This window comes from Chlamydotis macqueenii, chromosome Z, assembly GCF_036417535.1.
Source record: "Chlamydotis macqueenii isolate bChlMac1 chromosome Z, bChlMac1.mat, whole genome shotgun sequence".
Classification (NCBI taxonomy): Eukaryota; Metazoa; Chordata; class Aves; order Otidiformes; family Otididae; genus Chlamydotis; species Chlamydotis macqueenii.
This window is the reverse complement of record NC_141593.1, coordinates 55,743,650-55,815,738: the sequence shown is the minus strand read 5'-3', so window position 1 is coordinate 55,815,738 and position 72,089 is coordinate 55,743,650. Positions and strand designations below refer to the sequence as shown.

The following is a 72,089-nucleotide window of genomic DNA, read 5'->3' as shown; positions in this document are numbered from 1 at the left end:
AGGGCCAACAAGTAGGTGCTTAGGATGCACTAAGGTAAAATCCAAGTGGGATATGAATTGGTTCTGCCCTTTGCAGATCATGTGGTGGGAATGGGCACAGACTGAGCCACCTTCTGAAATGTTGGCTGTGTGCTGCTCCGTTTTGGCACTTTGACTTCTTGATGGATTAATTCAACAGCTTGTTAAAACTTTGCATGTAAGTAATATAGGATGCTGTTTACATATCTGTACCATAAGAGTGAATCTTGTCCTTCTTTAAATCCTTCCAAAGTGTCGCCTTTGAAAATGATGTGATGGCTGTTGTCTCCTGTTTATTCCACTGTATGCATTAGATGTATTTTTTTTCAAACATAGAATTTAATGATGGATTTTAACACTCAAAAAACCTCCTATATTTGGCACTTCTCCTTAATCTATATTTATTTCTCTAAATATTAGAACACATATGCACCCTGTTAGTAATTTTAGATCATGAATAGAGCTATGCCATTTTCAAAGCAACTCCATCTGTTCTTAAATATACAAAAAAATAGAGTAAATCTGAAGAAAACAAAGAAACATACAAATAATATCTGTAAGAACTAAACAGTATCCTAAACAGGGTACTGTAGTCTGAAATCCTTCCAAATTTTTTGTCCTTAAAAAAAGTCCCATCCAAAATACAAACAAATTATTATGAATGCAATTTCCAAAGTAACACAGGGTGAAATGCAGTCCGCTACATACTGCAGTGCAATGCTTGAGTTTGTCCTCCTTTACATGTTTGCAGTTTTGTAAGCATAGCCAAAGGTCCTGAGAACATCCCCTAGTGAAGATGAAATATGTCTGATTTTCTCTGCTGCCTGTAAAGTGTGGTAGAGTCCTCTCTGTAGAAGTATCTCATGCACCACTTTGAGTTGCAAGAGAAGACAGCAGCTGTTATGCTGTTCATAGGGCAACTATAAACAGCAGTAAGGAACATTCTTGACATTGACACAGGAATCACTCCATACAAGATGCTTGCAAGCATGGTCAGTATATAAAAATCTAACTATAGTGTCAGATAAATGTTTACATGTCTGTAAATACGCTGTTAATCTAATGTCTAGAGATAAGTAAGTGCCAGTCATCCAGAAATGATTTTTTCTAAAATCACTAATAGCAAATATTAATGATTTAATAGCAAACATATGTATGCAGGGGACCAATGATATATTTTTCCCTCTTATTGTTTTATTTAAATAAGTCCAATTGCCTTTAGGTTGAAAAGCCTTGAGACACTTCCCTGAGAATGCTAAAATACAAGGTGAGAAAATGGAGGTGAGCAGGGTAATATTCCAACCATGTCAGCTTTTAGAGATTCAGTTACTGCTCAGATAAAAATGTTACAACAAAAGTAAATCTGTGCTTTAGTATATATAAAAATTTTACTTAGCAGGAGAATGAATTTAATTTTTAGATGGGCCAAAGATAACTTAGGCACCTTAAAGGTAATTTAGTATAGAGTATTTCCTAAAACATAAGTTATTTTCAAATGGTGCATTGTCCTCAATCTTTTGTGTGGCAAACTGATTTAGGTCTACCAAAGGTAAAAATTATTGGAATGGACTCTGTTCTAGCAAACTATTATTTTGCCAAAAATGTTAAAGTGTTTTGAAGCGCGGATGATAAAATAGCTCAACCTACTACCAAAAAGCAAAACGCATCCAGGAAAAAGAAAACTTTAAGTCTTGGCTCTGTAAATCCCTGAGAACCCCAGCTTGAGTCTAAAACTTCTTGGAATAGGCTTATAGCTCTATGTCCCATAGAATGCATCTTAAGACAATACATGTGCTTTAATCCAAGGAGAATGGGACAATTTTTTCTTAATATTTTGCAAAATTGAGATCTCCATTTTTCCCTTTTGACTGGGCAGTCCCTGGTGGATAGCCTTTCTTCAAATACTTCATCACTGTCTTTAGTCCGCTCTAATAAATGGATCAACTGTAGGATGTATCCTTGTATGTCTGCCATCAGTCCTGACAAACAACTGATTCCGTATCACCATGGACCTCAAATTCTCTGCTTTTTCCACCAGCAGGGTATTTTTTTAAATACCATATGTTGCTAATGTTGCCATTACTGATTGTGTGATCTATTGCCTCCTGTCCTGCACGCCTTGGCATTTTGCTTTGAGAACTCTCCCATTTATTTCACATACAGCTTGTTTCAGTCAGTGATTTAGTCCTATGTTTTACTTCTATGTTTGGGTTGTTGTGTTTTGTTTTTTTGTTTTTTTTTTTTTCCCTGTGGTATCTGTGTTTAATTAGGTAGAGTTTCTTTCTTCCTCTGCTCGTTAACAAGAGCATTTGTGAAGCACGGTTTTCACTAGCCCTGGAGATATTTGTCACGATTTGCAGAGCAAGTCTTTTTCCTCACATTAACTTTGTGTGTTGCCTTTCATGTCGGGTGGTATGTGGTCACTGACTAAACTTCTGACTGGGGTACTGAAATACATACAACTTAGCTACATTACAGGCATGGAGAAAGATGAGTCTGCAGTTTCACGGGCCATCTTGCAATTTCCCCCCAAACCAATCCTTTATGCACTGTTCAAATAATTCCTTGCATTTTTAATAACTTAATCTAGTATTTTTTTTCCTGCTCCTGGTGCAATACATCATAGGTTCCTGAATCTTTAAATGTGTAGAATTTCACACATTCAATTTCTTTACACTGTTATTTGCTTCAAGAAGAAAACAAGAGCTTTACAAAGACTCAGACTGACAGAGGTGGGAGGGACTGTGGAGGCTTTACTTCACTTTTGCTAAGCATTTTTTTTTCCTTTCTCAAACCATATAATGGAAATGTGGCATGCACAAGTGATGGCAAGAGGAAATATTCTAATTTCTCAACAAGTTTCCTCCAAAGGTTGCTTTGTTTGGTTACTGAAGGACATCACTGGGAATTGAAGCAAGTTTAAAAGATCAAGGGAGCGCTGAATTTTATTTTCCACCTTCCATTTCTTTTTAGAAGGCAGAAAATGCTCAGATACCTACTTTGGCTGCCGCTGTGAGACCTTGCCTCACATTTCAGCCTCATTTAAACAGCGGAGAAGACCAGTTGCATAAAGGTAGGTACAGCTTCAGTCACGAACTCTGATTTTATATTGTTTCACTTGTCAGATACAGGAACTCTAAGGAAGAATGTCATGAATAGATAAGACATGTTACAGAGAGACTGGCAGACTTCTTTCACTGCATGAAAGAGGGCAGTATAGCCTTGGACTGACTGCCCACAGAAAAGTATTCCCACAGGACATGTAGAATTGCAGTGGCTGGAAGGAGAGGGCAGGTAAGTGTTCCAGTAGAGCTAAAAATGTGGTAATTGTATGGAACCGACTGAAGTGATGGCTTCAGTTAATGTTCACTTGACACCCGAGACAGAAATCAGAGGACTGCTTTACTAAAAATGGAAAGGAAACATACCAAAGAAATAGTTTTTAACTCAAAAGTAAAAAGTGACTGAAACGACAAAGGATAAGTGTTGCAGACTTAATCAATTAAAACGAGTCCTTCCTAAAAGAGATTATAGTAGCTGGAATATGGAGCAACCCATTAAAACAAGCAGATGAAACCCACTAAAACTTACTGGACCAAGAGGTATCTTGGCAATAAGAATGAACAGTGCTTTGATACAATAATTACAAGTTCAAATTGGCTTAAACAATATAATTCTAGTCTGGAAATGTAAATATCAGAATCAAGGAGATTAACTTACACAGGTTATGACAGCCAGTGAGACAGGCATTACTTGGCACATGGAAAAATGTACAAGAAATGCAGCAGAGTTTGAATGGGCTGGTCTGCACATGTAGAGCATACACAAGGACAGCTGCAGAGCAAGCTAAAATGCAGTATTTTCACTTCTACTTTAATCTCCCTGTTGGAATATAAGAGTGAACTATGCTTAAATACAGGACTCTACTCTTAAGTAGTATTATTCAGTAGGGTTATAAAAGCTTCACCTGAGGAAAACGCTACTTTCACTTGAACGGTAAAGGATCAAATTAATTTTGCAGGGGTCTGAAGACATTTCACAGCATTTAGGAAGCCATCAGTAAGGCAACATCTAAAGGTGAAACTAAGCAAGTGACACACAATTGAATTCATTACAAAAACTTCCTATACTGCACAGCAGACAAAGTAAAACAAATAAGCAATGCAGTGGGTAACTGACTAGATTTGAGGAGGCAGCACAAAGGAAAAAAATGTTCTGTATACAACCCTAAAGAATTGGTAGTCTGCTGGAAACGATGTATATATTCAGGGCAAAAAAAAAGAGTATTTGTGTGGTGTAGGATCTGTTAGTGGTGAAAAAGGCCTGTGAATACACAACAATGTTTTATCTGAAGAGAGTCCATTTCCTCAAATTGCTTTTTGGGTTGCCCTGTAGAAAGAATTTCACAGGGGAATACAACAGAATGGCACAGCTGGGATAAAAGTTAACCTAGAACAATGATTTTTTTTTTGCAACAAGCATAAACTGATTCATCACCAACTATCTTCCTTCCACAGGCTGTAAAAGTGCAAAGTTCTCTGCAAATAAGCACATTTTCCTTGAAAATAATCAGCCTGTATTCTAAAGTCATTGCCCTAAGAACACAGCTTTCCAGGATGTACAGCTCAAATCCTGATAACCTGAGATGCTGATGGAAATGCTAAGAGGAGTCCTAGATATGAGACACATCCAGCATTAAGTTGTCTGGACAAAGATTCTGAGAGAGGTGATGCTAAAGCCTGCTTGCAATGGTGCGGTCAAAACAATCTAATGCATCACAAGTCCTGTCGTAGTTCAGCCCCAATCAGGACCAGACTACGCAGTCTCTCTCTCACTCCCCCCACCCTCCAGTGGGACAGAAGGGAGAACTGGTAAACAAACAAACAAACAAAACAAAAAAAAACCCCAGCAAAAACACGTGGGTAGAGATTGAACAAAAAGTAAATTTAACAGCAATAACAGAAGAAAAAAAACCAGTGATGGAATACAAATACAATATAATGGCTTACAACAAATCTCCACACCTGGTTTCTTCCAAGTAGCAGGAGCCTCCCCTCAGCACCCTCCTCACTTACATACTGAGCATGATGTCAGATGGGATGGAATAGCCCTTTGGCTAATTTGGGTAAATTAACCCCAGCTGTTAGCTAATTAGTTAATTATCCCAGCTGGGTGCCCCAGCCATAGGGGCTACCAGCTCCAGTTCTCCACCCAGCTCAGGTGAATATTAACTCTATCCTGGCCAGAACCAGGACAAGTCCTCTTGAAAGCTGAGTGTCAATACACTGATACTGAGAGATACTCCCACATTATACTATAAAATCTGCATGCCATTGATTTTTGGGAAGCGAGTGCCACCTGGAACTCATAATAAGTATTATTTTGTTATTGCCAAATGGGCTTCCTAAGCCCTTCCTCATCATAACAACACAGAATATTTCTGTGCTCTGTACCACCACTTGGGCTGGTAGGACCTGGCTCCACAGCAATTGCCGGTCACTGCCAGGGGAGGACTGACATAGTATGATACAGCTGTCTTCTGTCTCCTCTTCCCTCTGCTTGGCATTTTTTTCTGTTTTGAAGCAGGGACGTGGAGAGGAAGCACAGACCTAAACCTGGTACATCTGTGCTTTGCACTGTGGAAATTCCCCACTGAGAGCACAAAACCAGACTACAGCACTTTGCAGCAGCTGGCCAAAATAATTTCAAATGACCGTTTCTGGGCACAAATCTATATTAATCATAAACTTTTGTCTAGCCTAGGATCAAGACAGATTTTCTTACTGTTTAGTCAGACAAAATAGACATGTAAAAATAAGTTCTCAAAATTCTGCCCAGGTAGGTGGCGATTTCCTGTTCAAGCACTTCAGACTCAGATTTGTCCTTTCCTCTGTAATTAGAGAATATTTACATCTTGTGACTTACAGCACTTTACATGTGTGTATACATATAGTCCTTTCTTTCACATGTTATTTTATTTCAGTCAGGGCTAAACGAGTGATTTCAAAACCAAACATTCCTTTCGCTTTAATGTTAAAGTTCACAGTTTGTGATAAGCTTGGTAAATCAAATTTACTTTCCACAGCATTTCTCTGAACTATAAAAATAGTTATTGTGCTATTTGTTTCCATCAAAAATAGTTATTTTTTATTTTGTGACATAATTTCCTTTATAGAGCACTAAACCATGAAGTATTCTAAGCAAAACTAAAAAATCCTCTGCCTTTCATTTAATGCAAATCATATTTTTAAAAGTCAAAAGAAAAACTCTCTGAAGTTGATACAGTGCTTATATTTCCTCAGATGAAAAAGTCTTAACATTGAAAAGCTTCTAAAGGACTTCTGTAACTGTGACTGGTTAAGATACTGTATGCTTTCCCTAAGTCATCAAAATATGGAAAAAAATTATTTCCCTCTATACTGTCTTTGAGCAGACTACAAGTAATAGCATTAGATTATTAATACAATTTCTATGGGATACATTTCTTCTTTTTGTCATTTTTTAAACCTTTTAGCCTAAAAGACAATATTTAATAAAATACACTAAGTAAAATTAGGGAATATCTTTCGTGATACATTCTTGCTACACTTAGCGGCTTCCTATTTTGAGTACAGGACTGGAAGGTAGCAGAGCTGAAGTGATATCTTAACCCTGCTGTAGTCAATCAAAATTTTAGCATCTACTTCAGCAGAGTCAGAAACTCAACTTTAGATCTGCTTCACATGTCTGCCCACTGACGTAGGTGACATACAGGAAATCCCATTTCCGTGTAGGTTTTTCTTACCCTACTTGATGCCAGTGTCTTCTGTGTGGACTGTAATTTCTGAGGTGGGCTTTTCCATGGAAATTTAAATACCTAGGACCCTGATCATCTGTGACAGGAATACCAAATCCTAGTTTGCAAAGAAATGAAACAGAGCAAAAGGGGAAAAAAAATAGAATAGGACGTTGCATTTTAGAGAAGGACTTGCCCTGAAGAGGCTAGTGCTAAATTTAAGATCTTACTTGAAATGCAGCAGATGGGGGGGTTGTGCTGTCTTAAGCACTAGGCAGTGGTGTAAGCCTCTGTCTCTCATTCCTACTGTAAAACTGTCATTGAAAGCTGCCCTTAGAAATGAACTTGATCATAGCAACGCAGGCTATGAGAGTACAGCTTCACAAACAAGTTACCACAGTAGAGGGTATACTGTGAACTTAGAGCATCTGTTGGTTGTTACACAGCAACAGTTCGCACGCGCCCTTTTGTCTGCAGCAAATACGAGGTCACGTTGAGGTAGCTTAGCTGTCAATAAGAGGGGCTCGCTTGTTTGTCTGCCCATACAAGGTCTATAAGCTGCTGATGAAGACAGCCAAAAACCTTCTGTGACAGGGATTTGAGTCCAAATTCTTTATATGCCAGGTGAGTGCAGAACAGACTAAACTACTGGTAGGGCTTACCTCTCCCACTGACCAGCAATTCAGTTTTGGCATGGAGAAGATTTCCTTTTGTGGAAACTACAAAGATACCATAAAAGTGTTGTTGAATTACACTTTTCCAATCAGAAAAAAAAAAAAAGGGAAAAAATGCACAACAGGCTGTAGTCTTGATCACAGTAAACGCCTTAAAGTGTTACTGTCAAAGAGATAAGTAAGAAAATAGAGCTGAAGACATATGGGAAGCTCTTTTGTGTGACTTTATCTAACACAAAGAAATAAAAGGTAATTTTGTTGTATCTATCTATATACAGTTTAACCACCATTAAATTAAGTGAAATTTAAAATAGCAATATTAAAAATTTGAATTAGTTCTCAAAAAGTGAATGGCTCCTGCTGTGGTTTGAATTCAGACAAAAGCTTCTTTCCCTGCCTCCAGATCTATATAGCCTAGGTGGGTATCCTGCTGGGAACTATTAGTAAAATGATGGTTCTCATTGGGAAGCCATTCACAGTTGTGAAAATATAGTAGAACCTCACAAATCCACCTTACAGCTTCCCAGAAAATCTCCTTCCAGTTCTCAGACATGGAAAATTCATGCAGTAATCTCTTAAGTTATATTTTCACTACAATGTGTTTAGGAAATACGTTACTCTGCATGCAGTAATGAGTTCTGAAGTGCTATAAATAAATGAAACTAAAGCACAGCCTTTCAAATAAAGGAAAGAGTCACTTAACGTTGTATCTCCCTTGATTTTATAATGCTGATTACTCACTTGGAAAAAAAATCAACATGCAATCTCTACATTAGTAAATGTAAAGCAAGTATTATTATGTCTTTCAGATACTTCCTTAAACTTCATTTCTGCAGTAACAACAAAAGACTAATCTGGTACCAAGTGTGCTGACAACATGTCTTAACTAGAGTTAATCATGCTGTTCCCTATCTTGTGTTTGAGTACTGCTTCTTAGCAGAAAGCAGGACTCAAATTTTCAGGCAGACTCAATTAACATTGCTTCCAAATAAGTACCTTGGTGCTGGATTTTGAGCATGGGTCTGGGTTGTGTAGAAATCTAAATTACCCTTGCTGCAATTCCAGGTCTTTCAGCTCCGGAAGGTTGCCTCAAGCATGAAGAACAAAAGAGAAAGATTGAGCTTGTTCTAAACCGACCTGGACTTTTTGTGCCGTGTTGAATGAGTGTGCAAGAGTAGAGATGATCTGCCTGATCTCTTCCTGTCTTGGAAGGACTTTTGGAAACACCACAGGACCAATATAGGGCAGACAGTCTGGGACCTTCCTGATGTCCCATGTAGTAAGGGACTCCACTGGGACTGCTGGTCTGAGGCCACCTAAAAATAGAACACACTCAATGCAGTTGAGTTAAACCTAGCCCTAAACATAACCCCTAACCACAGCCCTAACTGTAACACTAACACTGTGGGAGATTTGCAATATCCCATGTCACAAAAGTAAGGAGGAGATATAACAACTGACTATCCTCTTTTAGGTTGGCCTCTGTCTGCATGATCACTCTCCTTGAAATGTTCATACAGTTTGTATTTCACTGGTATATAAAAGTGTGCCTGGAACAGAGAAGTCTGCAATGCAATAACCACAACAGTGTGTTCCTCTAAATTAAAGATTCTTCCTTGCAAGCTCATCTGGGGACCTCTGTACAGGATAAATACATTACTGCACAAAAGAATGAAAACCAGAGAACATGGCCTCATTGGGATTTAGTTCAACCGCTTTCTAAGGAATTGCTGTAGCATGTCTTCTAGAGAAAAAGACGTTCTCTCCCAATCACATACAAAGAAACTGCTGAGAGATTCATGTAAGCTTATTGCAACTGTCTCCACATTATTGATCCTGTGGCTGTTCTGCAAGACAAGTGCAAACAATAAGTCATCATTGCATGTTTGTCGCAAAAACGAAAGGGGAGGTGAATCTGAATACAGATTCTGCCCTGCTTTTTCTGTCTCTGAACATCAAGAGAAATCTAAGCACCACCAATCCAAACCTTGTGTCCTACACAGTGGAATAACTATACAAAAATGCAGTTCAGTGCATCATCTTTAATTCTGATGCCTATACAAATGCTTTTGCATTATAAAGCTGATGTATTTGAAATTCAGCTATTTGCAATGCCAGTAACGCTAAAGATGTGATACAGGACTATACTTCTACTACAATAGCAAGTAGATTATATTTCAAAGATGAAGACACTTTAACAAAAGTATGTATGGATGATGACAAATAGAAACATAGAAGCTATTCAGATTTCGGCTATAAGACTACTTCTGCAAAGTATTAGTGTTCTGTGCACATTAATATTAAGCAAGCAATGCACATGTCTGGTGCCTTTGCTTGAGCCATCAATGAAAATATTGAAGGATATTGATGCCTGCATGAAAACAGATTCAGGTATCAGTGGTACTCAGAAACTTGTCAGAGAATCATTCATTGTTTTAACTGATGTTTCTTTCTAGAGTTAAAAGTGTTAAGTAGATGCAGAATGAAGCCTCAGCCATGCCTGTTCCTGAAACAGAAGCATCTACAAATACATACTCTTTCCATAATACTGAGTATTCTGTTAAAAGTTATTATATAGGAATCAGAAAGCTCTACTTAGTGTTAATTGAGCAGATTTACATTTAAATTATGTATTTAGAAAATAGTTAGAAGAGACCTGAAAAAGTTACCTCATCCATCCTTGCACCTTGAGTTAAGAACCCAGGGATTTCTGTAACTTGGTCCTAAAGACATCCAGAGATGGAAATGCTACAGCTTCCTCTGGCAATCTCTTCTGGTGTTTCTCTATCCTCAGCGATAACAAGGACAGAATTAAGTCAGAAGGTATTTCTGGGCACCCACACAGAACATGAAATACTCTTAATGCAAAAAGGACTTTATATGGTAATATGTTTTAACAAATGTAAATCTTTCAAGTTTCTAGCTACTTTCTTGAGCACAAAATACAGCCTTTCAAGAACTCTTTGCCGTAGGAACTAATTAGCACTCTGAAATCTGAAATGCTTAAATGCATGATTATTTGTACTATTCACATTTTTGCTCCTCCAGTAGTCCTGATGAAAGAAATTTTACTGTCATCACCAGTTGCCATGGAATAGGATTTACTGAACACGTTTCTGGGTTAACAGAGCTAAAACATTCCTTTAATTCACATAAAATAAACCATACTATTTGATACAAACTCTATTCATTATTTAAATATCATTAGAGTGTATGAGAAAGAGGGAATCATTTCAAGACATAATTTGGATAGCTTGTTAGAGTTACGAAGTGCTCTTGATGATACATTAAAGAAAGGTAATTAAAGGAATTTATGAGGTACTAGATACGAATGTTTAAATTCTCTACAGAGTAAGCTCATTTTGTGTTATAATAAATTTTGTCATTGCAAATGAAATCTGTCACCTGGTTCAATTATGTTATACATATGCTATACACCTATATAGTATACGCATCTGCCTGTTACTTGAGTACATGAGAGAGCTGGAGAATAAGAGTATATTGGGAGGGAAACCTGGTCAGAACAGCTATGAGAGGGGTCTTCCTCACTGTAGTCACAGCTGTAAGGCTATTTCTGAAATACAGATCAGAATAGATTTGGGAGAGCACTGAACACATTGGGAACTTTTAAGCAACACTTAGGACTCTGGGACCCTGCTACAGAGATAATCTCAGGGCTTAGAATAGCATGTGCAGAACGTGAAGACAGTGAATCACCGCAGGATAAGATTGACAGAGACGATAGATGACAGAGCTGCCAACAGCAGAAGTCTTCAAGAACAGGTTAGGTGACACAGGTCAGGTACATGAGTGGTATCGCAAATCCTGCCTTGTGACAGGGGATGCACTGGGTTACCTCTCAGGATCCCATAGTCCTCTTCTGACCCAGCAGTGTTTTTGTGCTAGCAGAATGACAGGCATGGGAACAGTGTGAATTTTCAGGAAAATGGCCACAGATTATTAACGCGTGCTTCTGGAGAAGTGATTTCTCCATATTCTACTCAAATTAATAAAATAATTAATAAAAGGTTTGGAGTCTTAATAGTCTAGAGCTTGTAGTTACAATACTAGATAGGTTCCTCAAGGGTGCTGGGAGCATCACAGAGCGCATGCTGCTACTGCTGACAGTATTTAAAACCACACAGACACAAAAAATGCCTGGAAGTTTCCACTTGACTGGATGAGGCTGCTGTGGCTACCTGTACATGGAGTCAGTTTGGAGTGAACTTTTTTGGCCTCTCTTGCGCTGCTGGGCAAGGCATCTCATGACATCCATCACCATCAGTCCTCAAGTCTTTTGGATGCAAGCATGGATTCCTTGTGCAGGGTGAGGATTAGTTCCTATAAAGCAGCAGGGGAGCGGGGTTTTAAGCTTCAGGGGGAAGGAAGTGCAGCAGAAGGTGAGGAAGAAGAAGATGAAGGCATACTACTTTCTGAATGTGCACGTAGCCTGGCATGAAACCAAGAGCTGCTGTGGCTAACTGATACTGTAAGCTGCCGTTGGTGGTTGTGGGCGGAACCGAGTAAAACCAACACTGAAGAAGGGTGAAGTTAGATCCTCTGTATACATTTGCTGTATCAGTTGCTGATGAGCCCATCTAACTATAAAAATAATCTAATAAGCAAAAATAATATAATGTACAAAAAAAAGAGTATTACAGATGTTCAACAGGGCTGAGAAGACTGATGGAATGCTAACTTTTAAGCTGAACAAGTGATGCAATTTTTACAATGGCATTAAATAGGGTTTTGCATTGAATCCACTTTTTTTTTTTTTCCTTTCCTAGAAGAGACTGCCTGACATGAATTATACCAAGTGAAATTTGAAGTTCACACTCAGCTAGAACAGGTTTTTCTCCTTTTGCTGATGATACTATTTAGAGGTCACTTGCTGAGACTAGGTTATCCGACCTACAGCAGAGAAGAGCGTAGAAGACACAGTTTGATCTGGCTTGTGTGGAAGGCAATTGCAGAGTTTCCATTCCACTGAGGCTGAATTAAACCTTTCCTATTAAACAAAATTGATTTTTAGAACATAACAACTAATAGCGGCCATGACATTCTCGGGGATTTCTCTAACCTTTCTTCACTTATAATGCCTGTGAGGGAATACTCTCTTGGGGAAAAAAAAAATCCGTACTTCTCTCCAAATTTGCTTGCATCTTGCTGTAAAATATCTGTAACCAAACAGTTCTGCAGACAGCGTATCAGACCAAATAGACTCAGGGAAGGCTCTGTCATCCCATGAGCTCCCACTTAACCCAATTTAGAAGGAGAGGAGTCACACTAGGTTTGTCACAAACCCTTCCTGGATCCCTGTGAGAGAAGAAGTAGAAGTAAGAAAGATACGGCCACGTTAAGACCCTGCGGATGGAGGCTGGGGAACGGGGGCTGGGCGGTGGATTTGGCCAGGCTCCGGTGTTGACCTCCTGGTGAGGGGGTGCAGGGCGCCCTGCTGCTCCCCTTCCTCCCCCATCCCCGCATTCTCCCGCTACTGCCTGGGCCGGGGGAGCTGCCAAGGTGGTGCTCCGAGGCTGGGAAAAAAACCAAAACAAAACAAAAACCCCAAAACCCCCAACAACTTCGATCCCTTTTTCAAGCTCCAACTGTGCATCGAGAAAGGAAGAAAAAAAAAAAAAAACCCGTCAGAAAAGGAAGCGTGTCGTTTCTTTTTAGTGGCACTGCGCTGGCGGCCCTGTGCTCCGAACTTTCTGAAACCCAGCAGGCGACAGGGCGCGTACGACGTCCTTCACAGTCGAAAGGCACCCCGTCCCCAAGCACAGCGGGTCTACCGTGGCGGGGGGGGGTGCCCAGCGCCGCTCCAGCGGGTGCCCTCAGCGCGCTCCCGCCGCGGTCCGGGCCCGCCCGCCGCCCGCCCCCGCGCGGCGCCCATTGGCCGGCGCTCCGCCCGCCACCGCCCCGCAGCGCGGAGGGAGGCGCCAGCGTCGCCCCCGGCCCGCCACCGCGATCGCAACGGGGCCGCGGTGCAGCCGGAGCCGTGAGCCGGGGCTAGAGCGGAGCAGCGGTCTTGGGCCGGTGCTCAGTGGCGGCACCACGGACTTTGCCCATTCCCACCCCTCGCCCCCGCCGAGGAGGGCGAGCCGCCGGCCGCGAGCCCGGCTGCTGGGCAGGGGAGGACAGGGTGAAAGAAAGACAAAACTAAACGGTCGACAGTCCCCTGCGCTCGCCTCATTTTTTAATTTTTTTTTTCTTCTTTAACTATTGCGAAAAGAACCAGCGTTGCTGTGTTTTTGGCAATTTTTGCTGCGCGTGGAGTTGTTTTCCGCACACCCCTGACAAACAAAGGAAAAGGGGGAGGGGGGCCGCGCTTCGCAGAAGACATGCGTTCCGTCAGGAAGCGCTGGACTGTGTGCACCATCAGCCTCCTCCTCATCTTTTACAAAACGAAAGAAATCGCCCGGACCGAGGAGCGCCAGGAGGCACCGCTGGCCGGGTAACCGCGGGGTAACCCCTCTCCGAGGGGGTGGCGGGGCCGTGCCGCCGCCCGGGGTCCTCCCCGCCGCCCCACCCGGGTCTTAGGGGCACCCGGCGTTCTCCCGCCCCTACCCCGGGACCTGCTCCCTTGCGGTGCCGCCGCAACTCGGCGCGGGTGGGGGGCGGGTCGCGCCGCGGGACGGGGTACGAGGGGGTTTGGCCGGCGGGGCTCGGCAGCTGCGGGCTAGGGGCTCGGAGGAGGGATGGGGGGAGTCGCCCGGTGCCGAAGGCGGGGGGTGACGTTCGGCAGCCCGCGGCTGTGCCCGGAGGGCCGGCGTGGCCCGAGGCGGCGGCGGCCGGAGCGCGTGGTGCCCACCTCTTCTATTTCGGGAGCTCTTCGGAGGCGGGCGTGCAGGGCGGCGGGCGGCGCCGGGTGGCCCCTGCCTCCGGCCTTGAAGTTCGCCTGGGAGCCATGCTTAACTTGGCTGCTCCTTGGGGATGCCAGCTCCGAGAGTGTGAGGGGCATCCCCCCGTTAGCCCCCGGGCCACCCCCCTGGAAACTCGGGTCCCTCGCTGAGACCCTCTGTTACGTATTTCCCCTCTCCTGCCTGTCTTCTGTTGAGAATAAAAGGCGAAGAGTCCCTTGCCGTTTTTCTGTTCGCACCTCAGCTCTCTTTGTCGCGCGGTGTGTTCGTGTATGCGCGCGCCTGTATTCCTTATTTTTCTCCCAACTTGCAGCTATCCTGTGAAGATGTTGAGTTTTCAGCCAAGCCTCTTTCTCCTTAGAGAGGGTCTGGGTTGTGTTTTAGTTTGGTTTGGTTTCTTTTGTTTTTGGTTTTTTTTTTTTTTTATTATTTTCGGAAGGAGGGATGCCCAAGTTCCGCGGTGGCATAGTGACATCGGCGGAGTCGGGGAAGGTGCTTACACTTTCTGTTTGCTTGTGCGGATCGACGGGGACGCGGGGCAGATTGCGTTCTCAGCAGGTTTTCCTCCTTTGGTGTAAGCCCTTGCCTGAAGGGCAGGCAGGAGGCACAGGGGTGTTGTAGGTGCCCATACAAGGCCTGGAAGAAGCTGGGGCAATTGCAAGCTAGTTAGTCTTCAGTTCGCCCTCCGCAGTCCCCAGAGTTAAAGGCAGAAAGTGCACCCCTCGTTCCCCGCCCTTGCCCAGGCAGCCTGCTGCGGAAGCGGGGTGCAGGCAGCAGGACACAGCTGGGCATAGCAGCGGCCCCAGCACCTCCCTCGCCCGTGTGTGTGTGGCTGGGGTTGATGAGGTGATGTTTACTTCCCTTGGTATGAAAGATTATCACAACTTGCTGGTCACTCCCTCTCTTTCAGCCTGGGTGTAAGCCCAGTTCCTGCCACGGCGCTCTGGTGTCTGTGTACTTATGAGATGTATGAAAGTTTAAATTTTTTGAGTTGTAGATGTGCAAAAATAATTTGAAAAGGAATGTGTGAAGGAGAATCAGCACTAAAGACACTCAGGTTTCTTAATGTGTACTCCTTCCTGCTAAAATGATTCAGAAATTAGTCACTAGGTAGAATCTGTATATATTTGCAAGAAAAGTCCCCTTCAGGTTATAGTACATTGTTTGACACGATCTAAAAGGCACTAAAATGAACTGAAGATTTAATATTAAATGAAAGAAAATAAATATATTTAGTCATAAATATGTATGTTCTTAGCAGCGCTTTAAAATATACCTATAGTGTGCTTCTGCCAGGTCATTTAGTAGCATCTCTACTTCTGTGGTATCAGCGAGACTTCTTGTGCAGTATGGTGCTACTTCCTTTGGCTAAGGATATTAGAATATGGTTTATTTTCCCAGCCTGTCGTCTCATCTGGTACTGTACAAAGCAGGAAAAAAAAAAACAACCCGAGTGTACCACTAGTATCTGCTGCCGCTATTGATGTTACACCTGCCTTTCTCCTGAAGGAAGGGCTCATGCCATTTGTTTATTTTTGACTGGCCGCATGGGAAATAAAAGTCAGTTCTCCATGGGGTGTTTTACATCCAGAAGTACCAGTAATGCAGACCCGTGAGTGCGCGAGGTGGCCCATTTTTTTGTTTATTAGTGACACTGCAGATAAATCCCAGACGTTCCGAAATGGACGATGTGCAATTCCAAAGTATGTGGTAAACCTTAAATCAGCTGTGTTCTCACATAAAAGTTTGCAAGGGCAGTAATTGCAAAAGCGTGCCCTTCTTTAAACTAGGCAGTAGTGTCCTTTTAAAGGTTAAGCAAGTAATGAAACACACATATTATGTGGAATGCGGTGTTTCCTGTGCTGTCTTTTACTGATACGGAATATGGTCGAAGGCAGTTATTTATATTTAATGAACTATCTTCGGGAGAAGAGATGGTCTGATGGGTCACCAAGGCAAGCTAATTCAGAGGGAAGGTTGACGCTGTCAGACACAAGTTGGTGCCACACTATGGCAGCTGTTTCATTTACATCAGAGAGGATTTGCATTATCCTGGAAGATAGGAAGTAGCTCAATTTTTTTTCATGGTTGTTTACACAGTGAACAATTCTTAGGAGTAAATTTAGCTTTTTATGTGTTAGTTTATTTAATATTACTTTAGGTGAAAAATGAAACAATACCAGTAAAAGGGAGAGAGGCATGTAAGTGAACACCTTGGTATCCCTAGTAGAACTTTAACACAAAGTGCCTAGGACCCTCTTAGCTTATGAGAACAAAATTTAAAATTGTTTTACTGTACAGTCTGTATAGCTCACTGCAGATGTAAATTGTGAGTATGGAGGACAACTGCATTTCACATGCTGTGGTGCTTTAGATATTGGCAATGTAAGTTTTGTCACCTCTGTCACTGTTAAAGTGTCAACTGGATAACATTTAACCCAGCATAAACTGGTGACATCTCCGAGGTACATTTAGACTGAGTACTTTACCTGGACGTATTTTGGTAATTTTCCTTTAGATGCACACGCTCTGTGCATCTAGAAAATATAAGCAGGAAAAGTACGCATAATAAATATAGTTACAGCCCTTATGGAAAAATTTTTGCTGGTAAAACATTTTAAAATAGCAAAAAGTGTTAATCGCATTCTGGTTATTGAATTTTAGGACTACTGCAGCATCCTCCCATGCCCTCAATTAGGGTGTTTTGGATGGTTTGCATACAGATTTTGTACCCAGGCGATGTACTGAAGCTGTAGGTTTTTCGGTAGGTGGCACTCTCCCCTCTGAGTCAGGGCAGCCTGCGTCCTGCAGCGCGTTGGCTTAGGGGGGATGAGGGGAGGGATGGAGGGAGGGCGTTGGTAGTCGTCAGTGTTTTTAATGGGGTGTGTGATCCTGGTTCGTTAGTTACAGGAGCTTTTACCATCGTAGCACTTTTTGAAAATGACTACATGTTACCAGTTCTGTTAATTTAGCTTAATTAATGTCCCGTTGCAGCTTAGTTTGAGTTCAGTCTGCTATGTAATTTACCACATATTAATACTTTATTTTTATATATATATATACACACACTACGGTAATGTTGTTGTAGTTCTTACTAAGGGCAAAGATCCAATTGTTTTAAGAACTTACAGCCACAGGAAAAAGAGTCAAAGATTCCCTAGAAAGCATATCGTCTCACACCTTTTCCGTTCTGTTGGTTGAATGCCTGGTGGTCAAAAGTTCTGTTTGTGAGCTCAGTGAAGTTACTGTTATTGGCACTATTTCGGAGCATGAAGAGATTTCTGTGTATTACTGTTACATGTACTCCTGAGATACAAGACATTCTACGTAGCAGAACGTTATATCCAACAACTTTGAGTTGGATTCATAGCTGTGTTTGAACTCATCAGAACGCTGCTCTGCACCTGAATGGAAACAGTATGGAAGATAATGGAAACATATGAAGATAGAAACAGATTTTAAACCTAACACCATAAGTTGTGCTTGAGGTGTTTTTGCTCCTCTGTCACATTTGTGTGACCCAATTGGCTAATACCATTGCAACTGGTAACTTCAGATACCTCACCAGATGTTCAGTCGTCATCACACCACAGCTTACTACATCTTTTTATCTTTTTAAGGTTACCTTACCAAAATTTATGAATATGGTGAGATTGATGAAGAGAATAAGACAACTGTGATTGTTTGTACTTGTGCATATGAAAGCTGCACAAAGTCTTGGAAAATTTTGTGCTTTGTATGCTGTTAAACTCTGAAATTTCATGCATGAAAGTCTTTTTGTATCAATAGGAGGCAATTCCCCTCCCTGCTGGGGGAAGACTTCAAAGTTAATGCTTAATTCTTAGTTTAGCACTGGCAATTTGGAATGTAGAAGTGCAGAATCTGCCTCACAAACATACTGAGGTTTCGTACAGGTTCACAAATCTGAGTTTATTGTGGTTCTTATTATGTCTGTTGCATTACAAATACCAGCATATTTATGCTTGTACAGGGTATATCCAAGTATTAGATATAGGTGTCCCATGGATTTCTTACAAGTGCAGTTTATTTGCTTTGGCGAGCAGAATAAGTCTGAAGAGGAGATAATTGCTTCTTTTTGTTGTGAATAAAAGGAAATATCACTGCTGCTTGTGACGTAAATGATTTAAAACTAGAGTCAGCCTTGATGTAATTGTGTCTTTTATATTGCATTGCAGAGATGGTGAACTGAGTTTGAGTAGATCAATGATCAATAGCTCTGATAAAATAATTCGAAAGGGTGGCTCCTCGATCTTCCAGCATGCTGTAGAAGGTTGGAAAATCAATTCTTCTTTGGTACTGGAAATAAGGTGAGTGTCTTAAATGAAAAGCAGTTCATTTCATATTTCCTATAATTCTTTTATTTTCATATTGCCTATAATTCTTCTTGTGTGGGAAACAGTCATTTGATTTATGGTTGCAGGTGAATGTTTTATAACTGTACATATTTAAGGTGCGATGTGAAATGCAACTAAATTACATTAGACTCCAAAGTCAAGGCATCCTTCATAAAAATAAATAAAATGTTTTCATCCGGCTGTGTCAGACCCGTGCAGTCAGTACCTGTGTTATGCAAGTCCACGTTTGAGCTGGTTGTCTAAAACTCTCTTGCAATAAGTGGCGTGAAATCGGTACTTCTAGGACGTGATCTCCTGTCATTCTAAAGGTCTCAAATAGGACAGATGAAAGTACCCTGAGCATACCAGCTTTTCTCCGTTAACTGCAAAGGGAGTTTAGGAGAACAACTTAGATGTAGAAGTCAAGAGTTAGGACGTTGGGTGCTGTGAATCCAACCCTGTCTGTGGCTGGTCCGAGTCACAAGGTCATTGACTCTACCTGTGTCTGACGCAGTTTTCTTTCCTGAGGTCAGAGAGGTGAAAAAGAGCTTTAGGCTCATGTTGGGAGGGGGAAACACAAGTAGCAGAGTTCAATTGAGTTGTAGTTCTGGTATGTCTTAGCAGTTGCAATGGGCCTGCTTACCTTGGGGCCTGAGAGAGAGAAAGCAAAAGCCTCTTAGCGTGTCATATCGTCATCCTAACTTCCCCGTCTTAATGAAGAAGGTGGCCAGTGAGAGAAGCAAATGGAGCATGGGTTGGCAGTGTGGAGGGCTGAGAGAGTCACATTCTGTGAAAAATTGTAGAAAATAACTATTTTTATGAGCAATCACATAGGAGAGTAGACCTGATATTCTGTGATTTCTATGTCATTTCACTTTCTGCCTTTTTTTTTCTTTTTTTTTCCTTAGTTAAAGGACAGTTTACAAAACCCTTAAACAAGCAGTGTTTCCATGTATGAAAACCTGGCTGCTGTGAATGAGAATGGATTCTTTTTTTTTTAATGACCGCTGTTTTATGTCCCTAATTCTAAAACACGCAGAAGATATGGGTAGCTCAGAAATGTATGAAGCTGTAGTAAAGGACTGATGTTCGGAAGTCTTCTGCTATAATGGACATAGCACAGCCCCGCTGTGAAAGCTGAGGAACGGTGTTAGGGATGGAGAAGTAGCAGGATTTGGATAGGCAGTAAATTACTTATCTGGAGCCTACAGCTGTGTCTCAGCTGCCTGGCAGGTGCTCTGTGGAGTCCCCACTCCCTGACTGGCTAGGCGAAGGGACCCTTGGGCACTCGGCTGCTCACCAGGCACCTGGGTTTCCGACCCGTGAAGACCTGGTGGTCGCCCTAAAATGTAGCTGAGTTGCAGCTCAGGAATGGAGTTTCTCCCAGAGCCGTTGGTTCAGGTGCAGCCTGTTTGACCAGTGTATGGTTGTTCCGTAAAGGCTAAGTTCTGCTCCGGGGTAGTCTAGGAAAGATAGGCAGATTTTTTATAACAGTAATACTATTTAACATTTTTATACGTGTATCTGACAACTTAAGTTGGAGAACTGTTGAATAAATTCAGAACAATACTACTGAAATTTCAAGTCACAGGTTGTGGGTCTGACAATTAGGAGTAAATAGCACACTGTTTTATTTGTGAAGTAAACTGATTTGGAAGCCATTGAGTGACTGTAAGTAGAGACAGTAACTCTTTTCAGTCATTTTGTTGAAAAATCAGGTGTTGTATTTCACAGCCCTTTAAAATTAATACGCCTTGCTGCTTAAGCCAAACAACAAGCAAGTAAAAATGTTACAGTAACTTTTTTGATTAAAATTAAGAAAGAAAATGAAGCATGGATTATGCAAATTTTTCACCTGTTTCAAAAGCAAAATACATCATTCAGACAAAGAGGTAAAACAGTAGAGAATACTTCAGATTTTTTTTAAGCCTGTTACTACATGTGTATCATTTCAGTCTACTGAAATAAAGAGTTTCAAAATCAGTTTTTTCCTCACTGTTGGCTGGAGAGGAGAAGTTCTCTCATTTGATAAATTACTAATGTGCTCTTAAGAAGCACTGTGATGTGATTATGTGGTATTTTTTAAAAATTGAACAGTGAACGGGTTTTTTTTTTTTTCTCTCAGTAGTACAGTGAAGAAAAACATGTATTTTGTAGACTGGTTTAAGCAGTAAGGGTTCCACTTTATCAGCATAAAGATTTTCTTTACTGTAAAGAGCGTAGAGCTGAGGTGTCCCCATTGCTAGTCTTGTTTTCAGATGAAATGACGGACCATCATGAACACCAGGGCAGAGAGTAGGTGTTTGCATTGAAGCAGTAAAAGATGTTAGATCAGTGTGAGTTAATTTGACATGAGCTAAATGAATTGAGTCGATGCTACCAGCCAGTCATATTCTTCCCAGAAATCCTCTTTGCTAATGCGTGTAGCGTATTCAGTCATGGTACTCAGGGGTGAGGGAGGGAGGTTTGGCATGCTTTTTCTTGAGGAAGCCCTGTGATAGATGTTCAACTCTGATGCTGACTAAACAACGTGCATTCTTCTTTCACTTTTGCAGGTGGTTTGCTATACACCTTTCTTCCCTGTCACAGCAGTAAGAAGCATCTTAGCCGTAAATATTTTTACACTTACAGACCTATCAGGACTAACTTCAAATATGTCTAGCCATCTCCTAGAGTGTTCTCGTGGTTAAACTAACTGTTCAGCTTTCCAAAGTGTATTACATGCACTGTGTAGACTGTGAAGATGATTCACACTGCACACATACATACATACTGCAACTGTTAATGTGAACAGTGGTGGTCTTGTGGTATGAGGTTGACTCTAGCAAATAGTGGTAAGAGAGAAACAAACAAACGAAAAGCCAGTGCCTATTGAATAATGCATAAAAAGTTCTCACTTCTTAGCAGTGCAGAAATAATTTATGAAACCATTAATGTACAGCATAAAGATGTTTCATAAAACTTATAACCACTTGTAAACAGCAGCCACTTTCCTGTCTTATGGCAGGTTGACACCCACATTAGCAATTTTAAGACATAGGAGATACCTGATAATTTTCTTTTGTGCAAGAACTGTTGATCAGCGGTATGTCTGGATGTAGTTAGCTGGCTGCTAGAATATTATGCTTTGCTGTTTGCTTTGTTGACCATGGGCATCATCTCTGGCCATCTTATTTTTGCTCAGGTTGCTCCCCAGTCTGTCAACCTCAAAGGTCATAGGAATTCTTGGCAAGGCCAGGCTCAGACAGGAGTCAATGAGTGAAAAAGCTCCTTTATCAGCACCCCATGGGAGAATGAAAAGCTTCCGCTGGGCATCACAAGATGCTCTCAGGGACTTTGCAGCCAGAAGATGCAGTTTAGGGAGTGTAGCAGTTCTTTTGGGAGGGCAGCAGCCTTTTGGAGATGTTAAGCAGGCATTGGAAGAAAGAGCTAGACTTTCTGTGATAGAGGTGGAAAGAGTGAGTATTACTAATTACTTGAGACTAGCAGACGTGCTGCCTTGCCAGTCACGATTGCTCTAGTGGGAGAGTGATTTTTCCAAATGATGTTACCTTCTGATTGCTGACAAATCCTTTGAAGAATAATTGGTAATTCCTGTGCCTAAGGGAAGGAGATTGCTTGCTTGGCTCCCGTTCTGTCTGAATTATTTCAGTCATGAAGAAGAGAGAGAATTTTCCCCAAGGTTTTGTGTCTTAAGACCTTGCCACTCTCTGTAGCAGTGTGAAGGTTTTGCAGTTATGGAAATTAGGAAACTTCGGTTGTACTGAAGGCTGTACTTTAAGAGAGGAGAGATGTGGCTGAGGTGCTATGAATCTGTCTGGGGAAGCCTTCCACACAGGACTGATGCCAGCACATCTGTGATCTGTGTGAAATGAACTGCAGTCTGACATCTCAGTGTGACTTTCTCCTTCCACTTATTTTTTATTGAATGTGGGCATTTATGTTGGGAGGAGAAGATAAAGGTTTTGAATTGCAGGAAGGTAAAATTAAAAAAAAAAAAACAAAACAAAAAGCAAACGTTGGTCAAGGTATTTGTGCAGTGTGACAGAGAACTTGATGAGTGGCTATTTCCTGTCAGAAAAGTGTGAGAACTTTTAAGATGTTAACAGCATCATAAAAAAAAAAAAGTGCCACTTCCTCCTTAGGAAGGTTCAGATTATTATCATTGTTTGTCTTTCAGGTTGATATGAAACAGCTGTGGTAAGTCCCTGAAGTGCAAGCAGTAAATACTGAGCTGGTAATGGACCAGTACAGTTGCTCTGAAGCTTTTGGAGCAACGTTTTGGGGCCAGTTGCACTGTTTCCTTCACATCTTCTGTGTCTGTAAGACATGCAAACTGGGGCTGTCTAGTCTGGTTTAGTCATAATAAACCGTAAGGGTGTTTTGCTTGCTTTAGACCCTTACCTGAACTGAAAAGTCAGTATTCACTGTGAGTAGGTCCCCCCTCACTAAACAAAACCACAACAGGTGATTAACTCCTTTGACTCCTTTCTTTTGACTGTAACTTGCTTAAATTAATGAAAAACTGATGTATGGCTGGCCATCATGGTGAGCAGTAGCCGAGTCACCCATGTAAAAGCCCTCTTTTCCTTTTTTTATGCCAGCTGAAGATTTGTGTGCGATTAGTAGGTGCTTCAGCTGCTGAAGTGGCTTTTCTGGTCAGGGGAGAGCGGCGTGCCCTGAAGGGCACGAGGAGGGCTGCAATAGAGACAGAGTCAGACAGCAGCTTCCCTTAGTACCGCACTTCTATTTGTCTGGTCCTCCATGGTCTGGGGAGCACCAGGAACCTTTCTGTGGTTAGTTGCTGTTAGGCGTGTTTTTAACAAATCCAAGGCTTGGAGAATTTTTGAAATGAAGGAGAAAAAAGTGAATGAGAATCTTCAGTAACTTCAGTGGGATGAGAGTCTCTTGAGGGTGAGATGTCACTGGGCATGTACTAATTATGTATCAAAACAATTTTGTATGTTTTGTCTTATAAAAAAAAAACAAGGGAAAAAAGCACCAAATGAATTTTTAAAAAAATCTAAAGTTTGAAGACTGTATTAAATTTCAGAGAGATCCGAAGTCAGCACTTAAACTGTTTAGTTACTGTCGAAGTGATCAAGACAATATTTAGAAATGGAAATACTTATGGTAAGATGTCTTACAAAGCAAATAAAAACATTTGAATATGAGTAACCATTGGCCTTGCAGTAATAAATAGCTCTTTAAAAAAATGAAAAAAATAATCTTTTGTTTTGGTAGCATATGAAAAATCCTCCCTATAGTTGCTTGAAGTACACATTCAGGAACATAGAGCTCAACTGTTAGAACTGTTGTTAGAAGTCCTAAACTGAACTGAATTGATTAGAAGTCTGCTTGTGATCAGTTTGCACAGAGAGAGCATAAAAAGGAAATACAGGAGAGGAAAGATAATTAATCAAAGTAAACTACTCATTTTTCCCTTACTCGAACATACAAACACAGTTTGGTCTTAAGTACCTGTTTCTCCTTCAGCGCTAGAGGCAAGCAGAGAGTTGGAGAGAACTACTCTTTTGGGACGGGAGTATTTTTAGTGTTGTTTAATTAAAAACCAAAACAAAGCAGGAATGAACTGTGTGGTAGCAGAAGGTCACAGCCTGCCCTTGTAGGTGGCTGCATCTCCTGTTGGCCTCCTGAGGAGACAGCGGGGACTGCACGTTTGCAGCTGTGCTGGGTCTGGCTTCAGTCTGGCTAAAAGGGACTTTTAAGAAAGCCTCTTGAAGGAGAACAGCATTGCCTGGCATTGCTTTAACTAGGTCGTGGTCCTTGGTGATTTCAAAGACTGAAGCTGCCTTCTGCATTCCAGCTGGAGAGCGCAAGGCAGCGTGAGGACTTGCGAGGGTTAGAGGGGAGTTGTTTGGAAAATCGAGTTCTGTGTGAGTCGCTCAGAGAAAGTCTGCAGGGGAGCAGCAAGAGGGGCCAGAGATCTACAACGCATGATCGGTTCAGTTCAAAAATAAAAGTTTAAAAAAAAAAAAAGTTGAATGGCTTCTCAGCCTCAGGTAAATGAAGGCTATTGCAAAGAGTAAGGAATAGTCTGTCCTCCACAGGCAGGGTGCAAGGAGGAAGAACAGACTTCGGCCACTGTGGGAAAGATCTGAGCTGGTGTGAGGAATATTGTGCTGCTGGCAAGGCTAGGGAAGCACTGACATAGATTGTGTGGGGTGTTTACTGAGTCCCCACCATGGGAGGTTGTTAGGAATATATTAGATAAACATGGGCTGGAGGTTGTGCAGATAAAGGCACATCTTGATCATGAGGACTAGGTAATCACTTGGTCCGTCTCGGTTTCCATAATGTGGTTGCTGGGGAGCTAGCCCAGCTTCCTGGGTACATCCCTGAGGATGCACTTCAGGGGCTTTACTGTTATAAAACAGTTGTGTAGTACAAAGACTACTGTACAAAATGAAACTAGAAAAATGCACATAAGTAGCCCCAGAGCAATACCTGGGGTGGGTGTGCGGGGAGGCCTGGCAGCAGCCTCCAGCCCTGCGAAGGTAGCTTCTCCGACGCCAGCCCTGAGTGTCCCTGGGGCACCTGGAGCTGTTGCTGAGAGAGAGCACGGCCACAGGACCCAGAGCCTCAAACCAGGGCTGAGTAAGCACAGGAGTAATGGCTCTGAGGGAAAAAAAAATCCCACAATTCCCCTTTTATTTGGTTTAGTTACCGAAGTTTGGATGGTAGAACACTGGAACAGGTTGCCCAGAGAGGTGGTGGATGCCCCATCCCTGGAAACATTGAAGACCAGGTTGGACAGGGCTCTGAGCAACCTGATCTGGTTGGAGATGTCCCTGCTCCTTGCAGAGGGGTTGGACTAGATGACCTTTAAAGGTCCCTTCCACCCCAAACTATTCTGTGATTCTATGTTTATAGCATGATCTCTGAACAGCTTTCCAAATTATATCTGCTTTATGAGATAATGGGGAATTGTAGTTGATACTTAAATTACAAACATCTGTTTCTGGTTATCAAAGAAAAACCCTAGGTCAACCACAGATTGTGACACTATGTTTCTGTGAGTTGTGTAAACATATTGCCAACAGCTGCTTAGCCTCAGATAACATCAGGTCACATCTGCCTCACCTGCCCACAAAAGGCTCTGGCCACACCCCAGATTCAATTTTATTCATCAAAACAAAACTTGAAGACCACCTCAAATAAAACAAGTTCTTTTACACGTTTTAGCTTAAGGTTGCCGGATGCCTTTGCTTCAAGATTTACTAAAAATCATGCTGTTTTTTTTCTTTCCTTTAATTGAGCCTATTTTTGAATTTTATAGGCAGCTGGATGTGGATGAGCACTTACTTTAAATTATTTTGTCATGTCTGTTTAATCAGAACAACCTTGTGCTATTTTCAGTGGTCCTTGTGAGACAGAACAGAGGTTTAAACAAGTTCTTATTAGTAACAAGCATCAAGACTGAGACACTCATGTATGTACTCTCAGGTTTTGTCGTGTCTTTTAGTAATTTTTTTTCTCTCAGCACTTAATATGGGAAAATGGGAAATACTACTATTCCCATGGTACAGATGAGTCAGTAGCACAGAGGAACTTAAAACAATAGTGTGAACGTCTACGTTCTTAATCATATTTTTTCAGTATTAAAAGATACCTGGATACAGTCAGATTAATCAATTAAAATCAATCAATTAAAATATTTTCATGTTAGCATTATTACACTTCTCTTGTAGAAGGATTCTTATGTGTATTGTAATAACCTGTCTATATCTGACAACTCTAGAGAAGAAAAAATATGTGAGAAGGTACTAAGATTCAGTTACTTTTGCCCATCTCAAAATTATATTATATTAGGAAAAATATATTCCTTACACATTTCAAAAACTTCATCTGTGTTAAATTTGAGTCTAATTCAGGTCCACTTGAAACCCTTTGGAGGACTTCTATGAGCATACGTAAGCACACAGCTAGATAAATAAGCTTTGACTGTAAGTAACCAGATGAATAATGGAAGCCAAGGTGCTTTTATTTCTTTTTGGCACTGTTTGCATAACTTCAATACCTTCCTCTTATATTTTAAAATAATGTACAAGGTACTCTGTTTGTACACAAACGTTGCTACTTTTTTGTTGACAGAAACAGTATTAGGCCCATTCGTTCTAGGTAACAGAGATGGGCGCTTTAAGTTTCTATAGTTCTATAGTGAATCACGTGTGACTTTTTTATTAGTCAGAGCTTAGGTTTCTGTACATTTCACATAATGTCTTTTACTTTTTGAGACTCGTTTGTGGTCACCCCTTCTCACTTCAGCGTGAGTGTGAAATGAGTCTCTGGATCGCTCGGCTGATGCTATTGATAGCTTTTCATGCACTCATCTTGTCCTTTACAGCCATAGCTCTGGTAGCTCTGTTCTTAGGTAATGAAGAATTCTAGTAATTTTTAATACTGCTAGACTGGGCAACTCCTCCTTTGTTACTCTTTTTCATTTTCTAGCATTTTATGTGTCTGTTGCAGAGTACTCACAAAAAGAAGCTTGTTAAACCCATGGAGATTTTAAGTCCACTTAGCTTACAGACTGAAGTAGAGTCTGCATTTTCCTTTTACAGAAGTACCTTGCCTAGCCTTACCAAAAGCTTCAGGCACTCAGGGTTTTAACATTATCTGTCCTGCTTTGTTATTCTGAGTCCCTCATAGGCCTCAGCACAAGCTGCCTTTGCTCTGATGCTGCTTCATTCATAGATGACAGCAGTAACATGTAACAGATGGAGCCCAAGATGTTATTTCCCTTTTTTTTTTCGTCTTAGTTTAAGAAATGAGGGGAAACACTAAAAGAAATGTTTTGTCATGTTTCACTTCCCGTATGGCTTTTCAAGTCAGTTCCAGGGTGAGTATTTTGTGTCACTGGCTGCAAGTTTCAGACAGATTTTCCTCTCTTGAGGTGGTGACACAAGAGCTGGCTGGTGAGCATGGTGTTCCTGCAGTTCATCTCTTTTCACTTCTGGAGGATTATTTCCCCTTTGTGTCTCTCAGTGGGTGTTGCAATTGCTAGACTGGTGTCTCTTTTCCTGTTTTGATCTGCTCTAAGGAAGTTCTGCTCTAAAAACTGATTACATAGAAATAGCATTCTCTTACTCAACAAAATGTGTATTCTTTTTTAAAATCCACCTTACCTGCTGACAGCAGTGGAAAATATAAAGTTACTGTTCTTCTTCTTGTCTTGCTAGAGTTGCAGAGGCAAAAGTTGCTCTTGAAGTAACAGGCAGTGAACTCCCTAGGCAGCTCAGCGCCATAAGTGTGCTCCGTCTGCTCCATAAGTGTGTTGTACTTAAATATGTGCTTAAGGTCAGATGTGGTCTTTATGCGCCTTTGGAAACACACATGCTTTGCAGAGCAGGGATGGACACAGACTTGTGAGGCTTTGCTCAGTAGTCCTGAGCTACCAGTGGCTCCTGCAGTTCCGGCCTGGATTCCTTCCCAGCTTTTCATACCAAGGATAAATATGTACTGAAAACTGCTTGACACTACCAGTGCAGGTATCGGTCATTATGTAGCTGCAGTCATTAAAAGCATCTTGAACTTATGCATTGAAGGTGTGTCAGTGCCCTCACCCCTGTAAGCAGGTACAATTACCATGACTTTAACTTCTTCAACTGACGTTGAACCAGACAGACGCTCTTCACCTGTTACCTGCTGTGGACTGGGAGTATACAGCTGCTTAATTACCAAGCTCACTTGACCCGTGGTAGCTTGTTAAACTCCTGTCTTGATCATGTATATCTGAACCCTGCTAATAGTTCAAACAGTTAATTGCAGAGGAGCGAGATAAAGGATTGGCTGAACCTGATTTAAAGCAGTGATAGAGTTCCTAAGTGTTTCTCTGAGTTCAGTTAACAGCTTGGTTAGACCCTGAGCTGCGGTGGTTTAATTTGCAGTATGTTTTTAAGCTGATTTTGTTTAAATTGGTCCAAAAGACTGGGAGTGTTCTTATTTCACGTTAATTAGAGTAACTTTGGCTGAACTTCAGTTAATTAGGGACAAGTTTATGTTAAAGTGAATTTGTTGTTCTTACAGTGAAATAAGAATCTGTAAGAAAACATGGCCATTCCTGAACCAAGCAGATTTGTGAGAGATAAGATTGTAGTGAAACGTTTATTTCCTAAAGCATGAATACCTCGTGTATTTAACTATGTTTCTGTGATGTTTCTATGAAAACAAACTGCTCTGGTCCTTTCTCAAATATGTGGTTATTCCAAAGTTTTGTAAAATACACAAAAATAGTATGCCTTCTAATTACCAAAGTCATCTTCCCTTGGTCTCTCAGTGCCTTTGTCTCTAGGGAGTCATTAAGCTCTGTAACTGTAGTATTTGTGTGTTGTATTGTAACCGAGATTTGATCTCTATCCTAACAGCTTTGCTCTAACTCCATCCTAGAGCATGGGAAATGACCTTAGTCTGTCTGACACTATCTACCCTCTGCTTTACGTTGTATGCTCTGTACAGTCTGTATTACTATTAGATAAACCCCATGCGAGCAGTGAGCGTTGGGTTTTATCTGTGCATTTTTCTGTCAACCCAGAAAGAACATTCTTCGATTCTTGGATGCTGAAAGAGATGTCTCAGTGGTCAAAAGCAGCTTCAAACCAGGAGATGTAATCCATTATGTACTGGACAGACGTCGCACCCTAAACATTTCTCAGGATTTGCACAGCCTTCTCCCTGAAGTTTCCCCAATGAAGAATCGTCGGTTCAAAACCTGTGCAGTTGTTGGGAATTCTGGCATCCTTCTGGACAGTGGATGTGGAAAAGAGATTGATAGCCATGACTTTGTAATAAGGTGAGTTTTCATCCACTGTTGAAGATACAGCCTACTATGTTTCTTGGACAAAAGCTGGGAGAAATGTTTTACTCTGAAGTATAGATTTCAGGCATTGTCTGAAATTAATCCGAAACAGTATCCTTCACTATATGACTCCCTAAATTTAAATACATGCCAGTATTGTTGACAAGAAGATTATTTTTGCAGTGAAAATAAAACAAGGGCCAGAGGAGAGAGCTTTGTGGCACTTGTTTTTGCTATTTGTTAGTTTTATTCCAGACAAAATAAATATTCTTATTGAGTCCTTGATAGAATAAGTGCAAAATATTTTCTCTTTCAAAAATATCCTTTCTTAGCTGTTGGCCAGTAAAGATGGCTTGTTGTAAATTACTACATTACTTATATGCAGCATGAGGTAAAATTTCAGTGTGATGTATTGATGTTGAACCAAATGGCTGCCATTAAGGTAATTGGAAATCACACATCTAAATCCCTTCACATTGCTCTAGAAATGTATCCCTACAGTTTGGGCAAAAATGTTGATATGCTTAACTGTTTATTCATTCTTCAGAAATGCAGAATAGAATACATTTGGACTTCACGTATCAATAGGAAATAAAGTAGAATAGCTGCCATTATATGGATATAGAGTAGAGAAGGCTGGCCAAGAGATAGGTCCTTCTGCTCTTGAAGCAGAAGTTTCAATAGGTTTGCTTTGAGAAGGGTCAAAGGGCAAAAAACAGAAGAGCAGTGACAGAAAACGATGTAGAACTAGTTGTCATTGCAACTTACTTGCTTTTTTTTTTCCTCACCTTGAAGAAAGATGGTGGCAAAAAAAAAAAAAATCACAAGGATATGGAAAAGTTACAGTTTTTCAGTACATAAAGCAGCATATACACATGAAAGCTCTATTTTATTTGAATGGTGTACGAGCAAGTGGCAACTGAAACAATAACACACCACTCTTTCATTTTCCTTATTTGTTTTGCTTCTACCACTACAGTCTTTCAAATTAGCATCCTTTTTGCAGAAGGAATCAAAAAATAAATAGCCCATTTCAAAACCACATTTAGCCTATGGTATGCTTTTGTAATCTCTGACAGGTTAAATGTGATTCATTTAATAGGACTAAGGAAAAAATCAGATAGTAGATTTTCTAGATGAAAATTTTCTTTCAGAAGGCAAAGTACATACTCTAACTTGAATTGTATATTGAATTTCTTTGAGGTCATCTCCATGCTCTTCCCTGTGTTTTAGCTAGCCTTGAAACTAGGTGATACAATCATAGAGTCATAGAATGGTTAGGGTTGGAAAGGACCTTCAAGGGTCATCTAGTCCAAGCCCCCTGCAAGGAGCAGGGACATCCCCAACTAGATCAGGTTGCTCAGAGCCTCATCCAACCTGGCCTTGAATGTTTCCAGGATGGGGCATCCACCACCTCTCTGGGCAACCTGTTCCAGTGTTCTACGACCCTCACTGTAAAAATTTTTTTCCTAATATCTAATCTGAATCTGCCTCCCTCTATTTTAAAACCATTACCCCTAGTCCTGTCACAACAGGCCCTAAGAGATCTTAACTGATTCGAGCCATCTGCAGTAAAGATAATATTCTTAAAGATCTGTTTAGGAATCAAAAAGAATGGTGGAGCTTAATAGGAACATCAGGAAGTTACTGATGCTAATCAGTTATTTAGACTGGAGAAACGTCTCTCATGGTGGATGAGTAGTAAATTGATCCATATAACAACTAGTTATTCTGATGATATTGTGGGTAATAATCTTTATATGGTTCTAGGAGTAGATTACTTGACTCTACAGCCTATACAGAGTTGTAATACAGTGAAATTTTTGGATTTATAAACCCAAGTTAAAACATTTTAGAGTTCAAAGGTTATCGCATAGGTTAAACTATATGGTATTTATTTATTTATATCTAGATGGGTGCAAAGGTACGTAACATCTGTTTAAAGTAGATAGCAACGAATTTGTATTTTGAGTTTAAGAAAAAGGCAGAGCATTCTTCAGGGTTAGTTTCCTCCATTCCTCTTCTTCCATTTAAGAAAAATTGTAGGCAACATGATATGTAATCAATCACAGGATCTCATGGTACTGACATACTTAGTAACCACTCACCTCTGTTGCTATTAGGATTCTGGTATGAAAATCTACCATGACACTCTGTTAATCTGCTTTCAGCTGACTTCTAGAGAAGTAAGATGCACTCATTCTACTTGCCACCTGACGTTGTTCTGAAAAGCAGAACATACTGTATGTACAGTATGCATGCAGCTAGGTGTATAGGCTGATGAACAAAATTTTTGTAGAATCTCCTCATACCGGGTGCGATTATGCCTGTGTGCTGTGACTAGTATGCCATACTGTTTTGGTTAAATATATTATCCAGTTAATTTTCATAGTACTCTTATGTTCCTTTTGAGATCTGAAACAAAAGTGTGTGTTTTTGGCAGAGTTGTTTTTCATAACAGCAGTTCTAACTAGAGCTAACACCAAGAATACCATTGATTTAATGATAAAACTGATACTGAAGATCTGTGAAAGTGAAGAGGACAAAACAGACATCCAGCAGTATTTGCATTACAGTACAATAAACTCAAGATCTTGAACTATGATGCTCCTGTAAAGGTGAAGATGTTAATAGTAACTGATAAAGACACAGAATATACTCTTTATTAAGGGTTAAGAAGAATGTCAGCACCTAGCACTTCAGTTAATTTAAGCTTGATAGTATCTGTGAATGTCTTTGAAAGTCATTCAAAGTTACCAATAACTGTCCATCTTCCTTTGAGATATTCCAGCATATTCAGTGTCTTCTATATAACAATGTCTCTCAAAGAACATTGATCTGACAGGTATAGGATGATTGGAATACTTCTATTACAAAAAATGTTTAAAAAGAGACACCTGAAGTGGAGTCAAATAATAAGCATACCTGCAAGCCAACATATAATTCTGTCAGCAAATTTTACAAGTAAACAATACGGGCCTTCTTCTTTAGACATCTGTGAAAATGCATAAATAATGGTCTTTTTTTTGCAGGCAAGGTAATATCTTGTCAGCATAAGCAGATTTACTATATTTATTGAACATTTTAAAATGGCTTGGTTTTAATTACTTGAATCACATAAAGCCTTATTTTGTTCTCAACAGCATGAGAAATCAAAAGTCTAGGGACGTATCTTCTGCTAGGATAAAATGCATTAGTTCTCCAAGTTTAGAGAAGACATGCCTATTTTGACAGTAGAAAATGTGACCCATCTAGTTGAAATGGGAAGCAAGGAGACTCTTTGCTATTAAAAAAAAAACCAACTGTGCTGACTATAAACTATTTCCTGTTTCCCATATTCCTTTCCTCTTACGTTTTTACACCCTACTAAGTGACTATGGATCTTTGCACCTCTACTACTTTTGTAGTGGTGAGCTAAAGCATGCTGCATTGTGATACTATATCCAGAAAGGGTCTGAAGCATTCCAGAATATCTGATTCCGTAAAATAAATAAGAATGAAAACAGGAGATAATCAGCCAGATTACATTTGAAATGTATAAAAGGCACAGTGCTGTTGCTGGAGCTGTTTTTCGCATGGTACTGTTTTCAGCTGTTTCTCTAATTGTTGGGTCACGTATACATTGCTCACTCCCCGAGATTTAAATACGATTCAAATAAACATAAAACTCCAAACCTAGTAAGTAATCTTGTGGGTTTTTTTTCCTGCTGACACTGCTTCTGGAAAAGTCAGTTTCATTTCAGTTGGGCTGTATGGAGAACAGGCCTGTTGAGTGAAGCTGTTTGACTAGCTTAGGAATTCTCTGACAAGGAACAGTTGTGGCAGGATATTAATTGCTTCTTTCTTTGGACTGAAGTGCCTACTTTATACCTAACAACTCCTCTTTCTCCTCTTGGAGCGTTTTCTTGCTAACTCTGTTGACATCTACGATTTGAGTATTTTTGCCATCCTTGGTGATAATGATCTCTTATGAGGCCAGGCTGAGAGAGTTGGGGCTGTTCAGCCTGGAGAAGAGAAGGCTCCGGGGAGACCTTATAGCAGCCTTCCAGTACCTAAAGGGGGCCTACAAGAAAGATGGGGAGAAACTCTTTATCAGGGCCTGTTGTGATAGGGCAAGGGGTAATGGTTTTAAAATAAGGAGAGGTAGGTTTAGACTAGATAGAAGGAATACATTTTTTTTTTTAGGATGAAGGTAGTGGAACACTGGTTGCCCAGAGAAGTGGTAAATGCCCCATCCCTGGAAACATTCAGGCCCAGGTTGGACGAGGCTCTGAGCAACGTGATCCTGTTGGAGATGTCCTTGCTCCTTGCAGGGGGGTCGGACTAGATGACCCTTGAAGGTCCCTTCCAATCCTAACCATTCTATGATTCTATGTTACGATCGGAAGACAGCGTATCTCTTCAAGAAGAAGGACAGACCTTCCAACCATACCATGGAGGTGTGATTGCTCATTTCAGGAGAACAGTTTAAATTTCTCTGCTAATCTTAATATGTAAGCAGAGAGTGGTAGTAGCTTCTTTCTTCTGTGTTTTTCCTTCAGCTGATAGGAAAAAACAGTCATGCATTTGTCAGAATAAAAAGATTTAAGATGTTAATATGCTTACATTCTGGAACTTTTTTTCTTTTTGTAGCTTGTGTCAGCTTTCATGTCGAAGTATTTATTTAATACACCTTGCTTGGAGCGGAACTATTGTGCCAGTAGAGCTGGATGCTGTGAGCCAGCAGATCTGCTGAAATCAAATTTGCCAGTTTTACAGACTTATTTTAAAATGTGATTCTTCCCTTAAAAACAACATTTAAATACATCATGCCTGGCTCATTAGGCCTTTTTCAGCTCTCAAATGTGGCAGCTCTGTTTTTACCCTGTCTCTTCCTACAAACTGTCACAGTACATTGAAACATTAAAAGAAAGCAGAAGAAAGGCAGAAAGCTGTTGTCTTCAGATGTTCTTGCTCAGTAATTTGGGTGCCTGAGAAAGGGGGAGAGCCAGTGTAGCTGTTCAGTGTTTGCAGTCAAGTTAGACATGGGTGGCCTCCACCACAGGAGAACCTTGGAGAAGTCCTGACTTCCTGTGGCCACATTTTCAGTTTTTGGCTTAGCTCACGACTTCTTCAGCTGCCAGGAGCGTCTTTGCATGACCTCTACTCCAGGCAGCCCGTGATAGGTGACAGCTGATGCAGAGATGTCGTCTTAGGAAGCTGAATCTCTTGCTCATTCAGTACATAGCACCTGGTGCTGCCTGCACTGATGGGCCACAGTACTGGGTACCCTTCAGAAGCATTTATAATTCCAACTTTGATGCAACGTCCTCTCTCCCCCCCCCCCCCCCCGCCAAAATGGAGTTAATTCTTAAGTAGGTGATACAGGAGGCGATTTAAGGACATAAGTTTAGAAGGCTAAGGAAGCAGCAGTAAGAAGTGACTTCTGTACATAGATATAAATATTTATATATTATAATTATTAAATATTTTAATCAATATACAGATTAAAGATTCTGAAGTGGTTTCTTAAATAAATACGTGTCCTATGGGCATCCATATGTAAAGCACATAGGGTTAGCCTGACTCTTTCGATAACTATCCTGAGATAAAAGGATAAAATTATTTTGAAGTTGCTTACTTGCATTGTTGATAATGCAGAGCTTTTAATATAGCGGTTTTCTGAACAGTTTCAAATGCAGGAAGGCTTCACTAATCCATTTGTTCACTGACATTTTTAACCCTTTCTGTCTCACGGTGTTCTAGAACTGTTCTAAAGATCTCTGTATCAGAATAGTAACACTCCTGTAGCATTTTGATAATTGCCCCATAGAATATGCCCATTATAGACAGTAACTTGAAAAGGTATTTTCACATAAAAAGGCAAAGATGCAGGCATTCAGGAAACGACTAAGTTTCATTTCTCAGGTTTTCTTACGTTAAAATATTCTCAATGTTTCACTGCTGTAGTTTTTTTTTTTCCATATGCAACAAACTTTCAGTGATAGAAATGCCTTTATTTTGGTGTCAAAGTAATGGTGTTGGAAAGAACAGTAAGACTCCGTAATTGAAGAGTAATGTTGCAGCAAGGACTCACAATAAAGAGGTAAATGATGTGTTTTGCCACTGTTTCAGAAATACCACTTAGACCTTTTCTGTCACTTCACTATGCTGTGTCAATTAAGGATTACTTGCATTTCAGTCACTGGCGTTCAGAAAGATGCTAGGAAGAAATAATTTAATGATTATCATTATAGATTATAGTTTGGGCAACAAAAAGTGATGAAGTTTATTAGCAGGTGATGTTACGAAAATGCGTCTTCTAACTAAAGCGAAATCAGACATAAATTCAGTATTTTTGTGGACTTGTGTTATAAAAGGGGATATCAGGTCAATAGTGGTGTATTTTACATGGCACATCTTAAAAGACAGCTGTGATTCCTGTGTGTGAATAGAATCCGTAATTATGCTGTACCTGAGTCTCTACGCAGCTTGCAGCTCTCATGAGATGTTCTCTGTTGTGCCATGCAGAGGATGGGATGAAGTGGAATACATCAGGGGTTTCCCTGCTAATCCAGGTCCCTGTAGTTAATCTGAAGCAATTTTAGTTTTATCAGGAGCCAAACAAATATACAGAACATAGGAGAGTCCATGCATTTTACTAACCATTGGATTCAGCAGGGAGGGATGGAAGACTTGTGCATGGTTTTTTTGGTTTTTTTTCGTAAATCTCTCTTTTTTGGTTGTATGTGTATGTGAAAGCTGTAACAGTGCTGCTGCACATCTTTATTTGAAGAACCAGATTAAATGCTACATATAAAGTGGTATTAGGGTGATGTGCTTCCTGCAGATCGACTGGGTAGAGAGTACTCCAGCTTTTCGGTTGTCTGCTGCCTTGGACTTAACTTTTTTTTCCCTCCTGTGTGCTTGAGCCTTGAATTTTACTTTCACATACAAGTGTTTCTTAAAGTGTCAAGAATCTTTGAATTCAAAATTGCAATTTTGATTCTTAACAGGAATCTGGATATGAACCTGAATATAAAAGCTTGCAGACTATTCAGGAAAGTGTGTGTATAATTGATACTAGTTTAGGTAATGCCTTATGTTTCAGAGAGGTTTAATGTCATGTCTTCCAGCAACAATCTAATTTTTCATTTTTTGGCTTCTCAGAGTGTATGTGGTTAATACGTGTATTATTTTTGGCTTTGCTCTGCAATGAGAAGATATTAATGAAACAAAGCATTTAGAGTGGTTTCTAAGTATGTATTTCAACCTGTAAACCTCAAGTGCATAGATTGCTAAAGAACTAACAAGTGTACATATTCATGCCAATTCTTGCATTATTATTATGTGAAGAATATTCTTTTAGTTCTCAATGTCAAATAAAATGGAAATAGTAATCACTTTCAAGCAAATTTTTATTACTTTTACTTAAAATTAGCTTGAAAAAGAGTACCCACACATGGCCACAAACATTGTATACTGACATACACATGAGCTGTATGTTTTTTAGTGACTAAGCAAGCTCAACTGAATCTCTGTGGAATAACTGACTTCTCATTTGAGTGTATTTTTGTGAATATGATTTTATTATTTACTTTGTTAAGCTCTGCTTTCTAAAAGACTAGGTACATTATGGATGTTTGGGCCATAAAGGTGTCCCAGCAAACCCAGGGTTGATTACTTTGATGTAAGTGTGGTATAGCAGCACTTACTCTGTTATTTAGTCTTTTCTTACGGCATGCAACTCCAGCCATTGACAGTTTGGTTCTTTTTTTCCCCACACTTTTTCCTAGTGTATCCCACTGTAACTAATATCTGCAAAAGAGAGTTGTGGAAGAAGCAGGTTTTCAATCACTGAGACTTTTTTGTCTGTCTATCTTTAGAATATCAGTTATTCTACAGATACTCAAATACCATGTGGTATTTCAGACATGAGCTAATTTTTCCCTTTTACCGCAGATCTGTTTTTAGTGATAGCATTGCAGTGGGTGTTCCCCTTGAAAATCTTCAGCTGTCACATTGAAAGCTTCTGTATGGGAACCTCTGCATTTTTACTATGAATGTTTTGTGTATATATATATATACATTTGCCTTTCAGTATTATGATTATACATGAATATTATGTAAATTAGGTGGCCCTGTAAAATTACCTATTACCTAACTAATATAATTGATGCCTGATAGTAAGTTTAGGCTAACTACCTTGTGGAAATGGCTGTGCTAAGGTTTTGGATATGGTCAGGGCTGATGTCACGGGAAGAACAGGGACTGCAGCACTAATTTGAGGTACCTTGCATATTATTGCCTATGATACTACCAGTCACACAGATTATGAACATTTACCACTTACTGAGGTTTTTTCTAACCCAGTCTCCCAAATGTACCAATCTTTGTCTCATTAGACCAGTCTCTGAATGCTTCTACTGCGGAGAGTGCTTAGAAGAAGTAAGGGAGCAAATAATGACTCTAATTAGTTGCTAGTTTAGTGCAAGGGAAAAAAGGAGAATCAAGAGCTGTTCACTGGAAACAGTCAATAGCCTGGGCTCAGGAGAAGGAGGCTTACAAACTTTTATATGATGTGATACATATTCTTAGTGCTCACATTTGCAGCTGTTGGCTTAATTGCTCAAATCAATTTTCAGTGCTATGTGTGACTGTTTATTTCCAACCTGTTCTCATATTCTCAGTGTTAGTAACCTCATAGCAAGTTTGTCCTGCTCAGTTTTGACCTGCAGCCTGCTTGCTTACAGGCTGACTAACATGAAGCCAATACTGAAGGTTTTTTTGGAATGAATGGAAGGTAATAGTATGTTGTAGAAAATTGTGCTTTAGAGTCAAATTTTAAGCAATCATATAGTTGCAAGGTATTAATAATGCAGCATGTAAGAAAGAGGAAACTCAGTAAATTACAGTCTTGCATTTACTCTTCCTGCTGGATTTGATATAGCAATGAAAACTTAAAAAAAAAAAAATACTTCATTTGTTGTGTGCAATTTCCTAGGCAGGTGTAATGGTAAAGCTTGTGGTGCAGAGTCTTCCTCACCTCATCACTTTTGTGGATATATTTGGCATTCCGTGCCTTACAATAAATGAGCTAGAATTAAGGAATATGAAAAGGGATGGCTAGGCATTGCCTATTTCAAAGTTGTTCAGTTAATAGTCTTATTAATTTGACTTAAAATAAGTGTATGTTTATGTGTGTCTCTGAATACAAAGTTTTCTTGAAAGGGTCATGAGAATTGATAGGAGATCATTGATGTCTGCTAACACACTTAAAAATTCCAACAACAATGTGAAGCTGACATAATGCATAAAGATGCATTAGGGGTTAAGATAAAAGCTCTGAAACGGGTAAAAAAAAAAGCTATTTACATATACACAGGTCTGTATGCAAATACACAATAGCTAGCTTTATCAGCCATGAAACATACCTTTCTATGAAATTTTATTGAACTCATCTGGAAATATAAATTATCTGGTACTAGCAGTTTAGGATAAGTGTTAAAGTTCATCACTTTAGCACCTAAACTCTTGAAATCATATGGAAACACTTCTGACATAACTGCTCCATTTACTCCCTCATAAAGAATGTGCTGATTTTAATTGATGGGGTTTAGGAGGTGTTTGTCTTTCGGTTTGATTTTTTTTTTTCATTTATTTTTAGATTTTATGCAACACCAAACTTTTGACAATTCCAGGTTATAGGTTCATGCATTAAGTTTTTTAGAAACAATTTTCAAAGCCAGTATTAAAATCAGTGGGAGTTTTTCTTGTGCCCTAACTACAATTTTCTGAAAGATATTACTCTTAGCATCCTGTAATATATGCGGATTGTTTGTGGAATAGATGTATAAAGGTACTGAAGAATGTAAATCCATTTCCTGAGAAAGCTTACATCTGCCCACGTGTCATCAGAAACTTGGATGGCTTTATCTTCTAGGAATATAAAGGTTTTATGGTCTTCAGAACATTTATTTCTGGAGAAGATAGGACCGCTTCTCTAGTTGATAATTACAGAATGAAAATTATGTTCTGAGAAATAGGTGTTATCAGTCAGTACTACATCATTAGTTGGTGTTAATAATATTGCCCTGCTGACTTCAGTTATTTTTATACGACATTGGAGATCTGGCCATTAGAAGATGCGCGAAGATAAGATTAAGTAAAAACCTTACTGTATCAGAACTGTATTGTACTGCAGAACTACAAAAATACTATTTATATGAGGAATATAATAACATACAAATGTTTTGAAGGACCTAGTTCCAATAATGCTTCTTAGCTTCCTTCACCTCAACAGAGCCAATTGTTAAATTGTGAAAATACTGTGTTGAGATACTTACTTGGGGCATACTAGCTACAGGCCAATTTGCCGAGGATGTAGTGGAGGTGATTTGTTTCAGTCAGATCATACTGGTCACTGGAATCACAATTAATTTCTGATTTTCATTTTGTCCCCTGCATGCAGTGCTACCCATGAAGTATGCTGCCTCTGTGCGATTACATATGTATGCATTTATATAACTGAGGTAAAAAACTATGCTGAACAAAGGTCTAATGAGGCATTTTTCTCAAGCCTAGAAAAAGCGCAAAGCCTATTGCAAAGTTAAACCAAATTTGAAAATGAGACATCAAGGAAAAATGGAAAGGTTAATTCTTTTTTTCCAAAAGTTTCATTTCTAAGTGAAATGAAAATACAAAATTTCAAAACATACCATCAGCTGCAGTGCTAATACCAAAAACAAAATACCAAAAACTCTTCTAACATGGGGTAAAGTTCATTAGTAAATCATATTTAAATGCTGTGTTATAAAAAAAAATGCAATTACTATCCTGTATAAATTATACCGTAATCGGCTGACATTGCTTCCTTTAAGAGTGTGAGCTGTTGGTAACACGGTGACAAATGAACACTAATGAAAGGTGATAGGTGTTAGAAAACATACTCTTATTTCTAAGTGCTACTCTAGCTGTTGATGCATTTTGAAGCATGGTGACATGGTTTTCAAATGTTCAAAGAACTTTTTTTTTTTCTCACAGCATTATGTAGATGTAATGTTTTTAAAAATTTGTCTAATGTGTGTCTGTCCAAGTTGGGTAAAACTCTAGGCGTTACCACACCTGTTATCACTGGTATTTTTTTCTCACGTTAAATTGAAATGGACTGGCATGTTCATTTTCAGCTTTCCCTTCATGCACGCATTTTTCTGAGTTAATATTTCATATTTATTTTCATTTTTCCCATTAATTTCTTCCTCTTCAGGTGCAATCTAGCTCCTGTGGTGGAGTTTGCTGCCGATGTGGGAACTAAATCTGATTTTATTACCATGAACCCATCAGTTGTACAAAGAGCATTTGGAGGCTTTCGGAATGAGAGTGACAGACAAAAATTTGTGCATAGACTATCCATGCTGAATGACAGTGTCCTTTGGATCCCTGCTTTCATGGTCAAAGGCGGAGAGAAGCATGTGGAGTGGGTTAATGCATTAATCCTTAAGAATAAATTGAAAGTGCGAACTGCCTATCCATCACTGAGACTTATTCATGCTGTCAGAGGGTAAGTGTCTGGAAAAGACTGGTCTGTCCTTGGCACAGTGAAACTCATAACTAGAATTCCTAGCAGGCAGAAAAAAAGCTCAAGTAAAATGTTAAAAGGAGTATGATATTTCCGTTATTGTTGTAATGGATTGCATTTATGATAAAATAAGTTTGTTTGGTAATAAATGTCGTCCACTCATTTAGCCTGAAATGTATTAACTGAAATGTATTAACACAATAATATTTCACTTTCACTTTTATGTACAAAGTTTTTTAATGATCATGATAGTGATAAATTAATGTAAAAATAGTCTGCATTCAAAAGATATCCATGAGTCATCAAATCAGAGGACAATAAAAGTGCTATATGTCTTCACCTGGGCAAAACTCTGGCAGACAAAAAGTATAATTTAAATAGCATGGGGGTAGGGTAACAACTGTGTAAATAACGAAGTCTGGCAGATCTGAGAATAATGAGCTCCTTCCTAAAACACTTAGGATTTTGGAGCAATCTTTCTCCTTTTTAATTTGGCCACATGCTTGGGCAATTGAAAAAGATTGATCAGAGTCACTGAAAACATTTAAATAACTGGTAACACTGATGTTACCAGTTATTTAAAAAAAAAAAAATGCATCCGTGCTTTGTGCAGAGACTTTTTTTTCTTTTTTTTCAGCCCCATAATTAAACAGGAGTGTCAGATGAAGGCTTCAGTGTCTTTATAAGAGTATTTAGGGCTATGCATGAAAAACATTCAGATGATGGTAGTGCAGTATCAGTTTGTGCAGTCAGTTACGGCAGTATTGTAATATTCAGCTTGCGTGTCTTGGCCTGTGCTGTCTGTTCGTGGGATTTGGTGAGATGCCTTAGAGTATTAGTGCTGGCTTGTACACCAGTTACTGATGATATATCTGCCGAAAAAGTTGTTTCTATTATGGCAGCAGAGATAAGATCAGAGGGGATGTTTGAACTGTTACCCCAATCTACTGTGAGAGTATGAGAATAAAGCTCAGAAATATGTTGTTCTTCAGCTTATTAGGACTTCTGAATATGCTTTTCTCCTTCTGCTGTGTCTCAAATAGATTAACTGCTGTGTTCTATGTGGTACGCTTCTGGCACTTGAAAAAAAATAATCTCTTCCCTTTTGGAATTTGAAAATCTTTGGAAATCCTTTAATGTTTTTTTTTCTGAGTTGCTCAGTTTCCATAGTTGTTTGGATAGTTGTTTTATTATACAGTTACACTGTAGCTATTTATGGATCTTAATTTTGTTGAATTTTCAAGTATTCAAAATGCATATAACAGATGGCTAGGTGCAGTGGGGTTTGGTTGTGTGTGTAAATCTGGGTAAGATTATTTCCAGTTTACAAACAGCTGTTCTCATTTCCATTTGCTAAATCTGGGCAAAATTATCAAATATGAGTGGTAATTCAGAGTGTGCAATCTTTCTGTTGGTCGACTTGAAGGTCCTTTAGGGGACTTTGTCTTAAAAGAAGAATTAGCACCTACATTGTTTCTCCAAAAGAAGGCAACAAGAGCTCTACCATCAGAATTGGTGTTGAAAATTTAGATTATCCCGTGCTTAGGATTATACCTAGCAGTGTCGTCTGATACGACTGCACAGATTTGTCAGGTTGAATCTAAACTGTTAGTCCTCCTATTCAAACGTTGTTGTTCAGTTATGTCGCTTTCCCTTTTTTTCTTCTTGTGGGAAGTCACCAAATGTCATAATATATTCTTTACTGTTCTTTTTTTTTGTGATTTGAGTAAGAACAAAACAAGAAGTAAAGCTTATCTTTGATCTAACTCTTGATTTTACGATGTGAGGGGCATGAAATGAATAGGTCTTCATGAGTCTGCTTTGGAAATGATACTCTTAGCAGTAATACATTTGGAACAAATATTTTTCAGAATTCTTAGAAGGCAATCTCAAATCACCAGCCCATAATAATGAGATTTGTATTACAGCAAAGTTAAATCTAGGGAAAGAGTATAATCTCCTTCCAGGTTGAATTACATCTCTTAAAGATCTGTTAGGTTTATACGTCAAATGGAATACTATGGTAGTATTAGATATTAATAAGCCAGAAAACTGTTCTTAAATTAAAATGTGCCTGAGCTGAAAAATATTTTCTGCAAATAAGTAAAGTAACTTGAAAAATAAAGTAAAATTTAGACATGCATAACCTGATTATCAAATAAGTCAATTTTGAGCAGTAAGACTTGTGAAAGTTAAGGCAAATTCCAACTGCGAACTTCAGTTTCAAACTAAAGGATAGCTAACTCTGCTACCATTTAAAATAGCAAGTTACATACTTAATTTTAAAGGAAAATCTTCATAATGCTGTATTCTATCTGTTGTGCTCGTGTTTATTTAAATTCACTGTAAACTGATGATTTCTGAGCCTCTGAAGAGATACCACGTAAAAGGAATTCCTATAAAACACTCATTGTTTCCTGACTCTTAACTATTTTTGTGTATCAGTTTTGATATATTTGTTTGTATATTTGATACTTCTGCAAGCTCTGTGCTTGCAAGTTTGGGTCTTTTGTGACCGGAGGCCTGTGGTGCTGTAAAACAGAAGGGGCAAAATAAACATGATGTGAAGATTGCTGTTAGCTGAACAAGAAGCAGAAAACAGGAAATCTACCCACAAAACCTGTGTGTTAAAACACACATAAGGCCTGTGCAGAGCATCTCGTCTCCTTCACAGGATGCCTGAGCGTATGTGCAAGACTGTGAGAATGCAGGGCTTGTGCAGCATCTCAGCCTCTTAAGCCGTAAAAGGGAGATGGAGTTTGGTTTATTGATGAAAGCATGATAAAGCTGAATTGCAAGAAGCATTTTGTTGTTGTCTGTCTTACTTTACACAAGGAAACTCATTGCATCTGCAGCCTTTGTTTTGCAGGCTGTGAACATTTTCAAATAGCTGTGTCTTTGTGCTCGAATGTAGCTCAGTGATTTTCATTAAAGGTTTCGAAAGTGTAGAGCAGAGACATGGGAGCGTAGCATTTGCAGTGACTGTCCTGTATTAATATTTATAACATCCCCCAACTCCTCTTAAACTCTGTGCAAGTAAGTATTCACTTATTTTGTTTCCAGTTTCTTGCCTTGATAATTCCAAAGTATTCTGACTTTCTTTGAGTATGGATATTTTGCATTAAGTAATAATTTATCTGAAGGTAGTGGGAGCTGTTTTAAATTACACTGTTATGATAAGAGAATCAGTCAAGACCCTCCCAAATTTGTAATGACTCAAACATAGGCAGATTTTTGTTGGACCATGTCAAAGACACAAGTACCAGGAGGGTGTACTGGAGAAGTGTTACTCAGCTGGAAAGCATAATCCCGCTTCGGAAGACTTACGCACCCATGCTGGTTTTCTTGTACCACAAATGGACCTGTTGGTGTGATACACCACAAGGCTATACCATATCCGTATCATTCAGCTGGTTGAAGTGTGGCTTTTATTTGAAACTTCGACATATTATATTGCAACTACAGGTCTTCGCAATCTAGAAATAGAAAATGCACTGATACAGGCCTGAAAACTGCCTGAAAAGATAAGTTATCTGCCCTAAAAAGTTACAATGATAAAGTCTTGTTTTCTGGAAGAACAAATTCCCAGTGTAAATTTTAATTGGCATCAAGCATTCTTTGATTTAATGCACCTAAAATTTTACTAAAAATACAGAAATGCAGTGTATTGTGGGCTAAATCGTTTAGTAACTAATCATCAATAAAATAAAGTTAATAATTCCAACCTGACAAATTAAGTACTAATAGAGACATTTAATGCTGAAGGGTGCAGGCTGATGGCCACAGGTTTGGAAGTATTGTCTCTGCTCCTTTTTGTGTGTATCACACTGCCAAATTGTTTAGGCAGATTAGGTTTTTTCCTTCATCAATCTTTAAAGCATAAGGCACAGGCAGTTTCTAAAGACAGAACATGAACTTTCTTAGACTTCTGTTCTGACCTAGTGAGGCCAAATTCTGTGTTCCTGTGTACTGTTTTAGGTAATAACAGGACAGTTTTGCTGGAATCGCATACGGCACTGAAATTCTCCTATTTTTTCTTCTTTTTTAATAAGAGAAACTTTCTGAACACCATGTAGTATTTGGGAGTTGCTCTTGATCAGATAGTAGGGTAATAAGTGCATTCTGAGATCATTTTGAAAAACTTTATTTTTTTCCTGTCCATCTGTGCACTTTTTGGGTCATAAAAAAGGTAATGTGGTGTTTGAAAAAGAAATTGCTTTTTTTGCAGATTTCATGCCTTATTAAACTTCTGTGAGTGATGGCCACTCCTCTAAAATCTCAGAAGGTTTCGAAGTGTTGAGAACAGATTATGTAAATACTAAGTCCAACATGGTAACTACTTTTTTAATCAGTAGCATATCTTAAATGGCCATTTGATTCAGATTTTTTACTTCAGTAGATTTAGATGAAGTGATAATTTATTTTTCTCTATTTTACATTTGTACTTCAAGTTTGTTTGTATTTCAAGTTAGAATATTGGATTTGGTAAGTGATTTGGGGCAATTGTGTGATTTTTTCACAAAGTGTTTCTAAAGGCTGTTTTGTGGAACTTCTAATGTAATTTCGCACACATTATTGACAAAATAATTGAGGTAATCAATACATAACAAAGTTCAAGATGGAACCAGAATCTGTAAATGAAAAGCTTAACTGATTAAAAGGATTTATTTGCTCTCTAATGCCACTGCCAGGAAGGTTAATTATGAAGTATTTATAATGAGCAAACCATGTAACATTTATTTTTCTTTAAATTGAATTGAGCAACAATTTTCAGAAACTTTGCTTTATTAACATGCCTGAGATATAATGTTGAACTCTTTCATTAGGATTATTCTTAATAATATTTTCCAAGTGAGATGATACTCTTTGAAGTGTGGACAGTATCTGTGAGGAGCTTGGTCTCAGTAGCAGAGCTCTGATGGAATATGCATTAAACAGTAGGCGAACAGCAACTGAGCCTGCTGGGATTAGACTACAGATCTTGTTTACTTCCAGTGGTGGCAGACAACCAAACCTGAAAGTAGGATCAGCAGATGCTTTCTGCTGTGGGTCCTGTTTTGCAGTTCCTGGAAGGGAGTGGAGAGGACTCTAGAGACGAAGAATGTTGTTGGTACGTTAGGTGGAGGCCAGAGTTAACTCCTAGAGCCTTGCACAGCTCTTCTGCTTCTGCTGGCAAATATCTGAAGACATCTGCTGAAGAGGCAGAACACTGCCACCCCCCAAACCGCCAAGCAGTACAGTCCTTTTACGATACGGTAGTTCTCTGGGAAGTTTCTTTCTCATATTTCCTCTCCCAACTCTATAAAACAAAGTTCTCACACTCATCTTCATGTGTAAGAATGTTTTCTTGGCTTTTTTTCCTATTGGAGCCATCCCATGAGTTATTAGTCACTTGGCAGCAGTATTGCTGAAATTGCTTCACATAAGATTCCTTCCTGTCTTTTGGGTGTGGAACAATCGCGTGGACATCCTGTGGGATTTGCCTGTGCTCAACTTATTTCCTCCTTGCTACTGCCTGCGAAGGAGAGGTATTGGAGTTGATCCTGCATTAAAAATGTCAGAATTCCCACTGAAATCTCTGCGTTTTGCCTACGTAAAGAGTATGCTTTGCCTATTTATGGTCACTTCTCGGTGCAGAGTCTTTTTTTCCTTTATTAGTGAAAGCAAACAGCTGCTGTTTGAATGTAGTGACCTTTTACACAACTTCATCATAGTTCCAGAGTCCTTTACTGTGGGAATTACAGAAAAAATACTTTGTGAAACTCAAACATGCAGAAATCAAATAGTTCTCCAGCAGTTCTATGCTAATAAAGAAACAATTGCTGGGAGCAGTCTATATTGTAAACACTTCTGTTTATTTTCTTGCTGCTAAAAGACTTACTTTTTTTTCTTTACTGCTAAAATATGTTTCTTAAGACACTTTGGAGTAGATGGATGGCTAAATAATCACTGCAGAAAACAGAAGATTTTAAAAGTGGCCATTAAGCTAGAACTACACAATACTTAATAGAAAATGACCGTGTCTTTTGCATCATGTCACACAACTGTTCGAAATATTAGGAAAAAAAACCACGTTTCCCTACTTTGCAGTCAAGTACAATCCCATTTTTCATATGTGTGGATATTAAAATAGGAGTTCTGTGTCACAGTACCCTTGTGCCCTTGCGTAACTCCTCAGTAGAGCTGACTTTGGTAAGTTATACGAACGAATGGTACACCAGTTAGTTTGGATTTTCGGAACTTAATCTGTTGTGTGAAGTTCAGGGCCAGGCTGGATGAGGCTCTGAGCAACCTGATCTAGTCGAAGATGTCTCTACTCCTTGCAGGGGGTTGGACTAGATGACCTTTGAAGATCCCTTCCAACCCTAACCATTCTGTGATTCTAAGTTGCTCTTCAGATCACGGAGTCCTGTCCTAATACGAGAGGAGGATGTGATGCTCCTGTTCCTGAATTGGAGACACTCCGGGGTTGATCTTTCAGCCCTGCAGCCAATTTTCAGGGCCGCAGGGCCCGTGCAGCCTGTGAGGCTGCCTCCTCAACTGGTTCAGAGCTCAGGATGAGCTTTTACTTCCTTTGCACGAGGTCTTCTGTTTTACTGTGTTTCAGGAAGATTTAGCAAGGTCTGCGAAGAGACATGTCACTTTTTCAGAGAAAGGAGAGCTTATTCAGTGGGACCAAACACAGTTAAAGTAGAGAACAAAAGGGGGAAACTGAATGTGCACTAAACTCTCTGCTTTTTATATTTTTCATTGCCTGGTTCGTTCCACAAGGTAGGCCATGAAAAGCCTGATCATGATTGTAGGGAGAGAACCATTATTCTCCTTTAATCTCCTTAATTTTATTTATGATAATAAAACTTTGTGAGGTTTTGGTTTATGGGTTGGTTTGGGGTTTTTTTTGTGGTGTTTTTTTTTTTTTTTTGTCCCTTTTGCTGTCGCAACTGCTTTGTTGCCGATTATGAGCAATGTATACACTTAAGACTTGTAAAACTTACTCTTCTAAGATAGAATTTTGGGTGTTGACAAGAGGAGAGCAACAGAATCTGTCATAAGAAAAATAATAATGAAATCACCCATTTCAGGTTTTGCCTCTTAGTTTATCTACCACGAGCAACAGTACTGTAGCTAATGCTAATGACTGCTATCAGCTAAGCTATTAAATAACACACAGTTTATTCACATAGTGTATTCACAGATTTATATTTATTTTGAAAATTACTTTGCTACTGTATTATTATTTTTTCATTTTAGATGTTTTTAACATTTTATCTACATTTGTGTAAAATCTGTTAATTTCTCTATTTCTGAAAACTCTAAAAATATGCAAAATTAATTAACTCTCATTTGGGCATATCGTTCTCCTGTGACAAAAATTGTGGCTGTGCAGCTAAGAAGCAAACCAGAAATGGTTTTTACAGCCTGTCTTTGAGGAGCAAAGTATAGAGAGGAGTGGAGTCCATAGAGGGTCATGTTGGGCAGATAGTATTAATAGGATGAGGAGCAGCTTCTCTCTTTTTCTTGACATGTGCAGTGAGCTGTCTCTTGTTTCTGTAGGATACATGTGTACATGAGGAAGTCCTGCCAGGTTTCCTTCTTTTTTAAAGTAGTGTTTCTAAGGTAAAACTTAGAATAATAACAATTCTGCTATTGTTTGTTTTAATTGTAGTGCCTACTGAGAGTTTTCAAAGACGTGTGCATTTAGCTTTGATCTTACTGACCTTTTGTGATGAGGAGCAGTTGTATTGAGCACCCAGCCAGTAACAGATTTCTTCAAATACTTAGTTAATTATTGAGGTGATGTGGAAATAAGCAAACAAAGCTGTAACTTTGTACTGGCGGGAAATGCCATACCATATAGCGTCGTGCTCAGTAGGCAATGCAATTGCAGTAGTGGAAGAAGGTAGCACGAGGGGTTGTCTTCCAAGGTGGCCATTGCTGAGAGACAAGGTGGACCTTGGTCTGCTTGTGGGTGGTGGTGAGCGATTGCCCCCCCTCGCCCCCCCCCTTCATTCACCTAGTAAGCTGTCTCTGTCTTGATCTATGAGTATTCCGGCTTCCGCTCTTCCTGTTCCCTCCTCGCCTGAGGGAGAGAATTTGTGTGTGTGCTGCATCAGCCAAGTAGGTGTAGGCTTTTCAGAGGCTGAGGGAAGCCTACTGGCCTGTTCTGGTTTGCATCAAGGAGTTCAAAAGTGAGAAAAAAGGGGAGCATTGCTGTGTCTCAGACACTTGGGAGATGAAGAGGCAAGGTGGTTAGGTCAGCGCTGTCATGCGTGGTGGTGTTTCAAGCACAGAACATCTTTTGGGAGAAAATAACTGATTCATCAGGTTGTGGGTCTGGGTTCCACTTCTTTGTTGTTCGAAGGCACACCACAGTTGAGTTAGGTGCTAGGTGCCTGCATTTCAGATGAAACAAGATTTAAATCTCTCACTAGTCCTTGTTTCCTTCCCAGGCTAGACTGAAGTCTGTGCGTTCTGTCCTGCCCATCTCTTTCAGCAGAGGCTTATCCTGTGCATCCTGTTCATCCTGTTTGTAGGTGTCCTGCTGACCTTGTGCTCTTCTGTAGGCCTAAGGATTTGTCTATACACGTATGGGAGAGTTAACATTGTGTGTGGATTCACATTGTGAGTTTAATAGGATAAGATTGCTGCATTGAACTTTTTTTTTTTGAGATTTGTCTTTCAGTCTTCAACAAGTGAATTAGTGGGCCATAGCAAATACTAAGAAAATAACGACTACTTCTAAAATGTAAGAAATCATTACTTTATTTCAAACTTTTTAAAAACAATATTCGTCTATTGAAGTAATCGTTGATATGACTCACGAGGACTGTGGAGACAGCTTATATACATTTTCCGTTCTATATTTAGTAGGAACAAGAGGCATTATTTGCATTTTTTGAAGGATGTGTTCGGTGAAGTAGTCAAAGAAAATTGACTTAGAGAAAGTAATTGCTAGAACTTGCCTTTCATTTTTAAACGTAGTTGTACTTTATTGGCTAGCAGTGCCATACAGGGGAATTTCCAATCCAAATGAGTAATCATTTTCTCTTACCACTTGCAGGCAAAGATGACCTGTAAAAGGATCTGAGATAAGACCCTGCCAAGAACAAGTGCAACTGCTGGTTTCGGAACATTTTGGAGGCTCATTAGGGGGTTTTTATTTTATTTTTTTTTCCATTTCAGTATAAACGTGGGCACACTCACCAGAAGTGTTGGCAGGGAGGAAGCAGTGGGTGTATCAGTCATACCGAAACCAACAGGTGGCACAGCTTTTGCTTATATCAAAATCTTCAGCTTTGTATGAAATGTAGCATACAGAAGGGCTAGGAGGGCACAAAACTGTCCTGCTGTTTGCTCCTAGAATGTAACATCCATCCGTGAGCTTTGCAGACGGTGGGAAAGGTTTGTGTTTGGCATGAACTTTCCAGATGAGGCTTTTCTCATGTTGTAGACCACATGCAGACCACTGATGGCGGTTGGAATTCCTGCTGCTTGAGAGGGGTTTGTAGCAGGTTTTCATAGAGGAATTGATTTGCTGTAGTTTGTGGGTTTCTCCGAGTCCCCAGGGACATTTCACAGTGAGAGCATCTCTGTAGAGGTGATGCTGGCTGGCTGTGGAGTCAATTAGAAGGTGGACTGAGTGAATTCTGGGGGGAGAGGAGGACGGCTTTGAGAGGTATGGGTAGTAGAAGATTTGGCTGATGCATCTGGAAATCTCAGCTCTGATCTTGGTAGTAGTGAAACATCTGTACTTTTCCTCTTGAATCCATTTAGAGAGCAGCAGGCTCCTTACCAACAAGGATAACGCAGAAGGGCTATTGTAGAGCACGAGATTTGCCGGAGATCTGGTTTAAACTTAGGAGATTGCTAAGCCATTGTTGCTATTGAGGTACAATGATCATCCTCTGAAACAGAGGTGAAAAAGAAGACTAAATCTATCTTTCTGTTTTTGTTTTCAGTTTCTAAGAACTTGCTTGTAATATGCAAAGCAAGTTCCAGGCATAAAGTATCTGGGAAATGTGCCACTGTATAAACACACTTCATTTCTATAACACTGATGACTTGAAGTTGAGTAGCTTGAATTCAGACTGAAGATCTCATTTCAAATTACTGTTAATTACATGGCTGATGGTAACTTTGTAAAGCCCCTGGCAATATACCATGACTTTAAGTAAGTAACAGTAAGACAGTTCAGTTTTTGCTTAAAGGCTTTAATCAAGGAAGTGGCAAATAGTTCCTTTCTTTTTAAAAGAATTCTTTAAAATGCATTCACACAGCCTTTTTTTTTTCTTTTTATTTTATTTTATTGTAATCTTACAATTTAGTGATCTGGCTAGCTGATTTGTTTCAGAATTGTCATAATTCCTTTTTTTCTTTCGTTGATTTATGACAGCAATAATAATAATAGACACCTGCTGGATGCCTCTACTGATACACTTCAAAGTGCATGAAACCCAGAGAAAGAAATAAACCAAGTTATACAATAGAGAGTACTAGCCAATCATGACTAAGTCTTTTGTCATATTTCTCTATACTCCTTTCTGAAATACGTAGTAGAAAAAGATAAATTGATCCAGAAGGCTGCCAGCAAATCTGGGAGGAAGGCAAGCTAAAGACAGGGTATCTTTCTAGAGGAAAAACATAATTAATCTCCTTACTTGAAAACCATGGGAATTTCTCTTGGGAAGTTATTGCTTGTAAAATCAGTGGTAGGATCCGCAGTCTTTCACATAAGTATCATCATGTATTTACTTCTGACCAAGTGTAGCAGTGACTGAAAACGTTTCTTTCTTGGTCCACTGCATGCCCTTGTGAAACCAGTTAGTGGGCTTGGCAGAGCTCCAGTCACATCCCATTGCTGCTCACTGACATTTTGGTTGGCATTGTTTGCAGTGAAGCTAGAGCTTTAATAGGATGCAAAAAGTGAGCAACAGTTGTTCTTAAAGGTCCTGGTCCTTTGATGCAGCAGCATGTGGACTCCTGTGTATTGTTTAAGTGTGCTTTTCATATTTAATGGACTTTATAAGGCAATCTCTCGCTTTTGAGCTCTACATTAACTCGTGATGCAGCGAATTGTTTCTGTTCAATCACATTCTTCAACACATGCTTGCACATGCTTCCGTCAATGCTTTTTAACTGCTGAAAGGTTTTGTGAGATCTTGATCTTAAGGAGTAACTTCTGCCTTCTTCTTTTACTGAAGTAGTTTACTTTTATTTGTATGAAGCCTGGCTCTTCTGGTTGCTTAATTCAGTGACAGCTGTGGGATTTATTTTGGTAAAATCAATAGCTTTTATATCTGCTCTGGTTCATTGCATTGATCAAATTTAAGGGCCTGGAATCTATATTTTATATAATAATCTCTAAAAGGGAGACTTCATATTTTATCGATTAAATCAAAAGAGGTCAAATTTTCTTTCATATAATTGAAGTTAGTCTAACAAGTAACATAGCATTGAACATGTTGTTTTACTGCATCTGTCCAGAGCTGATGTTAGATATTATTGACTTTAGCCTTCAAGGGGAGTTGAGCACAGACTGAAAGCAGTTTTAACGTTTTTATCAGTCCAATGAGCAAAAAGCATTCCGAACATACTGAGTTCACAGGCTACATTTTTCAACATTAGTTTCAGTATCAGTGCCATTAATGAAATGCTCCATGGCACAGGGCGTAGTCCCCATCCTGGGATCATCTTTCTAAATTTCCCCCGATTGCAGGGACACGAAAATATGATATTCCACAGCAGCCATTTTGTGTCTTTTTATCTTTTTTTTTTTTAGGGTGGATTTAACAGTTGGTATAAGGTGTTGGAAGATGGTCTCTCAAGAATACAGACCTGCGGAGTATATGTTCTGGAAAACAAATACATTTTTCCAGGGTTTTCTGAAGTGTCAGAGACAGAATTAAACAATTTTAGTAGAGCCTTCCATTATTGTGTTCCTGATTCCTTAATATACATAGTGGACACACTGCATTTTATTCTTATTCCTCATATATTTGGGGTTTCTATTTTCTGAACGTGACAGCATTTGTGTTGTTTTCAAAAAGAGAGAAAATTTGTTAGGATTTTTTCTGTTACAGAAATATGTTTACTGGGCATTTGTGTAAGAACAGATATTCACATCAGTAGGAAAGGCTAGATCTAATGGTGAAAGCTAGAATTAGTGCGAATTACTAACTTAAATTACACCACTCCAGTCACATTCTGTTGCAATTTGCTTAGGAAAAATGCTAATCAGTTTTAAGTTGTAATGCTTTCATAAAATACTCAGAATGCCGTAAGTTTTTGAAGTGTGTATTTTATAAATCTAAACCAACGTTACCTGTATGTTTCAAAGCATTTAGCAGTGTCCACTGGTCAGTCTGCTGCACATCACTATTATTATAACTTCTCAGTAAGACTACATTGTTCTCTTTCCCTTACTGGCCTTGAGCTGAATTGTCATCTTTGCTCAAACTAAAGACTTTTCTCTGTTCTTAATTTGACGTGTCTTTCCTGGAGAAGCACTGGTTGCATGGTTGAAGAATCTTACCCAATCAGTCCCACTCTTGCATTGTTACAAACCAAAATCCTTTTCCACTCCATTTGCCCATGTTTGGCCTGGGAGATAGCTTTGCACGTGATAATCTTTAATGAACATTTTGTCATGCACTCACAAATCCCCAGAAAAAGTCAGGACCCCAGGGCACAGTTTGACAAAGCATCTAAGATCAAGATTAACATGAACATGTGGTTATGTTGTATTATATATTATTTCAGTGACATGGGTATGTATTATTTTAATTGAAATGAAAATTCAGAATTACTTAAATTCTCTTGTAGCTGAAACATAATCTGTGTAATTGCCATCATCTAATAGATAATTAATAGTCATGCAATAGGAAAATTGTCATTTTGCATTTATTAGAGGATTCATCCTTACTGTGCAGGATATCGGTCAAATTCATTTTTTGGCTGCAGTATCTTTGCTGACTCAAGCCATTATCAAGGTTTCCTACCAAGGAACGGCTTCAGTAGCCTTTCTGAGACTTGAATAGCTACTCTGAGATGTACAAATAAAGGCGCTCTCAGGAAGGGAAAATGACTGGTAGGAAGCAGGCTGCTTATTTATCACTCTGCCCAATCTCTGCCTGTTAAAATTGCCCCTGTGGGCCAGGTGAAATTGGATGCAAGTCTTGGATTCTGATTTCTCAGTCATAGCTCCAGCAATAGGAGAGGTCCCAGTGTGGGCTTATGTCTTCACCCTTCAGCTGGCGGCTGACCTCTCGTGTCAACCCTGCTGATGCCACAGACCAAACTTCTGCCTAGGAAGCTAGCTCACCACCACAGCTGGTCTGGATCAGCCCCATGGCCCGTGAAATGTGCCAGCAGCCAGTGTCGGAGAGCGGTGGTGCTGCCTCTTGTTGCCACCCCTGAATGGGAAGAGAGCCTCGGAAGGTGAGTGGAGAGGAAAGGAAGGTTTTCCAGCAGTGGCTGCTGCTCAGGGCAGAGCTTTTCCTTCAGCAGAGGAGGGAGTTCTGCTTCAGAAACAGACACAGCATGATTGTGAGACAAAATGTAAGCTTAGGCTGTAAGTGTCCTAAAAATTTGAAAATCTCAATGAAGTAAAATACCTGTCTTCTGTGACTGCCTTCTCATTTTGCTGTTAGGAAATGCTGGTTTTTCTATATGCTACACATTTTCTTTTGTCTGTAACTTTTCCAGTCTTTGTTTTACCTTATTTCTCCCACCTCGGCATGTTTCAGTGGGTGAAAGAGCTTGGTAGGTAGTCTTATTTTACTGAATAGGAAATCAGTTGTGAAGGCAAAGGTAGTTTTTTCTGTAAAACCAGTAAAATATTCTTGTGCCATCTCCAATCTGATGATGATTTTTTTCATCCTCCCATTCATCCCTTTTGCTTCATCACTTCTGTTTAAGCCAAACTAATGCCAACACTTTTTTTTTAGAGAAGGAAGTAAGTAATATTCACAATATACATGAGAGGGGAAAAAGCAATTGACTCCCTGTAAAACATAGTAACATTTCTAACCCAATTTACTTAAAATGCAGTTGCTTTCTTTTGCTTACTTTTGTAACTGTTTTGGGCCCAGTGTGCTTTCCAGAAGGGAAATCCAACACTGCTTTTCCTGCCAAAGTTTTTCATTTGCACTGTCAGTATGCTTCACTTTTGCAAATGTTTTTTGCTGATGTTGAACTGTTGTTTGGGGAGTGGAGACGTAGTGGTGCTCCAGTCTTTAGTCTCTGAAGTTCTGTATAGAGGTCTGATTTGGTTAACCACTTACAATGAGTTTAGAGGTGTTTAGATATTCCCTAATGTATGTTTAATCGCAGTGGAAAACTGCACAGCTCAGCACTGTTTAAAGTCACTTTTTAAAAGGTCTGAAGATGTGTGTTCATCTGGAACAGCAAAGACATACTCTAAGTGAAACACATTAGCACCGACTGTGTAGGCAGAGCAGCACAGTGCCTGTCTGCCATCACGCTTGGCATGTTCACTGGTCATGAGCATTAGCATTAACTCAGATTCTCCGAATGTATTGCTGCCTCCAGTCATGAGTGACAGAGAACTGTTGCTATCATCACTAGCTATGATGCAGGTCTGCAAGAATGTATGACAGAAGCATCCTTCCAGTCAACTAACTGTCTCACTCAAAAGAGTTTTGCTGGGTATTTTGCACCTTCCCCCTTGGTGCTAAAAGACAGCCAGGTAGTTAAAGCCTGGATTTTAACACAGACCTGCAAAACACAGAAAAGATTGAGCAGAACTGTCTTCTAGGTTACACACAGACAAATTGTTTATGGAGTTCCAACCAGGTATTTCTTTCCAGCTGTGTTGTAAGAAGTCGAGAGATAATTGTGTAACAGAGGATATAGCGTTAATGAAAAGATGTCATGAGAAAAGATTCCTCTTACATTGTGTGAATGAAACCCAAACCTCAGTGAAACAAATCATAGAATCAGAGAATCATAGAATCATAGAATGGTTAGGGTTGGAAGGGACCTTCAAAGGTCATCTAGTCCAACCAGCCCTGCAAGGAACAGGGGCATCTTCGACTAGATCAGGTTGCCCAAAGCCTCATTCAACCTGGCCTTGAACGTTTCCAGAGATGGGGCATCCACTACCTTTCTGGGCAACCTGTTCCAGTGTTCTATAACTCTCATCATAAAAAATTTTTTCCTAATTTCTAATCTAAATCTACCCCCCCTCTATTTTAAAACCATTACCTCTTGTCCTATCGCAACAGGCCCTACTAAACAGCCTTTCCCCATCTTTCTTGTAGGCCCCCTTGAGGTACTGGAAGACTGCTATCAGGTCTCCCCGGAGCCTCCTCTTCTGCAGGCTGAACAGCCCCAACTCTCTCAGCCTGTCCTCATAAGAGAGGTGCTCCAGCCCTTTTATCATCTTTGTGGCCCTCCTCTGGACCTTCTCCAACTGGTCCATGTCCTTGTGTTGGGGGCTCCAGAACTGGACACAGTACTCCAGGTGGGGTCTCACCAGGGCAGAGTAGAGGGGGAGAATCAGAATACAGCTATGAACTTCTGTACAACAGAGATTGCACCTTTTGCACTAACTTGGCCTTTTTTTAATGTTAGGATTTGGAGCAGGAAGATGTGCACGTAATTTTCAGATGAAAATAAACTGGGGTATTCCTGTGGCTCACCAAGTACGCCTCAATGCAGTTTATGGTGAAAAAAAAAGCCTCTCATGCATATGGGGTGGACATTCTGTGCTCAGCACCATCTCTTTTACACTACAGAGCAACTCCTGGTAGTCCCCACTGCTTACTAATATAGCCCTAGTCACTGACTCCAGGGGGGGCAAAAATCCAGGTAACTTTATTTGGGAACATTTTAAGTACTCTTTTGCCCAGGCCACACTGCTTTTGAGTGGTGGTACAACTGTGGAGCATTGCAAGGTGGATATAATTCTGAAAAACAATTTTCTGCCTTACTTTCTAATAGTGATTATGTTGTAGAAGTAAAGACAGTACATGGTAAAGACAGAACAGTTCTCCCACTCCAAAAAAAGAGAAACCGAGTCTAACTCTGTGCTTCTATAGTTATGGTCTATTTTAAGAATGGGTTCTGGTATGAAGCATTCTGAGACCGTATGATTTGGCAGAAACTGTTGACTGAAAAATGTAAATAAGAGTTTTGGTAGAGGACAATATTCTGTTATTTTACAAGTGTTTATACTTACTTAGCTTTTTTAATGTTTGATGCTGAAGTATTTATCCATCTGTTAGTATCTGACTTGAGAGACATTATCTGTATATCAAAGAATGCTCACATAAGTGTTTAAACCATGTTATCAAGAAATCTCTTCTAGCATGCTAATTCCCATAGCATCTTCAGACTGAAGTAAGTTCAAAACATTTGACAGGCCACTGGTATGTAAATAACACTCCAATTCAAAGTGAATCAGTTTCCTATGTGTACTCTTCTTGGCGATCCCATGTCCCTTATCTTTAAATAAGTTATTTTTGAACACATTTACATCAGTGTGTAATTCAGTTTAACCACTTGAGAGTTACTTCTACAAAGGGTTGTGGGGGTGGACCTTTTACTGATACTATCCCTTACAAGAAATCAGTGTGTTTTTCCAAAAGGGCTTTTCTACATGCAAAATAGATTTAGAAGTACAGTAAAGAATTTTATTTTTTGCTCTCAGAGTACCTGTACTCAGCTAGTGTCAAAATAATGATAGTATCTCTGTGAATCACCAGATGAGTTATGTTGCCAGTTTGATCATTAGTTTATTGCTCACAGAATGAAAGCAAAACATTTTCAGCCACACCGTGGCTGTCTTTTTTCAAAAGACTATCACTTTCTTAATTTGACATGTTTGGCATTTTGGAAGCTGCATCAATTCTCTTTTCGCGGAAGCATTTGGAGACACTTCTTAATGCCATGTGTAACTTAATATTGTAAAAGAAAATATATTCAAGCCTGGGCTAGTGTCTCTGCATTCTTGTTGCTTTCTCTTAGCCTGTTGCTTGAAATCTCTTCTGCTGAGGTTTACTACATGCTGCTGGAACAAACCAAGTGAGGCTCAACTTCTTAAACAAGGAGGGTGTTTCTAATAGAAACCTTGACATTTCTTTGAAAGTTTAAAGCATCTTCAGAAAGTTTTTTCTTTTTAATGATGAGTTACTGCTCTACCTACTGTAGTAGGTTTTAAATGGCTTTATATCCATCTGGGTACATACACATTAACCAATTTCACAGATACAGTGTACCTTGTAATAGTGTTGAAATAAAAGAGCATTTACCAAAGTTTCATGGTGAAGTGAAGGCAATAATTTAGCGTCAGTTAAAATGCATTCTGCACAAGCAGGTTTTCATGCAGGCATAAATGTTTAGGGAAACAGCTTGGATTAATTTAGAATTTTGGTCATACAATTTGACTTTTGTTCACGTTCAGGAATGTCTTCGTCACGGCAGCAGTGAGCAGGGTGCCAGGTACCTCTGTGCTAAGCTTTGCAGAGGTGTGGACGGTGTGACCTTCTTACAGCCTTGTAAGAAGAGCTTGGTCTTGTAGGCATGCTCTGAGGAGGCCCTGTGCCTGATAAAAATCAGTTTTCACACAGATGCACTGCTGTTTTTTTCCAGGAGTTACTTAAGCAGGTGGGAGATGATGACTCTCATTCTCCTTTTGTACTGCAGCACAGGGTACGTAGCATCTGCAGAGGCTTAAACTTGGCTTCTCCTGCATCTGACCAGCTTGAGGTCTGTGTTTTCTGCAGAAGTCATGCTCTGCCTCCTCTCTGCTGGGGGCTTTTCTGGGCACAGGGACGTCGTCTGTCTCTCGTGCTGGAATGCTTCTACATTAAAAACAAAAAAATAGGTAGGCAATTTTGAAAGTCCTTATTTATGAAGGAAGAATCAAGGGCTCTGCAGCATGGGCTTTTTATATTTTGAAACTAATGATAGTTTAACATAAAAGGCTGTTGCCATTGGTTCATCAAGGGTTGAAGCATGGGTCTTTTCCTTTGAGTGAATGCTTTTATCAAACGGTTACAGAGATTTATGCATCTTGTGATTTCCTTCTAAACCTGTGTCAATATTTTCTTTTTTTCAGATGAAAACTGAAGGAGCTAATGTGGGTTCAAATACAAGTATCCTTTTATTTGCTAGGAAGGAGCGAGGGAATATTGCAGAAGTAGGATAGAAGTTGAAACACATTCCCAGTCTCAAACATATCCTGTTAATTAGTCCTGAAGGCTTTCTCCTTCATATATAGACCTTACTGCCCCATTCTTCCAAATATTTTATAGGGCATGTGGCTTATGGCTGTGGGGGATTCCAGCTGTTACACCAAGATCTTTTTATGTATGAGAAAAGAGTTTATAGGCTTAATTGGTCTTAACTTTATTAAGTGTATCTTAATTCACTGGCAACAGAAGGACAATATTGTGCTATATTTTCATACTTCTGTATCCTTAGCAGATCCTTTCCCTATTGAGGTGATTTTCCGAAAGTTGGTTAAAGCTGCTGTGAGAGCAGATCATGCTAGAGCAATGGTGCAAAGTGGAATAGCCTCCTACACCAGGGAAGCGCAACCATTTTATTTTAAGATGGGTGAAAGTGAGCTTTAATATATTCTTAATTATTTTGCCACAGCCAGTAAAGACAATGCTCAGAGTGGTTAAAATTCTCTGCAGTGGTGGTAACACTGAATGGCAGCCTGCTGCCCATGCTTTCATTTAGCTGTGGCAATGCAAGGTTTGTAACATGACTGCATTCACTGTTCATATCACCGGCCTTTTCTTTCCCTTTCTAAGGACGGTTGGCAGGCAGAGTCTGAATCCTCAAGTGGTCTTTGAAATCTGCTTTATAAGCATGAACTGAAGGGGTAAAGGAAAAAAACCCTGGACAGCAGATCCCATGGCCAGCAGCTTGGCAAACCCTTGAGAAGGAGCTTAATCTGCACTGCTGTCTTTGTAAATTTTTAACAATTTGTGTCTTTTTAGTCAGTTGGCCATTGTCATCCCAAACATCATGTTGCAGTGAATTCCACCCTTCAGTGGCATGTTTGATGAAAAAGTACTTGTTTATTTTAGACCTACTGCTGAATAACTTTGCTGGGTCCATATTTTTTATGTTACAGTGCTTGTGTTAAAGTAGTAGTTAAATCCCCATTTGCTGTCTTTACAGACTATCTAGTTTTGGAGCTTTCTGACATATACCCACTTAGTTGTCTCTTTTTCTGTCTACTCTTCTTACTCTGTCCTTATACAGAAGTTACTTTATTCTTCTGATAACCTATGTTGCTCTTCTCTGTGTTTTGTCCTGTTCTACAGTATTTTTTGAGGGAGTGGAATAGAAACAATATACATCCTCTAGCTTCTCCCGCTGACACAGACACTCTTGAGTTACTCTAAAATGTTTTGTCTTCTTTCTCACAATCTTTCTTCCCTACCTTACTTCTTATTAATACTAATATTTTAACTTCTCAAATACTATATAGAATTTCTCAGAAAGCCTTTAAAAAGATATTCTGTCCATGTAACGGCTGTAGCAGGAACAGGATTTCAGTGACAGACAAATGTGTATGAGTGGGTTTATTGGAGATGACCTTGCCGCTCAATGAGCAGAGCTTGGTATATAATCTTCAGGAGTTCTTCAGGGTTATAACACCTATGTTTCCTCAGATTCAGTCCTGTCCAGAGAAAGGAGTTAAAAATCCGTTGAAATATGCACAGCTGATCTCATTATACTTAGAAATCCTATGGAATCTGTAGATATGGCAAATAAAGATGTTAAACATGCTAAATTATCTGATGTTTGAGTGTAGCTTGTCATACCCAGTGTTCTTTGTCCGAGACAAAGCGTATAATTTTGAGTTCAGTCTTGGGACAGCACACCTCACATTTTAATCTAGTCAGAAGTCATATATTTCACAATAGCAGAGTAAGCAATTGTTATTTGAATTCCCCACTATCCATTTAATGCAATGATGATCAGCATCAATTGTTGCATATATTAGTCATTGTAATAGAGTCTTGTCAGAAGATCATTTAAGCATTAACTTTTTAAAACAGATGTCTCTTTTTATGTGTTCATTTGAATTTATTTTTGTCAGTAGCTGCAAGAAGTCATTATCTGGTAGCAACATGCTACTCAATTTTTCTTCTGCAGTCGTGCTGATAGTAGTACATTTTTGTAAATGTAAAGATATCTTGGTAGATAGAAGTGAAAATCTAATGGTTTTGACTGTAGTTTAAACCATAGGTGATATTTTGATCTGGTTCAGTGTATTTAAAGGCCAAAATACTGAGGTTCTGTAAAGACTAAGACAAAGTATCAAAGCAATCATTTAACAGTGATTATGGATGTAAAAAAGGGATGTATCTCATATTCATCAGGGCAGACTTTTACATCTTGAATTGCTTTTCTTACATTTTCAGCTGTAGGAGTATTTTTTCCACTCATACTCATTTCCTTCATGGTTCCATTCATTTTTCCAGATCATTACAAATTGTATCAATTTACTGCTAACACAGGTTTAAGATGAATGTACAGTACACCCAATTTATAACTTCTGTGGCATTGTAACTGTTTCAGAGCCCCGTGGCAAAGAATTGCTTGCAACTATGGAAGTGGTGTACCAATGACTGGGGGCAATCATTTTGCCAGAATGTTACTTTTTCCCAAAGAAGGAATGTTTTATAAGTATTTATATATTATGTATATATATTTGGTTTCACTTTATTTCAAATTTCCTTCATGCAGAGTTGAGTTAAATAGTTTGAGGCTAGCTGAGGTTAAGAAAAGATGAAAGTTTGTGAGGATTGACACAGTAAAATGTTTAAAAAAAGAAAAAAAAAAAGAAGATATGTATATGTAGAAGTCCAAAGCTCAAGTAGACTCACTGTTTACATCAATGAAAGCAAATTCTTAAATTGTTCCCTTCCAGCGTAATCTCATTGATTCTGATGGAGGTACAGCAAGTGTGGGACTGGAGGTTTCTGGTAAAGAGAAGTTTTCCAGTTTTTGCTTCTTTACTTGGACTGGAAAGCCTTCCTGCAGGTCCTAGGACGGCAAGAATTGGCATGCAAATACCTGAAATTACAAGCAGGTTACAGTAAGGGTATCTGTAATTTGTCCTCTTGACTCGTATGCAGTTCATGACCAGTTCTAACCTCCACATGTACCTCTGCAAAAGTACCAGCTTAAAGAGTTTTTGCCAGCCTTTGCAGGCAATTCTTTGCATAACCTACATCTTCTGTTTCTTAAATTGTATCACTTTTTTTTTCTTCTTCTATCTGTCAGGCTTATTTTGTCTTTTCAGTCGTATCCTCTACTTTCCACCTGTGGTATATGCAACTTACTATTGATAGAGAACTAGTGATGCCTACTGATCAGTTTTCAAACCAATTTTTCTCTTAGATAGTACGAAACTAGTATTTTACTACAAACTTACGACTTTTAGCTTGCTTTTAGTAGTAAGAAAATAAGTTTCCACAAGAAAATGTGAAAATAGTTTAATTTCTAACTTTAGCAATTAGAATTTATTGTTTGTTGTCAGTGTGAAAAAGAAAATAATGTTATTTTACCTGACAAAGATAAGCAGTTTTTAAAAGGAACTTGCTTCACAAAGAAACTGTTGTGCACTTCTACTGAGTTTAGCTGGTAAAATAACAGAGCTTTTTATAAACATCTTGTGCTTTGTGTATGATGGGAGAGCACTGGATGTCATGTACCTCAATGGTAGCAAGGCTTTCGGCACTGTCTGCCACAATATTCTTGCATGCAGATTAGGATATTGTGGTCTGGATAACTGGACAATTAGATGAGTCAAAGTCTAGCTGGATGCTTGGGGTGGATGCATAGGCCAACAGGAGCCTTGTGAAATTCAGCAAAAACAAATGTGTAGTCCCTTACCTGGGAAGGGGTAACCCTTGCAGCAGCACAGGCTTGGGGGTGGCTGAGTGGCTGGGACCAGCTTTGCTGGAAGGAATCTGGGCGTCTTGGCAGACGGCAAGAAGAGTACACACCATCAGTGCTCCCTGGCAGCAAAGGGCCAAAACCATCTGGGGTTGTATTGATGAGAGCATAGCTAGTCAATTGAGGAAAATGATTGCCCCCCTCTACTCGGTACTTGTTCAACCGCATCTGGAACACTGTGGCGTATTTTGAGTCCCCCTAATATAGGAACGATACTGGGCAACTGCAGCAATTTGAGCTAGGAGCTACAGAGGTGGTTGGGCTGGAGCGCAGGGCCTGTCAGCAGTTGCTGAGGAACCCTACTTCGAGAAGGAGGTTGGACTAGAGATCTACTGACATCCCTCCGAACCTGAATGATCCCGTGGTTCTGGTAAAAGTCATTACCGAGATGTTTAGTTTTTATACCCATGTCTCAATTTAAAATAAAATTATTTTATCTAGCAAATATTTTTTTCTCCTTTACTCTAGTTTTTATTATTATCTTAGTAAAGATAAAGAAGACTCTGCCAAAAATTACATTTTTACCTGCAGAATATTAAAACATGCAAGTCTCTTATTAATGGTGTGGAACTACATGTGAGAACTAGGTTTCAGTAAGATAATAGCATTAAAAAGGAAGGAAAAAAACCAATTTTCTCTATGCCTGAAACATCAGAAAGTATTAAAACAATGCTGGCACAAATCCATTATTGACAATCCTTCTCTCCAGTCTCAACAGAAGTACTGAAAGATGAATTTGATTATTTTTACTTTTTATGTAACATACAGTGAAACATACAGGAGATCACTGCTCAGTTTTTAAAATCACATGAAATATCTTTGAAGTGTGTATGCCCAGTAAAAAGGAAGAATTGTAGAAAAGAGATCCATATTGTCCTGAATGAAAGAGAAAGTGTGTGGCCATGACTTACTACAGAATACGTCTGAGGCAGGTAAAAACATTTTGGAGGCAGAGATGCTTGGATTTGGGAGGAGTTGCTGAGGTGAACATAGACAGGATGATCTCAGAAGAAAGGAGTAGGAGCAGAAGGGCATAGATAGAAGAACCAGCACCTGCTTGAGCATACGTTCTTGTCATGGAAGAGAGAGTTTTAGCAGTCCCCTGTGATCAGGAAGGTCTCCTTTAATCTTATGGTGTATTGTACTATTTTTATTTACCAGTTAAAATCGTGATAATTAAGTGTAATTGTAGAAAAATCAAATATATGAACCTGTCTAAGTACTGAGTTGGCCTTCCTTTCATTTCAGAAAGTTCAGCGTACTCCCTGTGCTTGCGTGGGGTTTTTTCGTGTTTAGTGGCACTATGTTTTTCGCTTTCCACTGGAGGTTTATTTTTAACTTCTGCGTATTAAGCTGAAAGTCATGATACATTGCTAGTGTTTTTATTAAGTTACCATCAGCCATGTAATTAAAAGTAATCGGAAGTGAGATCTGTTTGAATTCAAGCTACTCAAGTTCATGTCATCAGTGTTACAGAAATGTAGTGTATTTATGTGTTGGCACATTTCGATAAATTCAGTAGTCTGCTTTTACAGCATGGCCCCACGAAGGAGTTGTTTTATCACAGCTATCAGGAGAACAAGTGACATGAGCACTGTAGTGTGGTGTCCTGTGTGGCTGCAGCCTTCCACTTATGGTCTGAATAGTGATGCTTAAATAGCAGACTTTGTTTGCAAGGTGCATCTGTTCCTTTGTCAATTAAACTTATTTCTCTACCCATCCTGAAAATCAGGAATTGATCATGGGTGAAGATCTAGAGATTAGTTATGAGAAACAAGAGATTGTCTTTTGGGTCTATGGTAGGTTGTCCCCTTCACATTGCAGTCTTAGTTATACAGAAAATGAGTGCATCCCAGATAAATAGGTAAGAAAAGTATCTTTAGGCTTAAGACTAAAGTTTTAACAAAACGTCAGAAACTGAAAGCAAGAGCAAAAATGCGAATTGGTTAAAGCATTTACAACATCAGTCAATCTCTAAAAATCAGCCTTAACCGAGTTTCATATTAGAGTATCTACTTGAGTGACTAAGCAGATGACACATACTTCAGGACCAAAATCCCAAAGACTACTTAAACCACACAACCAATTTTATCAATTCAAGCAGAGGTTGGCAGCTGGAGATTTGCAGTGATCAAATGACCTGCAAGAAGCTTCAGCCTGGAGCACTGAATGCCTCTGTTTCATTCACTGCATTATTTGTGTTTTCTTCATCTGAAGTAGAATTGATCCCAAGTTGCAAAATTTTGATGCTAAGTACAGTAAGTACCAGATTTTGAGTACAGAGTTTGGATATCTTTTTCATTTTTAAGAGAAGTCAGACAGTTAAATTTCCTTTTTGTATGATAATCTGAATATGACAAGCAGAAGAAAATATTTGCTTTTATATTCTAAAGTTGTGAGAGGTTTGTTATTACATCTTATTTCTTTATTACATACTTACTTCTGTACAGAAACTCTTAAGAAGATGCACTGTCCTTTTCAGATATTTAGATCCACCTGTTTACTATTCTCTGCCATAATCATCCTATTTCTGGAAGGGTGAAATTCAGCTGGAATGATAGCAGTTGTGCCATGTAGTACCAGATTCATCAGGTTTGATTGCTATTTGGCTAGAGACACTCATGTAGGTGGCTGACTGTATGTGATTAGAGCAAGTACGGAATTTTGAAGAGACAAATAACCAGCTTCTACGAAAATTAAATAATTGGGTTTCACTTTTAATCCTTTCTGCTGTACTTGTGATATGAAGTGCCAAAGTGGTCAGATTTGTTTCTTCAGTAACTTTTCTATAAGCAAATATTTATAATTTTTTTTAGAATTAAAATTAATAAATATTAATTATATTGATTACTATATAAATAACAAAGTAGAAAAATAATTAATAAAAATTAAAATGAAAAAATCTTCTAGAATTAGTCTATCCTTTGGCTTGTCTTGTTTTAATATGTAGCCATTTCTCAGAGTAGGAAGCAAGCTACTTAGCATCTTATCTCAGAAAACTCTGAAAACTCAAGTTTGTGAAAACAAAGAAAAAATTATGTAAAATACATTTGTCATTTGTACATGTAACCATTCCCCAATGCATTTGCTTTTTAAATACGCTTTTTGCCATCTTGTTTATTACAACCAAACAAAATTCTGAGTCATTACCTCTGTTGGCTTTGGAGAAGCAATCATTCAGCCTAGAACTGCTTTTTGCTTGCAGTCTTTCAGCTTTTGAAAAAGAAACTGAGTAAAATGCAAAAATAATTATCTCTCACGTGCATATGTGCCTGTGATTCAAAGACATTAGCCTTTAGGCCCTATGGTTTTGGTGAAGAGTGAAACTGAAAAGGCCAGTTTCAGTGGGTTGATTATTTTTAATGTTGTGCAGCATCTGATGCTTTTAAGACACTTTAAGCTGTGATTAAAGACATATTTTTGCTATCCTATCTCATGGTTGTGCGTGGGTTGTTCCTCCTGCTACACTGCTAAATGCTGTTAAAGCAATCGGGTTGCATACTCAAGAGTTACAAGCTTATTGTCGTCCCGTTTAGCACAAGGCTGACTCTGGTCTGATGAAACTTATCTCCCTTGATGTCCTGTCTGAACCAGCAGAATGACCAGGTTTAAGTTTCTAAATGCCCTTTTTTATGTCTATAAAGTACTAGCAAACTTTGCATTGAGTCAGGCTTGGGAGAAGCATTTTACCAGTAACAGGCTGGCACTATTTTAATGAAGCTTCATTTTTTAAAGACTGGGGATGTAAAACAGTTTTGGTGGTAGATTTTGAAGGTACTAATGTGAGGTACATGCTAGAATCCAGTTCAGTTGCCATATTGTTTCCACACCTGCCCACCATTTGCCTCTTTGAAAACTCCCTGCAGCTTCTAAATGCACAACCAGACATGTTGTTACTGGCTGAGGAAGATTGTTCTATAGCTGCAGACAGATCTGTGTACTGTTGTGTACAAAACAACACCTTTTTTAATAATTAGTGTAAGATTTTGCTTTTGTGCAGACTGCTGTTAGCAAACAGGAAGCTTTACATACTTAGTCACAAGTAAAGTAATTAAAGCTTCACTTCTGATACTTCTGAAAGTCACATTCTTAAAGGGTTATGTTTATTATTTCCATTTCCTTTCTGTTTGGACAAGCAATCTGTGAAGTCATCACTAGGCCGGACAAATATTCAGTGTAGGGCTGACTTGATGAGGCGAATTGGATACTACAAGAGGTCAGAATTCAAAGTGAGAGACTGTTCCTTGATCTGACTGAGGAGGTTGACTGCAGATTTCTAGCATTTGCAGGCATCATGACTCCTTGTTAGGGTTAAAGCTTGAACTAAGAATTTTAGTTGGCCAGCTTTTCTTCAGCACTGTGTTAAATAAGATCTCAGTTATAGAATCATAGAGTAGTTTGGGTTGGAAGGGACCCTTAAAGGTCATCTAGTCCAGCCCCCCTGCAAGGAGCAGGGACATCTCCAACCAGGTCAGGTTGCTCAGAGCCCCATCCAACCTGGCCCTGAATGTTTCCAAGGACAGGGAATCAGCCCCCTCTCTGGGCAACCTGTTCCAGTGTTCTACAACCCTTGTTGTAAAAAATTTCTTCCTAATATCCAATCTAAATCTATCTCCTTCTATTTTAAAACCACTACCCCTCATCCTATCACAACAGGCCCTGCTGAAGAGTTTCTCTGCATCTTTCTTGTAGGCCCCCTTCAGGTACTGGAAGGTCTCCCTGGAGCCTTCTCTTCTCCAGGCTGAACAGCCCCAACTCTCTCAGCCTGTCCTCATAGGAGAAGTGCTCCAGCACTCCGATCATCTTCGTGGCCCTCCTCTGGATTTGCTCCAACTGGTCCATGGCCTTCTTACATTGGGGGCTCCAGAGCTGGACACAGTACTCTAGGTGGGGTCTTCACGAGAGCAGAGTAGAGGGGCAGAATCACCTCCCTCAACCTGCTGGCCACGCTTCTTTTTATAAAACCCAGGGTGCAGTTGGCTTTCTGGGCTGCAAGGGTGCATTGCCTGTTCATGTTGAGCTTCTCTTCCACCAGCACTTCCAAGTCTTTCTCCTCAGGGCTGCTCTCAATCCATTCCCCGCCCAGCCTGTATTTGTGCCTGGGGTTGCCCTGACCCATGTGCAGGACCTTGCACTTGGCCTGGCTGAACTTCATGAGGTTTGCACGGGCCCACCTCTCCTTTTCTTCTAGGTGTAATAAAGGTGTATCAAAACAGTGTCATCATTTATGATCTCAGTTTAGTGAGAAGAAGGAAACTTCTGTCTTTTTGAAGTGTAAAATGAATGCATAAATTACAGGATTTATTCACATGAAGTTGTATGAGAGTTTATTAATGTACCTTTTCTCTCTTTGCAGCTATTGGCTGACAAACAAGGTCCACATTAAACGACCCAGCACTGGTCTCCTCATGTATACACTGGCTACCAGATTTTGTGATGAAATTCACCTGTATGGATTTTGGCCATTCCCAAAGGATTTACATGGAAAACCAGTCAAGTATCATTATTACGATGATCTGAAGTATCGGTACTTTTCTAATGCCAGTCCTCATAGGATGCCATTAGAGTTTAAAACCTTGTATGTGTTGCATAACAGAGGAGCACTTAAATTAACAACAGGGAAATGCCTACAGCAATAAAGCACATGTAAAGTACAAGAACAAGTACAGAATACACACTTCATCATAAAGATGTTGTGGAATGGCAATGGGATCCCGGTGAGGATATGTTTCGATACCCACTAAGCCATTGGAAAAAGGAATTTTATCAGAAGTACATAACCAGCTATTATACCTGTAAAGTGCTATAAAACTAAGCTATCTTGACTGCAAGGGTTCAAGTAAGTGCCACTTTCACTAAGAACAAAGCTTGAATGTATACTCAGTAGTGTTTACAGGATCCAGTGACACATTCATCATGAATTACAGAAGAAAACTACAGCCTGCTTACTGTTGATTTGCCACTGTGGTCAGACAGCCCACAGAAGAAATCTCCAGTGGATGGAATATTTTCTTGAGCAAATAAACCAGGTTTTGGCAGAAAACATCGTGATGGAATAGAGTAGAGAAAGTGAAGTCCATAAGATCAAACAAATCAGTAAATGCCTTCAGTCAGAGGACAGTTTCTGATGTTGTATTATAACCTCGGCTTTTGTTGCTGTTTTTGTTATTGCTGTTGGTAGGGTTTTGTTGCTTTTGAGTATTGGAGCCCTTAAAGGATTTTGAGGATGTTATGAATAATTAAAAGTATATATCTTACAGAATGGTCTTAGGAAAAAAAAATCATGAGGGTGGAGGGAAACATCAAATATTTTATCAGTTGTTATTGTGTTGAATCCTGCTGTCACACAGTCCTTAATGTCGCAACTGTTTTTCTATCTACCGCTGTCAATACCCACTACATGGAACCACTCAGAGGTCGTTTTGATCCATTTTTAATGAGAAGTTTATTTGTCGTGTTCAGATTTGTAGATGTACGAGAAGGTGCCCTTATTTTTGGTACCAAAGATTACCCTTATACACATTTTTTCCTTTCCTTGAAGAAATGGCGTAGATTTAGTATGATGTTTCTTTGCTGCTGAAGGGAACATGTTCTTTATGTTACTTAAATTTTTGAATTAAGCATCTCAAAGCAAAGCCTCTTTACTGACTTTGCATGTAGAATTTCAATCTTCAGAAAAGTCTGCAGGAGTAAAGAAATTATTTCATACATTCATGTATATAAATATACACACACAATTTTTATTCCTGATTGAAAGTAAAACACAAATCTAAGGGAACTCAGGTGACATTGGAACACATCTGAAGAAAAAAAACCACCTAGCCAATTAAATGGAAAATAAAAGAACTGTAGATCAGAAAGTTCTTTTAAAACCTAAATTTCTGATGGTGTTGGATGATATCTCTTTCTAATATACCTCTTTTGTATCAGTTTGATGTTCTGATGTGTAATTGACTGAAATAACGCAGAGTTGCGTTATCTCACAGTGATTTTTCTGAGCATCATTCTTGTTTATCGACAAAACCAAGAATTCTTTCACTCTCTTCTTTCAAAAAAGAGAACAAGAAATTACAGGAGGGTAGGACAAGGTGGAGTGTCAGTACAGCATATATTAAGATACGAAACCTCTCTGCATATGCTGTATGTTAGCGCTAATGGAGCAGATAAATGAAGAATGCCATGGTTCTGCCGTTTTCATGTCAGGCTAGGCTAAAGAGGAGGCATGCAGTTACAATATATGGGTATTTTCTTGTTATGTTTTCAGCTCTACAGTAGGTCCTCATCTCCAAACATGATACTTGGTGTATGTATTGAATTTTGAACTAGCTTGCGCAATTTCATATGTAGCACAACCCTCAGAAACATTCACTAGGTAAAAGTGCCATCTACTACCCATTTTTCCTCTTAAGTTCATCTGTATTTCATCGTGCGTGACTAGAGATCTGTGATTATGCAAATTTAGTAGCTAAATCACTGCCTTGCAGACAGTTTTGCCAAAAGTTGATGGGAAATAGAAAGTCATAGTACCTTCCCTTTTTCACCTGTCTCTCCTACTCAGGACGGTTTACTTTGGCTATATGGTAAGGTGTGGGATGTGGCCCTAACATGATCACCACTGAAACTAAGGCATCACAAGGAACTCAACAGCAGTACAGACTGGAATGTGTTTAATTTGTTGTTGATAAGCCAGAAGGTATTATTTGTACACTGTGTAAACTTGCAGTTTAAGACAAGGTTATTTCCTTGATGAAAGGTGGGCATATTCCTATTCTTTCAGTTAGAGTTTTGCTGCTGTCGATCTTTTAAATTTCATGTACATTGACAGGATTTATGTTGAGATAAATTATTCACAGGTGCCAGTCTCACAGAAGCTCAGAGAAGCATCTGTTTAGCTTTATCTTTTCTTCTGGGAGTGTCTTCTCTTCTTCTCTCTAGTGTCAAGCCATCAACAAAAATGGAATTCAAGTAGACTGAAATATTAACTCACAGGTGATATTTTTTACCTCAGGGAAGGTTTTCATACGTGAATTGATTATTTCTCTGAGAGCAAAGTAGATGGAGATACTCTAATTCCTGTGGTAGAAGAAAAAAATTAGTTGTGTAATTGAATAAGAGAAAACTGAGCTGTAAATAGGAAGACAGATGAGAAAGTTTGTCTTTGGAAGTCAGCAGATGAAGAAAATTTGGCCTGAGCCTGTCTTGCACACTTCACATTTGATTCTCTGTGACTGAAGTTTACTTTAGTACACAAGCTGTGAAGTCCACATTTTTACCCTATCACTAAATCTGGTAAAACAGGGTGATACAGAGCAGGGTTTCTGTGACTTGGTTTGGCGCAAGACATGACAGTAGCACCTACTTCCAACACAACGGAGTTTGCCCGTACCTTCTCAAAACTAGGCCTTAACCCCATCATTTGTCAGGCTTTCCACCTTCAATACTGCACACTTACGGCACCATGAGGCATGATTTTGTGGCTCTCTACCGTCATCCACACTCATTCGTCTCATAGTACCCTCCCCTCAAACTAGCAGCTATTGTCTCCCTACCAAAAGCAGAGGACTCCTCACTAACCTATCTCCTGTCTCACCTGCCTCACTTTATCCTGAGCTGAAGTGTGATGCAGTGAGTGGTAGGTTTCAAACCGTCTCTGAGGCAAGTAGCAGTTGTAGTCTTTGACCGTGCAGGTTTTCCCAGGTACTAGGAGTCATTTTACTCTGTTGCTTTTGTGTAAGATTCGTGCCCATGTGGAGCCCAAAGCTTCTGGGGCTCCCTGGTGTGTGGTTTGTTGTGCTGCACATCGTCTGGTTTGAGGTGGTTTCTGACCACCAGTTAGTTACTGGTTATTCTAGGGTGACCTGAGGTGGGATATGCCCAGTTCTTTTCCTCTTTGGTTGCGTGGCCTTGGTCACTGCTGGGAAGCTGTAGCAGTGAACACATTGCAGACACCCTTTCATACCTTCCCATTGCAGCTCGTATACCTTCCCTTATTCCTATAGGTGACCTGGGACATAACCACAAAGGCTTAGCTGCTGTATAAGCACTTCAAGGTGGAATAAATTTCACTTTGTGGTCCTTCA

At 39.5% G+C, this 72,089-nt stretch overlaps 1 protein-coding gene across 2 annotated transcripts; it reads left to right on the top strand.

Annotated features, from left to right (window-relative positions):
- The first annotated feature begins 13,507 nt into the window (after positions 1-13,507).
- On the top strand, positions 13,508-70,525 carry ST8SIA4 (ST8 alpha-N-acetyl-neuraminide alpha-2,8-sialyltransferase 4). 2 transcript variants are annotated; one of them, XM_086770825.1, is made up of 5 exons: positions 13,508-13,921; positions 18,524-18,655; positions 29,238-29,495; positions 40,747-41,040; positions 68,366-70,525. In XM_086770825.1, exons 1-5 carry the CDS (start codon positions 13,809-13,811, stop codon positions 68,646-68,648), a joined length of 1,080 nt encoding a protein of 359 aa, XP_086626951.1. In that variant the 5' UTR covers positions 13,508-13,808; the 3' UTR covers positions 68,649-70,525. The 2 variants fall into 2 exon arrangements, with proteins under 2 accessions (XP_086626951.1, XP_086626952.1); XM_086770826.1 differs by lacking the exon at positions 18,524-18,655.
- The last annotated feature ends 1,564 nt before the right edge of the window (positions 70,526-72,089 follow it).

Bases quoted from the DNA above. Each gene is read 5' to 3' on its own strand.
- ST8SIA4 (XM_086770825.1), top strand. From the start codon at position 13,809: ATGCGTTCCGTCAGGAAGCGCTGGACTGTGTGCACCATCAGCCTCCTC. The intron at 18,656-29,237 runs GTGAGTGTCTTA...CTGTCAACCCAG, and splicing joins TCTTTGGTACTGGAAATAAG to AAAGAACATTCTTCGATTCT. The intron at 41,041-68,365 runs GTAAGTGTCTGG...CTCTCTTTGCAG, and splicing joins CTTATTCATGCTGTCAGAGG to CTATTGGCTGACAAACAAGG.